General features: G+C 42.5%; 2 protein-coding genes, 2 long non-coding RNA genes and 4 other non-coding genes across 9 annotated transcripts; 2 read left to right on the top strand and 6 right to left on the bottom strand.

Moving 5' to 3' along the window:
• Positions 1-235: 235 nt before the first annotated feature.
• LOC127301343 (uncharacterized) lies at positions 236-3684 on the bottom strand. The gene is made up of 2 exons (XR_007852002.2): positions 3013-3684; positions 236-400 (listed from the first exon to the last, which is right to left on the bottom strand). It is a non-coding gene; the product is annotated as an uncharacterized lncRNA (long non-coding RNA).
• Positions 3685-15339: 11655 nt separating this feature from the next.
• LOC127301344 (uncharacterized) lies at positions 15340-19024 on the top strand. Its single transcript, XR_007852003.2, has 4 exons — positions 15340-15706; positions 15918-16080; positions 18143-18289; positions 18462-19024. It is a non-coding gene; the product is annotated as an uncharacterized lncRNA (long non-coding RNA).
• A 2046-nt stretch (positions 19025-21070) lies between these two features.
• Positions 21071-21144, bottom strand: LOC127304940 (small nucleolar RNA Z267). Its single transcript, XR_007853602.1, has one exon. It is a non-coding gene; the product is annotated as a small nucleolar RNA Z267 (small nucleolar RNA).
• Positions 21145-21235: 91 nt separating this feature from the next.
• LOC127304965 (small nucleolar RNA snoR122) lies at positions 21236-21316 on the bottom strand. Its single transcript, XR_007853627.1, has one exon. It is a non-coding gene; the product is annotated as a small nucleolar RNA snoR122 (small nucleolar RNA).
• Positions 21317-21388: 72 nt separating this feature from the next.
• LOC127304943 (small nucleolar RNA R44/J54/Z268 family) lies at positions 21389-21479 on the bottom strand. The gene has a single exon (XR_007853604.1). It is a non-coding gene; the product is annotated as a small nucleolar RNA R44/J54/Z268 family (small nucleolar RNA).
• A 126-nt stretch (positions 21480-21605) lies between these two features.
• LOC127304944 (small nucleolar RNA R44/J54/Z268 family) lies at positions 21606-21695 on the bottom strand. Its single transcript, XR_007853605.1, has one exon. It is a non-coding gene; the product is annotated as a small nucleolar RNA R44/J54/Z268 family (small nucleolar RNA).
• Positions 21696-56353: 34658 nt separating this feature from the next.
• Positions 56354-57700, top strand: LOC127301346 (chlorophyll a-b binding protein 1B-20, chloroplastic). The gene is made up of 3 exons (XM_051331567.1): positions 56354-56639; positions 56751-57166; positions 57266-57700. Exons 1-3 carry the CDS (start codon positions 56452-56454, stop codon positions 57430-57432), a joined length of 771 nt encoding a protein of 256 aa, XP_051187527.1. The 5' UTR covers positions 56354-56451; the 3' UTR covers positions 57433-57700.
• A 171-nt stretch (positions 57701-57871) lies between these two features.
• LOC127301345 (O-fucosyltransferase 39) lies at positions 57872-61245 on the bottom strand. Of its 2 annotated transcripts, XM_051331565.2 has the most exons (10): positions 61060-61245; positions 60377-60439; positions 60215-60296; positions 60062-60123; positions 59872-59960; positions 59583-59786; positions 59069-59327; positions 58736-58963; positions 58466-58663; positions 57872-58384 (listed from the first exon to the last, which is right to left on the bottom strand). In XM_051331565.2, the coding sequence occupies exons 1-10, from the start codon at positions 61192-61194 to the stop codon at positions 58175-58177; spliced, it is 1530 nt and encodes a 509-aa protein (XP_051187525.1). In that variant the 5' UTR covers positions 61195-61245; the 3' UTR covers positions 57872-58174. The 2 variants fall into 2 exon arrangements, with proteins under 2 accessions (XP_051187525.1, XP_051187526.1); XM_051331566.2 differs by lacking the exon at positions 61060-61245 and having other exon boundaries at positions 60215-60292; positions 60377-60435.
• Between the last annotated feature and the right edge of the window lie 10844 nt (positions 61246-72089).

The following is a 72089-nucleotide window of genomic DNA, read 5'->3' on the forward strand; positions in this document are numbered from 1 at the left end:
CATCGACGTGAGTGCGTGAATTTCGACATGACCTTTGTTTAACTTTTGCAATTTGGGGAAACAATTTGAAATTCAATTCAAATAGGAATGACACAAATTCAAATAGGGATTTGAATCGGAATTTGAATCTCAAAAGAAAAAGTTACATGTTTACAATATTTAATAATACAATACAGTTATTAAGCATTTTAGAAATTATAAATCAAATAAGTATAATTATAATAAGAATGTGCAATCAAGAACTAAACATTAAACATAGCATCCATCTATTGGAACTGTACAACCTTTACAGAATTATTATTTCAAGTTACAAAAACAAATAAAAGATTACAAAATAAGATAATAAAAAGAAAACCTAAACTAATCTTGCTCTTCTCCAATTCTCCAACGTCTTCTTTTCCTGCAATAAGAAAAACAACAAAGCCAAGAAAAGAATTGTGTTATTATTAAAATGTTTGCCATCATCTTAGATGAGGCATCTTAGTTTTGGAACTCAACTCATGGATATTAGGAACTTGTCCTAATATCCAAACTATGGCAGAGGGATTAATATCAATTCAAGGCAACAAAGGATTATGGATTATCTTGGATCATCTTGGACAAGTAGGCAACAGGGACAAAGCAACATTGAGTGATCCATTTTGCTTTAGAGAAGGGACAATAGGCAACACTGATATATTTATATTGCAGGCAACAAAGGCAACTAATAAATCCCTCCAACTTAGTCAAGTTCCTAATTAGAAAGGCTACATTATAATTAAAATGGTTCTCTGCTGGTATTGATTACCAACAGGACCCTAAAGCATCACTTAACCTTATTTAAACCAACACTTCCCTAATTAAGCACCAGCTTAATTAGTCATTCCAGCCAGCAAGTAATTAACAAGAAAGCCATAAATTTAAAGTTCAGCTAAACAATATTAGGTAGCAGTGTTAATCTACTTGGCAGCCACAAAAGAAAGGCCAACACTGGATATCTACAAGCACCAACCGTAGCTTGCACAAGGAGGAGAAGAAATACAACTTGTTCACTTGCACATGGAGAGTAAGTTACCTACCAAGCAGCACAGTCACCACATGCAGCCATGTGCTGTCAAGCCCACATGTACTGCCCAACAGTATATAAGCAACAGTATCAAATCTTCCAACACACCAACACAGCCAGCCGCAGCAGCAGCTCATGGGAGTAGTCATTTCTATCACATACCAGCAAGAACACCTCATGATCCACTAAAACAACACACTAGATAAACCACTAAAATCAACAGCTAGATTTTAGGAGGAAGCAGAAGCACCGAGGAGGTGCAGGCATGCCACAAGACGCAGGAAAGCTCAGAATCCAGAAGACCAAGCCTCTCTATAGCAGCAGGTTGCTATACAGCCAAATCCAACTACAACATATGAATTCATCAGCGGTATAGATCACCGGGATCTATCCCAGGTCATATTTGCACTTGTAAATTCTTACAAGCATCCATAAGGGTTTGTTTGGGAAATTTTAACATCATCTGATCATGGTTATGGTCTTCGCCTAATACATCACTCTACATAATCTACCAACAGCACCAATCTTGCTAAATGGATATTTCTTCTGTGCACACTCCCAGGAGGTACCACAGAGCGGATTAAACCTAAGCATATGGCACTTGGAAAGATTTTGCAAGTAATAAAATAGGCAAACCTCAAACTATAAATCATCAGTTAAATTGTGAGAGGTGATTCTCTCAGTCTGCATAGAGATGCTATGCCTGATCATCACAGAGAAATAAGAGCTATGTCATAGTATCTGTTCTTATTACAAATCTGAGCCTCAGCCTTTGCATCATCGGCTAAAGCAAGCATAGGTATATCCATTAAAAATCAACTCAAGCATCATTAGAAGCTTAGGATGGACATTTGCATCATCTGGTCATATAGCCCAGATCAATGCCTATTTCTCTACTCTACATAAGCACCTATAGCACTATATGTTACACCAACATGTCATCACCTTATGCTCACTCAACTGTGGCACTATAGGATAATCATGCCAGTGAGATAGTACATGGGCACGTATGTAAAGAAAGAAAAGACATCAACACTAAGCTACAAAATCATCAGCCTTTGCATCTCAGGAAGGGGCCAAGAAATCAAGAATATATTTGTTCTTATCGTCAGTAAGAGAGAGACCTGCTGCGAGGGCAGCAAGATCCCTGAGTAAAAGCCATCCAAGTAATTAGGTCCATGAATCTGGAAACACACACACTTTGCACAACTACATATAAATAGTTGATATTCCACACTTGCAAATGAACAGGGGATCCTTAGATCATTGGATAAAGTAGCAAAGCCACATGAATCATGATATTACCAATCCGAGGAACATAAGTATAATTTAAGCATGTGGAGCATGCAAATAACCCACCCAGCATGCTAATAGCAAGTTAACTGTCCAACTTAGACCTAAAAGTTCCGTGAACATTTTTAGTGAGATCAGTAACTTTAGCACTGCACGATCAGTAGGTTCAATTCATCAAATTGGTAAACCAGGACAGCTACAAACCAAGTAGTACTATAGTAGCAGCAAAACCACACTAAGCACTGCATGTAAGCTCACCGCCAAGCCATCAAATAAATCATGCATATGCAAGCAACAATACTTGCTTCTTGTATATGTAAACCCAATATGAATTAAGCGGAATAATAACTGAATACCCAAAGTTCACTGAAATACTGAATAAAAGCATTCAGTTTTGGTAATAGTGATATTACAACAAGACACACATGTCGGGGATGATCTATTCATCCAAACAGAGATATAAATACTAGTAACAGACCAACCCAAGTTCATTAGCACAATCTGAAACCACATATGCATAGGCCAACCACACTCCATGTCTTATCAGGGGATATATCATATATACCAGAAATGTCATAACCAACATATCAGCAAGATTATAACCGAACCACTGGCACCATCTGGATTAACACAAGGCCATAGACAGAGTAAGAGAGGAGTGGGATATAGCTCACATTGCAATTGCAGCACTAGAAGTAGAAGTTGACGCCGGGGTTGCGTCCGCGGCACCGTCCCGCCGGCGTCAAGGTCGAGGGGGTAGTAGCAGCAGCAGAGCACCATCACCATGCCACCAGCAGCAGCATCACCTCAACCACAGCACCACCAGAGCTGACATCGCAGCATCACCAGCACCAGTACACGGACGCCGGGGTTGCAGACCTGCAGTACCATCCCGCCGGCGTCTGGGTAAAGGTAGAAGACCAGGGGGCGCACCGGCGTGCGGCATCACGCCGGCGACCGAGCCAGGCCAAACTAGGGTTAGCCGCAGGGGCGCAAGCGGGTGCAGGGAGGCGGCGCCGTGAAGGAGATACAGTGGAGAGTTTATGGAGGAGTCACGCCGACGGACGGCGACGCCGGAATCGGCCGGCGATGGCTGGAACTGTAGACAGCTAGGGTTAGTTTGGGGCAAGGGTGCGGGCGACAGGGGCGTCGCGTCGAGGAGGATTTGATGGAGAAGAAGGATGAGAGGGCGGAGAAGCCTCGAAAGTGAGCTGCGGCGACGGAGACGGCCGGCGACCGACCGGAATCACAGAGTGGCGACCACATCGCTGGAGGCGTACGGTGAGGGGAATCGTGTGCGTGCTGTGCGCTTCAGCGAGAGAGAGCGAGGAGAAATGGAGAGGGTCAAACCAGGCTTGGCTAGAGCCAAGTTGGGCCAGGTCCGGCTGGACCAGTTAAGCTCAGTCCAAATTAGTCATTCTATATTTTTTAGGAAAATCGTTTGTAAATAAATTAAGTCACAATAAAATCCAAATAAGGAAATATTGGACATAGAAAACTAACAGCAAATAAAAATAAGAAAATTATAATAATCATTCCTTCTACTATATTTTACAATATTTTTGGAAGTCTATTTTTTAATTAATAATGTTGAAACTCTCAAATATGTTTTCCTCAATTATTCTAGCCACATAAAAGTAAGGAAAAATAATATTTAAGTAATAAATCATTTTTGGATCTTAATTCTAAACTTATAACCAATACATAATCATTGTATTGTTATCACTATCTTAAACTTCTTAAATTCATGTTTCACTTAACCAATTACCTAAGATATAACTTAAAATCATAAAAAAAATATATTAAGTGTGTTAATGATACTATTTCATAACTATTCCATGAATTTGGATGAATAATTAAATGTTTTTTTAAGAGTTATAAGATCAAGAAAACTATTCAGATATTGCCTTTTATTTTTTAGAATATAAAAGAAGATTCTTTTAAAAGGAAGACTTAATTGAGAACCATGACACAATTAGGAATTGTTAAAAAAAATCATTTAAATTTTCTTTATACCAACCATATAAAATCAACCATATATTATGATGTACTCTTACACATTGCATTTCATGTTCTACTAAATATCTAGAAACCTAATATAAAACTAAAATTGTTTCTTTCATGTCTTCACACTATTCCTTAATAATAGAAAAGAGTCATGATAAATTCTAAGACAAGTATCTCTTGTTTCAAGTCTTTACTCTTCAACTGATAAAATATAATCTAGTGAATCCAAAACCCTAATAAATACCTTGACTATGAAACAATGCTAAAAAGCACAACACATAACACAGAACTCACCAAACTCAATTAACATACAACTATTGGGGTTATAGCGGGGTTTTACCAAATGCATAACATATATTATGCATAATAACATCTTGCAGATCTTTAAACATTGTCCTTACCGGACAATGATGTTATTTTCAGAATTTGGAGTTTCCCCGCGAGTAGAAGCTTTTGATTACATTCTACCACAGTCACAAGGCAAGTTCATCGCTTGCTCATGTCATTTGAGTATTTTTACCAAATTACTTGCAAAGTACTATGTTTATCACTATTGCATAAAAAAGCAAAACCACTATTTTCATAACTATGAATATGACTATGTGGTGGGCAATGGAACCATGGATTGTGTTGATATGGTGGAGGTTCCATTGCAAGGGTTTATATCCATCTAGGATTAAACAACAAATGTCGCCAGTGATTCTTGTGCCGTAATACCCGTGTTAACCATAAGATCCGGAGTGGGACGGAGTAGTCAAAAGTGTTTCCACCTCTCGTTCATCAACGGATGCGCTCTACCGTAGTACACTTGTAATCCAAGGGGGCAAGCGGTGAGGCTGGGGAGTCCTAAGTCCCCACGGCATAGTCCGTAGTACACTTGTCGCCCGAAGGAGCAAGCGATGAGGCTGGGGAGTCCTAAGTCCCCACGGTATTGCGGTCTATGATGGGTTGCAGCTACCGGCGTAGGAGTGTATGGTAGAGCCCAGCACTGTCGTCGTGGTCGGGGTCCACCTTGAAATCTACAGGAATAATGGGACCGACGTGGACCCAGGGTCGGCGCATGCAACAACGGGTGGGTGTTCGAGGTAGCGGAGGAACATGATTGGCTAGACCTTATACCGGGCCTCACACCATAGGAAGTGTGGACGGGTCATTCCCGGTTGGCACCAAGGTTAAGATCTCTTATGGGTAAAGCAACACACCTCTGCAGAGTGTAAAGAACCGTGACCTGTCACTCCCTGTTCCGGAATATGGAACTGCGAACGCGGCCGGAAAGGAGCTCCATGAAGTTCTAGTAAACCGGTGAAGGCTGACGGACATAGTTCTTCTGAATAAAAGCAATCTTTTGAAGAAATGGTTATGAAAACTTGCATTGGTATTAGACTTTCTGGTCTAATGTTGTAGCTAGTGCATTAAACACCTCTTTCCTATAATGAACTTGTTGAGTACGCTCGTACTCATCCCACCCTTAAATCCCCTGGTTAGATATGGAGGCATCGAGGGAGGATCTACAGTGCAACTCGAAGACCGAGGAGTCAACAACTACTTCAAGAGACAGGACCTTGTCAGAGGAGTCAGATACCACATTCAACAAGGAGGAAACCTAGTTTAGCCATAGAAGGGAACTAGCTTCCTAAACCTAGCTCCTATTTAGCTAGAGTCTATTCTTCGCCTCTGTAGTTAGTGAAATACTCTACAAATAGAGTTCGTGATAAGATTAGACTACGAGTCGTTCTTCTGGAGTTTATTTGCAGTTTTACCTCATTGTAAAGTAGGAGGCTGTGATGATCTTATGTAACAGAGTCGATGTTGTAATTCTATAGACATGCCTTGGACCCGCATATGTTTCAGTTGTACCACTCTGAGCGATATAATACTAGTGGAACGGTGTTTCATTGGTGTTATATCAGACTTGCATACTACACCATGCAGTGGTATGCCGGGTGACCACAACCGCCACCTCCTGTTACGGTGTGTCATGGTCTCGTCGAATACTACATGCGCGCTCCGCCCGGTAATTGTACTCTCTCTCTCTCTCCCTCTCTCTCTCTCCTGCATCTAGCTCTACTAATGACCGAGGGGTCACGAACTCTACCTAGTTGCAGTGATTATTGTATGGTCTTTGTCTTGATTCCTGCTGGTAACTCACATATGTGAGTCTAGGATTCATTTTAGTGTATTAATCTCATCGTATAGGATCTACTTCATCCAGTTGATGAACTAAATCACACCCTGGTGCTATTTCCATGTTGATGTTACTGGACCTTTGGTTCAGTTTTATCACTAAACTTCTAGCTAGGGTTCCTCTGAGATGATTCTTAGGTGATCTGGTGTTGTGGTAATGATGTAGTGGTGTTACTTTATCTTGCAGATGGTCTTGTTGGTATGTTACAATTGTTAGCCATTACTTGGCCTTTATCTGTGATGTCTTGCTTAATTAGTTTTATTGACGAGACGGTGTAGATAGAGTTTGAATATTATTGTTTGGTTTTGCTAATGTTGTCTTGTTAGTGACATGTACATATGATCATGAATTTCCTTTACCTATTTCTCAACTGTTGTGGATATACTTCATAGGTATACCATTGACATGGTCCGATTCCGGCAAGTCAGGGTGGCCCACAGATGGTGGTGATGGCATATGGCCCACCGAGCGGCCCAGTTGCTGTTGATCAAGATGGAAGATGTCCAACCTAGGAACAAAGAGCCGGATCCCAACCGACCAATGAAGGTAGCCGGAACCGAACCAACCTACTGTGAGGTAGCCAGATCCGAACCGACCTACTAAGGTAGCCGGATCCTTGGAGGTCTATGCCAGGAGTCAGATCCGTAAAGGCCCATGAAGGAAGCTGGATCCATGACGACAAGTTAGGAATAGGTGGATCCTTGACGTACACAACAATGTAATATCCCGTAGTTAGGCAACTTGTATTCCGGGTAGGACTCTCCATAGAAACCCTAGATCCGGGCGCCTATATAAGCCGGATCCTGGGAGCCCTTAGGACAGATCTCGAAGTAGATACGGGACAACCACAACTCATTGTAACAACGCGAAAGCACATACGCCGTCAGTTGTTGGGTCATAATGGGTCCGTGGAATGGCACACGATCAGTAACAGAGAAACCCTTTGCGTTCTCGCAAACATTCTTTTCGATTTTAACCGTGTGTGAACTATTTTCATGTATTTTTCTAATTTTTTGGGAGCTACATTATTTTGAATTTTCAACCATTAGGATTCTTCCGAAATATCCACTACTTGCACCTAGATAAATCTGAAAATGCTACTGCAAAACTTATTAGGATTACAACGGCAGTCAAAGCATAATGAAGCCTATTTTCATGTCCCACATATATTTTTTAATATTCTTCATCTCCAACTTGTCTGACTCTACCTTCATCTTCTATCTGTGGACAATTAATATTTGTCAATTGTAGTTCCATCTTCGTTTTTCTTCAAACATCTTCGTTTTTGGAAACAACTCTCTTACACATGACACATAAAGTGTGATACGCTTCATATTTGGAGGGCTCATGATCAACATTGTCCACCCATAGTACACACAGATAATATAATAATTAAATAAACTAAATGGCATCGTCAACATGGGCGCCTGTGTCGGAGCCTGGAGGCCGCCGCAGAGACTGAGGTGCCCTTCCTGGTCGTGCGTTTTTCCTCACGGGGTATAGCATGTATGTCGGGGTGATACGTCTCAAACGTATCTATAATTTCTTATGTTCCATGCTACTTTTATGACAATACTCACATGTTTTATATACACTTTACATCATTTATATGCATTTTTCGGCACTAACCTATTAACGAGATACCGAGAGCCACGATACGGAAATACTTCCAGAGACGCCGCCGCCGCCAATCCCATCTCGGGGGATTCAGGAGATCGCCTCCGGCACCCTGCCGGAGAGGGGAATCATCACCGGAGGGCTCTAAATCACCATGCCCGCCTCCGGATTGATGTGTGAGTAGTTCATCCTTGGACTATGGGTCCGTAGCAGTAGCTAGATGGTTGTCTTCTCCTCTTGTGCTATCATGTTTAGATCTTGTGAGATGCCTATCATGATCAAGATCATCTATTTGTAATGCTACATGTTGTGTTTGTTGGGATCCGATGAATATTAAATACTATGTCAAGTTGATTATCCATCTATCATATATATATATGTTGTTTATGTTCTTGCATGCTCTCCGTTGCTAGTAGAGGCTCTGGCCAAGTTGATACTTGTGACTCCAAGAGTGGTTATTTATTCTCGATAGTGGGTTCATGTCTCCATTGAATCTGGGACAGTGATAGAAAGTTCTAAGGTTGTGGATGTGCTGTTGCCACTAGGGATAAAATATCAATGCTTTGTCTAAGGATATTTGTGTTGATTACATTACGCACCATACTTAATGCAATTGTCTGTTGTTTGCAACTTAATACTGGAAGGGGTGCGGATGCTAACCCGAAGGTCGACTTTTTAGGCATAGATGCATGCTGGATAGCGGTCTATGTACTTTGTCGTAATGCCCTGATTAAATCTCATAGTAATCATCATGATATGTATGCATCTCTATTTGTCAATTTCCCAACTGTAATTTGTTCACCTAACATGCTATTTATCTTATGGGAGAGACACCACTAGTGAACTGTGGACCCCGGTCCATTCTTTTACATCTGAATACAATCTACTGCAATCGTTGTTCTCTACTGTTCTTCGCAAACAAACATCATCTTCCACACTATACATTTAATCCTTTGTTTACAGCAAGCCGGTGAGATTGACAACCTCACTGTTACGTTCGGGCAAAGTATTTTGATTGTGTTGTGCAGGTTCCACGTTGGCGCCGGAATTCCTGGTGTTGGACCGCACTACACTCCGTCACCAACGACCTTCACGTGGCCCTTGACTCCTACTGGTTCGATAAACCTTGGTTTCTTACTGAGGGAAAACTTGCTGCTGTACGCATCACACCTTCCTCTTGGGGTTCCCAACGGACGTGTGCTTCACGCGTTATCACGGGGCGCTCGTCGGGCAGAGCCTCATAGACATCCACGAGACACACATGGCATCCTTCACGGCTCGACGGTGCGATGAAGACCTCTAGCGACTCTTTGTCTTCCAATGATGACTCGACACTAGGTTCGGACACCGGTGGCGCGCCTTCACTGGGCATGAGGACGACATGAACAATCCATTAACGGCCACGCTGAGAGGCGGAAAGCGGAGGCGCCAGCGCCGCCTCCATCCTCACTCTGAGCGTCTGCACTACTTGATTATTTCCTGGCGGAGAGGCAGAAAGCGGAGCTGCCAGCGCCGCCTCCATCCTCGCTTTGAGCGTCTGAAGTGCTTGGTAGCTGGTCACATACCTACGTTGGTGACTCATTTTTCCTATTTTCAGCCAGTTTTGCAGGTATAAGCTACCGGCGGCCCTCACTGAATTTATAGATGAGCTGACGGTGGCAGGTAGGCAGCTAAATGGCAAGAAAAAATTGCGGAAAAGGCAAAGAAAGCGCGAAAAAATCACACACGGTTTGACCGAACGAAGAGTCTACAAAGGTAAATGGTACGCACACGATTTACGCAGTACCAATCCTTTGCCTTCTAGCGCATATGGTTTCCTCTTCGATGACCGTTTGCTATCTTCTCACTGAGTGGGCCGGCAAACGGTACGCTTTTCGGTAGACAACGTTTGGCGACACAACACACAGAAAGGACTTTCCGTGTGCCACGGGGGCCTTAAGAGCATCTCCAGCCGCGTCCCCCAAGCGTCTCCCAAAGGATTTGGGGCGCGCTGGACAAAAAATGTGTTCCAGCCGCGTCCCCCAAAGCCCATTTTTGTCCGACGCGCCCCGATACGGTGTCCGGCGCCCCGAGCCCGTCCCCGTCCCACAGGTGACGCTCCGGGCACGCCGGACACAACGAAAAGCGAGGCGGGGAGTGGCGGGGCCGACCCGTCAGCGGCACAGTTAATTTTAACCTAACCGTCGCCTACCTCACGACGGAAGTTATTCGCGCGCAGTGACACACGGCGGCATCTTTGCCTTAATGGCGACGGAGGGGCAGGCGAGACGTCTCGTCGGTGCTGCGCAGCCTCCACGCGTCGCCGGCGTTCGCACGCCACCGCTCATTCCCACGCGATCTTCCCGCCTCTTCTCGTCTGTTCCCGCGCTTTCTTCCCGACGCCGGCGTCTATAAAAGGTCTCCTGGCTCAATGGTAGCCACCACACCCCGCCGGCAACAAACACAGCCCTCGTCGCTCCACCGCCATCTCCTCCACCACCAGTGGCAATGGCGAACCGCCCCGGCGCTGGCCACTTCCCTCCACCGCCGTCTCCTCCACTTCCAGTCCCGGAATCGCAGGTCGACACCGACCCCGCGGCCCGGGATGAGCGGCGGCGGCGAGGGACGCCGCTTTGGCCCGGCTCTCGTCAGCAGCGGCGGGAGGCACACGAGGAGGAGGCCCGCCAGCGGCGTGAGGCGGCGCACGCGGCGGATCTAGCGGCATTCTACGCCCTGCCCCCGCAGCTGACGAGGCCGCGGCAGCAGCAGCGTGGCAGGAGCAGCAGTGCGACACCGTTGCGGCGTTCGACGCCTCGACGGGAGAAGAGGCGCGACGGTGCCGGTACCGGGAGGAGATGGAGCAGCGGTGGGCTGATGAGCGCTGATAACCCACAAGTATAGGGGATCGCAGCAGTCTTCATGGATAGTAAAACCCAATTTATTGATTCGACACAAGGGGAGACAAAGAATACTTGAAAGCCTTAACAACGGAGTTGTCAATTCAGCTGCACCTGGAAACAGACTTGCTCGCAAGAGTTTATCAGTAGTAACAGTTTTATAGCAGTAGCAGTAGTAAAATAACAGCAGCAGAGTAACAGAGACAGCAGTAGTGATTATAGTAAACAGCAGGATTAAAATACTGTAGGCACGGGGACGGATAACGGGCGTTGCATGGATGAGAGAAACTCATGTAACAATCAAGCAGGGCATTTACAGATAATAATAAAACGGTGTCTAAGTACAAAGCAATCAATAGGCATGTGTTCCAATTATAGTCGTACGTGCTCGCAATGAGAAACTTGCACAACATCTTTTGTCCTACCAGCCGGTGGCAGCCGGGCCTCAAGGGAATCTACTGGATATTAAGGTACTCCTTTTAATAGAGTACCGGAGCAAAGCATTAACACTCAGTGAACACATGTGATCCTCACATCACTACCATCCCCTCCGGTTGTCCCGATTTCTGTCACTTCGGGGCCTTCGGTTCCGGACAGCGACATGTGTATACAACTTGCAGGTAAGACCATAAACAATGAATATCATGATGAAATAATAACATGTTCAGATCTGAGATCATGGCACTCGGGCCCTAGTGACAAGCATTAAGCATAACAAGTTGCAACAATATCATCAAAGTACCAATTACGGACACTAGGCACTATGCCCTAACAATCTTATGACTATTACATGACCAATCTCATCCAATCCCTACCATCCCCTTCAGCCTACAGCGGGGGAATTACTCACACATGGATGGGGGAAACATGGCTGGTCGATGGAGAGGCGTCGGTGGTGATGGTGGCGATGATCTCCTCCAATTCCCCGTCCCGGCGGAGTGCCAGAACGGAGACTTCTGGCTCCCGAGACGGAGTTTCGTGATGTGGCGGCGTTCTGGAGGGTTTCTGGCGACTTCGACTTCTCCCCGTGTGTTTTTAGGTCGAAGGCAATAAGTAGTCCGAAAGAGGGCCGCCACACACTGGGGCCGCGCGGGCCCCTCCTGGGCCGCGCCGGCCTAGTGTGTGGGGCCCTCGTGCCCCCACCTGGCTTGCCCTTCTGGCTCCGCCAATATTTTGGGAAAATAGGACCTTCTGCATAAATTCCGAGGATTTTCCTGAAAGTTGGATTTCTGCACAAAAACGAGACACCAGAACAGTTCTGCTGAAAACAGTGTTAGTCCGTGTTAGTTGCATCCAAAATACACAAATTAGAGGCAAAACAATAGCAAAAGTGTTCGGGAAAGTAGATACGTTTTGGACGTATCAAGCGCCGGCGCCAGCGCGATGAGCGGGAGGCGCTGTACCGTGAACGGCGGGAGGCGATAGAGCGTCGGCGGCGGGAGTCGATCGAGCGCCAGCAGCAGCTGACGGCGGAGGAGCGTCAGCAGCGGGAGGCGGCGCTGACGGCGCTATGGGGGAGGCAGGCGGACCAGTTGGCGACGGAGGCCGACGCGTTGGCGACGGCGATGATGGAGGCGCCAATAGATGTGGAGGAGGAGGCGCCAATGGAGGAGGAGGAGGCTGAGGCGGAGGAGACCGAGGTGGAGGATGACGACGACGACGAGTTCGAGTGGTCCGACGACGACGGGCCGCACCCGGACGAGACGGCCGATCAGCAACGCGCGCTCATCGAGTCCTTCGAGTCGGAGAAGAAGCTCCAGGACGACGCCCGTGCCCGCGAAGAGGCGCAGATTCGTCGCGCCGTCGAGCTCTCCCTCCAGGAGGCGCAGCAGGGGACGGCGGAGGACGCGCGGCGGGAGCGGAACCGTCTGGCCACCGCCGAACGCAAGGAGAGGAGGCGCGCGCAGGAGGAGCTGCGGCGTAGGGGAGGCGACGACGGGGCGGGGCCGTCGAACGCACCGCCGGGCGGTCAGTAGTCTAGGTTTAGTAGTCTAGGTTTAGATGAAATCTAGCCGTTTTCATTCAAACTTTGTAATATATAATCAAAATTGAATGAAAACCTTTATTTTTGTGCACCAATATTCATTTGGGGGAGGCGTTTGGGGGAAGCGGCTGGGGAGTGTCGTCCCCCAAAGGCGGCACGAACAAAACACGTCCCCCAAAGGCTCAATCCAGCGCGGTTTGGGGGACGCTTTGGGGGACGCGACTGGAGATGCTCTAAGGCCTGATCTATACTAGTGTGTGTTAATCAGATGGATACTATTCATCACTTGATGATGAAGTAGTGGGCTACTATATAAACCTCTTATGCTTTTTTGTGCAAGATCTGATGGTTTAAATTAGTGGTTGTTTCTAGCTTAGTAACTCGTGCGCCACTAGTAGAAAATAGGTATGTGGTACTTCCACTGAAGTTGCAGAGATAAAATTACTTGTCTTAGGTGGTTTTGGTGTTGTAGATGTCTAAGCTGGCATAAGCTACTAGTAAGCCTTTCTTATCGCCAAATGATAATGAAATAGCTGGATGTTGATCCATGCTGATCTAGACCATTGACATGCTAATTTTTTTTTTTCAAAATGGAGGTTCTACTCCAGCATCTACATCAAAATGATGGGCTGTTTTTTTATTAAAAGATATTCATTTTTATTAAAAGATATTCATTTTTATTAAAAGATATTCAACGGAACCTTATAGGAAATATGCAAATATCAAATCAAAGCCACCTCACCGACGACAAATGTCACAACATCTACGAGCTTGATGAAGGGGGTGACCGTGTGGAGGCCTCATGCTCGGGCCTCACCAACACACATCATCAGAAAACAAGAGGCCATAGAGCATCTCCACTCGTTCTCCCCATACAGCGTCCGGCGCAGCCTATATAGGGACCGTACGGGGGCCCCGGCGCAAAATTAGAAATGGGGGCATGTCGGCGCCCAGCCGTGCACCCCAAACGACGCCCCTGATACAGTTTCACATGTATTTTAATTTTAAACACGAAATAAATTGTGATAATTTATTACAACTTCAATAAATGTTGGAGATAATTCAACAAGTTAAATCACAATGGCAAATGTTGTCGGTCTTCATACCAACATTTATTTGCTAGTTGTTGGAGGAAGTCCCTTCTGAATTTCAGTCATATTCTTGATTCAGATAGCTCGCATATGAAAGTCATCATTGCAATATGTGGGAACACATTCTGCTAGATGTTGTACTACATTGCTTATTGCTTTATTCATCGGTCTCGGTGAGTAAGGATTGATCAGCCAGGTGTATTACCCCAACCATCATATTGGACACGAGGAGGCATCCACTTGTACAGTATATCATGCATGGCATAGCACACAAATAATTTATTACAACTTAAACAAATATTGAACATAATTCAACAAGTTTAACATAGCACACAAATAATTAAGGTTTATCAAACCACACAAATTTAAAGGTTTAAATCACAATGGCAAACAAATAAACAAACTAGTCGCTGCCTTTGAGAGTCCACAAATGCTCCACCAGATCATCTTGCAGTTGGTGATGAGTATTGGAGTCTCGAACTTCTTGACGCCTGACGAGAAAAGCAGCAAATACGGGTGACACATTATGATCAACATCCACAAGAGGAAATTCCCTTTCGCTCCCCATGATTACGTTGTGCAGTATGACACAACATGTAATAACCTCCCACATCTGCTCCTTGAACTATGTAAGAGCAGGGTATCGGACAATGGCAAAGCGAGATTGCAACACACCAAATGCCCTCTCCACATCCTTTCTGGCAGCCTCCTGCATTTGAGCAAACCAAGCTTTCTTCCCTCCAGGTATAGGGTTCAGGATTGTCTTCACAAATGTTGACCATCTTGGATAGATGCGATGTGCAAGATAGTAGCCCTTGTATGGAGGTCATTGATCTCAAACTGCACCGGAGGGGCATTGCCTTCGACAAGCTTCTGAAACACATCGAAGCACATCACATTGATATCATTGTGTGATCCTGTCAAGCCGAAGAACGCATGCCAAATCCACTTGTCCTGGTCAGCCACTGCCTCAAGCACCACACTGCATGCACCCTTGTGTCCTTATGCATGCCCTGGTGTGCAAATGGACAGTTCTTCCATGCCCAGTGCACAGTCGATGCTACCAAGCATCACAAGAAAACCTCTCTCTGCATTTCTTTACTATTAAATGGGAGTTGGTCGTTTGACACTCAACGCACTTTGGTGGTCGTCATCGGGAACATCCTGTCTGTCCAATCTGCATCCAATGATGTTACATCGTCTCAATACTTGCCTTTACATAATTACACGTCCATGCCACCGATAAGTGGACAACACCAGTTCAGAGCACCCACCGACAAGTAAAAGGAAAAAAAATGTAAGGAAGCAAAGCCCCGACCTCCTCGCCATGGAACCCTAGCGTAGGGTACCTCCGCCGTCACCCCTTACCATCTTGCCCCCCGCCGTTGCCGCCCTCCCGACGCATCTCGGTGGAAGGCCTCTCCAGTACCTTGCTCGCCGTCGTAAGCCGGAGCAGGGAGCACGGCGCGTACACACACAGCACATAGCATCACCGTGCGCGAGGAAGTAAAGACAACCACCGCGAGGAAAGAGGAGAGGGCGACCAACTTCTCCAGGTTCACCTGAACGACGCCGCCGTGGCCGAGCTCGGCCTTGGAATCTGCAAAGGTGAGCGGGCGGTCTGGGGATTCTTTTTTTGGTTCGATTTGTTGTTTGGGGGAGTTTGCTGATTTGTGTGAAAAATTCTGGTTTGTCGGGGGAGGTTTTGTGCGAGATCTGTGTATATATTCGGTCGATCTGGGCTGGATTTTGAGGCGGGCGCCTCGAATTGAGGATGCGGCTCTGTGATCTGAACATGGCTCTGTTTGTTGTGTTTTAGGTGAGGTTGAGGCGAAGATTACCTTGCCCGGAGCGGAGAGTGAGGAGGCTGGGAGGAAGAAGGAGACCATGGAGCTGTTCCCGCAGAGCGCGAGCTTGGATGGTGTGCAGGACGCAGCTACCGCTGATGGCTACTCCGCGCCAGGCAAACATCAATGGTTCAGGTACGATCACTACTCTGCGAACCTCCAGCTCGTCTGATGCTCGCTCTTTACTTCTGTCAATCAGTGGTTCATGTGAAATTACTTGGACCTTGTTCGGAGGTCCTCAGCTCCATTAAATCCTCGACCCCGCTTGCAAAATCTTAAGTTTTGATAACGTTCGGTGGCCAACTCTGAATTCCCAGTTCTTAAAAACGTCATCTACCATGCCATGCCTCTGTGACGTGCCAGAGTCCACCACCGTGCTCTCCAAGAGCAGGAAATCCAGATTGTCCACCACCACTCTCATCATGATTTTATTACAGCAACTGTTCTACGTCATGGGTTTGGACAGCCTGACGTTGGCTCAGAACGGGAATTGGAGGCGGCAGAGCACCGTAGCTGGAAGCGGCCACGCCGGCAAAATTGGCTTGGGAGCCATGGCTGGGGGAGGGGGGGGGGGGGGGGGGACTCTTCTCTAATATGTCCATACAGCTACGTGATTCCGCTTTCTTGTTCAGCGCCCGCTTCATTTGAAAATGTAGCGCATAGACATTTGGCCAATTTAGATAGTTCCCTATGCAATTTGATACGATAAGTATTCCCAGATGGTTCCCTATGCTTCCGTTATTTATTTCTGTTTTAAAACTTTCAACCAGTTACATGATTGATTATGCTTGTTTTTTCTATTGATCATGCTTGCTTACACTAATGGAAATGAGATAACTGAGTGCAAAACCAGATCAATAATGGAACGTTTGAATTTACTATTTATTTAAAGGTAAAAAGAAGCAACTTTTTATTTCGCGGGGAGTAAAAAGAAGCAACTTAATGATCCATGTGCATAGATTCTGTCCTGATCAAAGGTCTCAGTGTCGAAAGGAGCTAAGTCTCTCACTGTTTGTTTAGTCTATGGATTAGGGCTGACTGGTGCTAAGCTATATCTGATTTGCCCATACTTAGAATTAAGCAAGTCATCATGGCCAGTACTACGCTCTGTAGAAAATTCATCGTATTTCCTACAGCACAACTACATCGTCTTAAGTTCAGGAAAAGTTCAGCCCTAGATGATCTCATGCTTTCTGCTTGGGGCTTTTTTTTTGGTTGCAACGGATCTTCCCGGGATCCCCGCTTGTTTCCTCTGTGGACAAACCGCGGGCTATGTCGCCCTGCAAATTCCAAAGGCAACATTTGGATGCGCACGAGGGGATGTATCCCTGGCTTTCAGTGTTCCTTCCCCGGCAGAGGTTTCCACACCTCGGTCGGGAAGGATTTCCCCGTCTCGCTCTCGCGACAACGCGATTTCTCAGCCTCCGATCTCTGCCCGGTGACCGCAAGCCACGCCTCAGCCGAAATCCCCCACCTCCCTCCGTGGCTCTGCCAACCACAAGCGACTCATCCTCCGAGCTCTTCCCCCTTTGACGTCACACGGATGCAGTTTTGCTGGTCCTCGCTGAGGACCTTGCTACCACTAGACCCTCTGCCACTTGGTTAGCCGGTGTGGCAGTCGTGCTTCTTCTTATGCTCACCACCTTGATGTTGTTCCTGCAAACCTCAAGATGAACTTGCTACCTTAGATAGGCATTCTTCTGCGGTACGTAATTTATATGCATATACATCAGTGCGAACACTTTGCTTAGTTGTAGCATAGCATTGATCAAATAATTTGCATATGATCGATTAAGTATCTGGATAAATTAGCTCTTAAAGAACCCTATTGTTCTCAGGGTAGCTGTTCTTATAATTTTAGCCTACATAAGTTTGTGGGTGGCAGTTGTTCTACAGAATTTAGATTATTCGGTGCATACTAGACTTTAGGTGCAATTTAAAGTTGCATGGAAAATCTAATGGTTCTGCGGCATATTAATTATCCGTGAGTCTTTGTGAGATTTAATTTGTCATCTTCGATTCATTGGATTGTTGCTCTGTGCCTACATGGCCGCTGTGTTAAGAGTTAATCATTACAGAACCACCACTCATTGTGAATGAGCTGAGACTAAAATACCACGTCATGTATTTTTCTAGGCTCCTCTTTTGCAAAAGTGTTCTGACTCCGCATTAACATGACCTCATTTCTCGCGTGTAGACTGGATCAACAACATACCAATGAAGTACTCAGCTTTCGGCAAAGTCGAGCGTCCGAGTTACAGATGATTAATTCACATGAAGATCAAAGATAGATATTGTTTTAACTGCAGCGCATAGGCCGCCGCCTCGACATAATCGTCTTCCGGTGAGAAGCCTCATCATCATTCAATAAGAAGCAAGGATAAATATGATTGTAGAAACAATTAACGTATTTCTTATTGCAATATATTATTCTTGGTTTTATATTAAAAATGAAGTTATTTCTTCAAGCAGATATTTTGGAAAGGGATGTTAATCTGAACCTGAAACATTTTCAGTGAAAGTGCAGGAGGATGGGCAGAAAGAGTGCGCTTGAGGAGAAGCGCCCATGGCGTCGGACATGGCGTGCATACTCGATGTGTTGGATGTGGTCACGAAAAAAAGGGTGGCAGAAACCGGAGGATGAGAGGGCGAGCTAACAATAAGGCATGGAGATGCACTATTCTCCTGAGAATTCCAACAAAGGTTCCCTGGCTACATGGACATGCACTATTCTGAGTTGGTGACTACAATTAAGCAACATATGTCTCATATGGGATTCCTCAAAAAAGAAAAGCCTGAACCAGGTATAATTATGAAGATAGCTGGGGCATCTCTACTTTTTTTTGCCGGTAATTGTCTTAACCAATAGGTTTGGGAAAGGGAGTGACGAGAGAATCAGAATAGAGAGTTACTTTTTTATCTACTTCGTCTGTTAACTGAAAGTTGTAAGATTTTATTTAGATAGCAGCGTCGAGGATTTCTTGCACACCCGCTATGGACTTCGGTGCGATAAATTAGCACCTCCTGAATAACCTATAATATTTGCATCAAATAGTTATTTCTAATTTTTAAATCTTCATTCTTTCTCAAGATTAGATCAAATTACTAACAATAAGGCATTATTTGTTTTGTTTTGGCGGATTATTGACTACCACTTGCTCCATAAATACAAGATTATATCACATGAAATTTGTGACACTAAATCATCGTAACAAAATCTTATATTGCATTTTATATGTGTGCGTTATGTTTTATATGCGTAGAAAATGGACCGTAGCAACGCACGGACATTCAACTAGTTGTGCCAATATCCGAGTTGTGTTTGCCGCATTGGGTATGCGCAGATAGGTCTCTCCAAACACCACCACAATTGCCCTACAGAATCTCCAAACACCGCCACAATAGTCATCATGTGTATTACCTATAATTCCATAGGCAAGCATCTGCAGAGCTACTATGCATTTCTGAATAGTCAAGAAACCAAGCTCAGCGACGACGTCTCTCTTAAACTTGAAGTGGTCGATCTCCCTCAAATTCCCGACTATCTTTAGAAAGAGTTTCCTACTCATCCAGAAACAACAACGGAATATAGTGTCACCGTGCAATGGATCATCGGCCAATTAGTAGGCGCAGAGCATGCAGTAGCCTTCCATCCTCTGCCTAGGCTTGCTCTTGCAACAGCCCGACACGGAGCCACCAGTGATCAGCTTGTTCTCCTCGGCGATCATTGCCAAGAGAGACAAGGATCGCCAGATGCTCATCGTCTCCAACAGAATCCCTAGTCACAGCCACGACAACGAGCTCCTCATTCATTAGCGCGGCCATGACATCCTCATCGTCCGAGTCCATCGCCTTAGAAAATGGCTGAACAACTCACGTGCAGGGTGGAAGCACAGTGGAGACAGAGGTAGCGGGAGCTGGTGCACGACGACAGTGGGAAGGGCCAGCAAGGTGGCGGTGATTTGCGGTAAGCATAGGCAGCAGCAAAGTAGGTACTACCAGCGGCAATGATCCATCACAGCAAGGGGTAGTTGCGGCAGCAACAATAGTCACGGGGCGAGCAGGGGGGGAAAATGCTTTTTTTGGGCTATGGTCACCGACAAGGCTAGCCCACGACATTTCATCGCCATGCTGGCACCCCGGGTGAAGAGTTGGGCCACAGATGATGTGTGCGAATTTCTAGGAAGTCAAGTTTCTCTTTTTAGGTCGTGATGCAAATTAAGCGGGACAAAGAAGCTCTTAGCGTGATAGATTTTGTTCCCTTTGGTGTAATACCTGGTTTCCTGACTGAGCTTATTCAGTCTGAATGTAGCCACTATCCCGTTTAATAAAGTAGTGGATTACAATAATAATAAAAACACCGGCGCGCCCCAAAACGGGTATTAGGAGATGCTCTTGTCGCGACGCCAGTCAAAAACTCAAACCAGTCCAGCATACTCAAAACGTACACCACTCAAAACGTACACCACGGCACACGCTTGAGAAATCGTTGCCACCAGGAAGGTTCAAAGTAAACCCAACATGGCTAGACGTAGAACCAGGCATGACTGGAATGTCCGACGATGATTTTGTGTATGTTGTTGAGATAATCTAATTATAAAAATCATATTAGAGAGTAGTGTGTGTTTTCTAGCCTGCTCCTACGATTGACATCTGCATAGTGATGGACCAGTGACAGTTCTGGTGGTCGATATGCCAACCCAACTTCTGTTCCTAGCTGCAGCTCGTGCCATAAACTGCTGCCGTAAGATAACTTTGTTCATCTTGTTTAATTACCATTCAATTCATATGCAAATTACGTTTCATAGATCAAATTGTTGGTGCATCCGGCTTATTTGCCCTCAAATTCATAATCAAATTACAGTATGGAGTACAAGAGCAGAGGAACCTGATAGTTCCGGTCGGTAATCTTTCTGTAAAAAAAACATTTGCCAGGATTTTTAACTAAATCTAAGCTATCTTGTCTGTTATGTTCTCTGCGTTAAAAGTTTACAGGCGTGATCTGCAACTTCGAAGTTCCCGATTGAACACAAAAAGGTCTGGATATACAGAGCAAGTCTTGCCCGGATCGAGATCTCAAACGAAACAGAGTAAAACAAATTCAGACCAAGAAAGGAATAGGAAGCAAATGCCTCAGTTGGTAGGTTTATTTCATAGCGTAATGCTGCAAAGTATATTTAACACCATCACCGGCAGTAAGCTCCACTCCATGTCAACCAATTTGATCATTCAATACAGAAACCAGCTAGCAAAAGAAAAACAGATAGAATCGAAAACCGAAACAGAAAGCTGCCTCAGTGGTAGTGACAATATATGTTTTGATCGTCATGGAGTACTCCGATAATACGTGCATTTTTATGCATCACCGGCAGCCAATCGAATTCTATTACTAGATCAAAATCAAATAGCAAGGTAAAAAAACTATGTTTGGATTGGAAAAAAGAACGCATCAGAGAGATTCCCATTATAGACGTGGTCTATCATCTACCATTAGATGGTTCTGATGTCCCTGTCTTATTGTCTTCATCTGCATCTATTAATTCCCATCCAAGATCCGAATTGCAAGGCAAATCGAAGGACTAGCAGAAGTAAAACAAAACAGAAGATCTACAAACAAATTGCGACAAAAAATAAAATCAATGTTTGGCTTTGGGAGATCGAAAACATCAGAGAGATTCCCATTATAGACGTAGTCTGTCATAACCGCGAAACGGTTCTGATGTCCCTGTCTTGCTATCATCATTTGATTTCGCGAATCCATTACCAAGATCTGAACCGAAAAGAACGAAAATACGAGAGGCTTTGAAGGAATTCGGAGACGGGGCGCAAGAATCGGATAACGAGCTCGAGAAAGAAAGAGGAGAACAAGCGCGGCGGCGAGGAGGAAGAGAAGGCGGCGGGCGGTGGGGTGGGCGATGTATCTGGTGTTATACGGCTTGCGTATATATAGGTGCCGTGGAACATCTAGGGTTTTAGAGCATGGGCCTACTGGGCTGTATCTTAAGGGCTCGGCCTGGGCTATTGACTTGCTGGGCAATGGAGTCTTCGGCCTTGTTACCTGATCTGTATCTTAAGGAATTCGGAGAGCCACTCTTGTTTCTTCCATCGAGACTCCTGATTCGTGCCGGTCTGACAAAATTTCTGTGACAAGTCATGAACATATGTGTGATTGCGGCATGGTTCCACCAGGGAGAGATGAATCCCACATGTGGTACTGTGACCGAGACGATTGATTTACTACTAGTAGTAGATTGTGATTAATTTTGTGGTGGTTGTCGTAAGAGCAAATTTAACAGTAAAGCCGATGGTTCTCTATAATGAGTTGACATGTCATCTGAAGTCTATATCCTCTACTATCCTCTCACAAACTGTTTAGCAGTACGTGCTAGATATTGCTGTAAATCTACAGCCCGTTTCTCTACTATCCTCTAACTTAATAATAACATGTTATTTAATTTTTGTGGTCTGCTTACATCACCTTATTATACTTACTCTAATGTCTATATCCGTGATCACAAGTTGTACAATTTTTGCTATACTAGCATGTGTGTTCTAGGGAGCTGTTGTTCTCTTGGCGAATGGTTCATGTAATTGTTCGTTTGTACTGACCTTTTTTCTATATTATATTTTATAAGTTGACATATTTTAAGCCGACTGACCAAATGGGAAGTCGTTAAACAGGATGGGTGAATCCGAATTCTTACGACAATATCCACTAGAATGTGTTTATATGGGGAATGTTCGGCGTTAGCCATTTAGATATGGGGCACGATCGGAGGACGGACCATGTTTCGAATCAGTTTTCTCACATCATTGGATAGAAAAAAGTACAACATGAGTCTCAACAAGAAAATATAGTTCGATGCAATATCTGAGAAATGGGTGGTAGTGGGTGGAGCAACAAACAAAAAATTGCACTCCTTTAAGAAAATAAGAATGGTTGAACATACTACGATAAGCACATGAACAATGCAGCACCCGCCTGAATTTGACCCCCGGTCCCCCAAATTGGGCTTTCCCCACCATTTCTCCTTTTTCAAATCAATAAAATGGACAATATTGCAACTTAAAAGTGCTCGGAGCCTCCATCTATGGTTTTGCTAACGTTTACATTGAATTATACTTGAAGAGTTTTTCATAGGCAATGCTTGGAGACCATGTGTTGGGTTCTAGAAGATGAAGTGAGGAACAAGTCTTGAAGAAGACTGAGTGGGCATTCATGTTTAAAGACATCACCATAATGAAGATAGAATAAATGATACAAGTTTGATCAACACAAAGTGCGAATATCAGATTCAAGTTGATCAACACACAAAGTGTACATGATGAACACACAAAGCGTACATGATGTACCGAGTGGGATCATGTAAGCAATCTTCATTTGCCATTTCTGAACTAACATGTGATCTACGTGACTGGTGTTTCTATGTGGGGCCATGTATCTCTCTATGAGTTTGCATCTAAATGAACATTTCGTATAGCCATGGGAGGATGGCATCAGGTGGTGATCACCATCAAGGTTAAGAAGCGCAAATTCAAGATGAGCATCTTAAAGAGATCATATGCTTGAAATTTGTAATTCATTTAGTAGTAATGGTTCTATGTAGATGTACCTAAGTGAGGTTTCCTCTAATGGAGGATGGGAGGAATTTGTGAGACTTTACCATGCGAGTGCAATCAAAAAAGGTGTTCCAACTTGAGGCAGGAATGACCATCACCATCTAACTCAAGGGAATACATGAAAGGCCAATGTATGACCTCAACGTATCAAGGTGGTTGCTGACAAACTGGATTATATGATCAATAGTCGTAGTATCAAGGGCGCTCTCAAGCGTGTAGTTTGATCGCATCATTCATAGAGATCTCAAACGGTTTGCACCATGTTTCTTGGTTGCCATTTGGCTTTTCCTCTTGTAAGGTTTTAGAGCTTGTCGTTATCTTTAAGGCAAGCTTTATTATATCAAAAGCAAATCACATATGAAAAACTTGTTGCACTTACGTTGGAGGTTCTGTTCTATTGTCTTTTATAGAGAGGCCAAACCTTTCATTTTGTATTTTTTCCTCCTTTGGTTTTATTTGGTGTTTCTCTACATGATGTTCTAGAGTTGTTGTTAGTATTCAAACAAATCCAAGTTTATTGAAATCGAAGTTCGTATGAGAAACTTTTGGAATCTTTAGTATCTATTGTTATGTACTTCGGGACCTATTAGTGCAGATATCTAGACCCATGTACTGTTCGGGACTATACCGTGATAAAACCCGTCTATACTTTCATGTACTTTCACCCAGGCACTTTTTTTTGTTCGGACGGCCGGACATATCTAGCCGAGCGAGATTGTCGGTCTTGCCTGTAGGCTAGCCGTAGTGATTGGATTTAGTGGGGGCTATATAAGGGGCCTTTTTACACAATGGTTCGCCAAGGCTTGAGCAAGTTTTTGGCACCACAATTGCCCTCCATTCCTATATATAAGCCATATAGTGTGTTGAGAAAAATTCCAGAATATAGGGTGTATTGCATTGCCCCGCTTGTATGGACAATATTTTTTCCAGATTAGATTAGGTTTATTTATCTTATGCAAAGTCTTCTATTAGCTTACATCAATTGCCTATGGTTAAACCTAGACAAACATGGTGTAATTTTTTATAAATATGCATTCTTTAATTTTCGTACCAGAAACTATATGGTTTATATCTAGGAACGAAGGAGTCTGCATATATGGAACATGGGGGCATGTGAACCCACTTTTTGAAAAGTTCCATTTGTGATCTCAAAACATGTTTTAAAAATCGAAACACAAAATGATTTCCCAGATGATCTCAAATATGTGCCCTGGACATGAGTTTCGTGACGAAAAAATCTTTTATTTTGTCTCGGTAAAAAAGTGAAATTTTGCAGGGATATATAGCAGTATATTGATGACCCACAAGTATAGGGGATCGCGGCAGTCTTCGAGGGTAGTATAACCCAAATTTATTGATTCGACACAAGGGGAGGTAAAGAATACTTATAAGTCTTAACAACTGAGTTGTCAATTCAGCTGCACCTGGAAAAGCACTAGCAACAGCGGTGATGTGAAAGTAGCAGTAATATGAGAGCGAGTAATGTGATAACAATGACGATAATAGCAATATGAGAGCAATGGCACCAGAAGATAGTTGATACTACTTCCAATGACATGTAGAACAAGTATATGATGATGAGGGATGGACCGGGGTTCCCAGCGATCTACACTAGTGGTAACTCTCCAATAAGTGACAAGTGTTGGGTGAACAAATTACAGTTGGGCAATTGATAGGAATCAAAGCATTAAGACAGAACATCCAGATTATTAATTATGTAGGCATGTTTTCCAATTATAGTCCTACGTGCTCGCAATGAGAAACTTGCACAACATCTTTTGTCCTACCAGCCGGTGGCAGCCGGGCCTCAAGGGAAACTACTGGATATTAAGGTACTCCTTTTAATAGAGTACTGGAGCAAAGCATTAACACTTGGTGAAAACATGTGTCCATCACATCACCGCCATCCCCTCCGGTTGTCCCGATTTCTGTCACTTCGGGGCCTTTGGTTCCGGACAGTGACATGTGCATACAACTTGTAGATACAATCTAAGCAACAATATAGAGCTCAAATCTAAGATCATGCCACTCGGGCCCTAGTGACAAGCATTAAGCATAACAAGATTGCAGCAACAATAACTTCACAAACTTTATAGATAGACTAATCATAATGTATCATCCATCGGATCCCAACAAACACAACACCGATTACATCAGATGAATCTCAATCATGTAAGGCAGCTCATGAGATCATTGTATTGAAGTACATGGAGGAGAGTATACCGACATAGCTACTGCTAGAACCCGTAGTCCATAGGGGAACTACTCACGGAGCATGATGGAGGCGATGACGTTGATGGAGATGGCTTCCGGGGGCACTTCCCCGTTCCGGCAGGGTGCCGGAACAGAGTTCTGTCCCCCGAATTGGAGTTTCGCGATGGTGGCGGCGCCCCTGGAGTCTTTCTGGAGTTTCGTCAATTGGTACGGTGTTTTTAGGTCGAAAGAGATTTTATAGGCGAAGAGGCGGTGCAGGGGGGCACCTGGGGGCGCCTCACCCTAGGCTGGCGCGGCCAGGGTCTGGCCCGCGCCGCCATGTGGTGTGGTAGCCCCCTGGCCCCTCTCCGACTCTTCTTCGGTGTTCTGGAGCCTTCCGGGAAAAATAGGAGGTTTGGCGTTGATTTCGTCCAATTCCGAGAATATTGCCCGAACAGCCTTTCTGGAACCAAAAACAGCAGAAAACAGGAACTGGCACTGTGGCATCTCGTTAATAGGTTAGTTCCGGAAAATGCATGAAATTATCATAAAGTGCAAGCAAAACATGTAAGTATTGTCATAAAACAAGCATGGAACGACAGAAATTATGGATACGTCGGGGACGTATCAGCATCCCCAAGCTTAGTTCCTGCTCGTCCCGAGCAGGTAAACGATAAAAAGAATAATTTCTGTAGTGACATGCTACTTACATAACCTTGATCATACTATTACAAAGCATCTGAAATGAATGAAGTGACTCAAGGCAATGATCTATAGTCGCTAACAAATAGATAACATATAGCAAAACTTTTCATGAATAGTACTTTCAAGACAAGCATCAAAAGATTGCACAAGAGTTAACTCATAAAGCAATAGATTCAAAGTAAAAGCATCGAAGCAACACAAAGGAAGATATAAGTTTCAGCGGTTGCTTTCAACTTTCAACATGCATATCTCATGGATAATTGTCAACACAAAGTAATATGATGAATGCAAATATGCAAGTATGTAAGAATCAATGCACAGTTGACACAAGTGTTTGCTTCTATGGTGGAAGGAAGTAGGTAACTGACTCAACATAAAAGTAAAAGAATGGTCCTTCAAAGAGGAAAGCATCGATTGCTATATTTGTGCTAGAGCTTTGGTTTTGAAAACATAAAGAGAGCATAAAAGTAAAGTTTTGAGAGGTGTTTGTTGTTGTCAACGAATGGTAATGGGTACACTAACTACCTCGCCAACCGGACTTCCAAGAGCGGCTCCCATGAATTATTTGCTTGTTTATGTGGCACTCCTTCCAACCTTTCTTACACAAACCATGGCTAACCGAATCCTCGGGTGCCTGCCAACAATCTCATACCATGAAGGAGTGCCTTTTTATTTTAGTTTTATTATGATGATGACACTCCCCCCAACCTTTGCTTACACAAGCCATGGCTAACCGAATCTTCGGGTGCCGTCCAACAATCACAAACCATGGAGGAGTGTCTATTTAGGTTAATTAATTTGGGACTGGGAATCCCGTTGCCAGCTCTTTTTGCAAAATTATTGGATAAGCGGATGTGCCACTAGTCCATATGAGAGTCCGTCAAAAGTAAATGACAAGGTTGAAAGCTAAACACCACATACTTCCTCATGAGCTATAAAACATTGACACAAATTGAGAAGTATTTTGAATTGTTTAAAGGTAGCACTCAAGCAATTTACTTTGGAATGGCAGGAAATACCACATAGTAGGTAGGTATGATGGACACAAATGGCATAGTGGTTGGCTCAAGTATTTTGGATGCATGAGAAGTAATCCCTCTCGATACAAGGTTTTGGGCTAGCAAGGTTATTTGAAGCAAAGACAAGTATGAACCGGTACAGCAAAACTTACATAAGAACATATCGCAAGCATTATAATACTCTACACTGTCTTCCTTGTTGCTCAAACACTTTACCAGAAAATATCTAGACCTTAAGAGAGATCAATTATGCAAACCAATTTTAACAAGCTTTACGGTAGTTTTCCACTAATAGGTTTAAACTACATGCAAAAACTTATGATCTACTTGAGAGCTCAAAACAATTGCCAAGTATCAAATTATCCAAGACATATGAGGCATTTTCTGCTTCCAACCAAATAAAGATAAGTATTGTAGCTTCCAACTTTTATCATTGAACATTAAAAGTAAAACGAAGAACAAGTGTTCATATGAAAAAGCGGAGCGTGTCTCTCTCCCAAACAAGGATTGCTAGGATCCGAATTTATTCAAACACAAACAAAAATAAAAGCACACAGACGCTCCAAGTAAAGCACATATGGTGTGACCGAATAAAAATATAGTTTCAGGGGAGGAACCTGATAAGTTGATGAAGAAGGGGATGCCTTGGGCATCCCCAAGCTTAGACGCTTGAGTCTTCTTAAAATATGCAGGGATGAACCACGGGGGCATCCCCAAGCTTAGACTTTTCACTCTTCTTGATCATATATCATCCTCCTCTCTTGACCCTTGAAAACTTCCTTCACAACAAACTTCTCATAAACTTCATTAGAGGGGTTAGTACTCAAATTTTTTTTGAATCCACCTTGGTCCTGTAGTGGCACATTGCAAGAACTCAATAAAACATTAGCTACAGCTCTCTATGTCTAGAAAAGCTCGCTTAAAGTCCATAAGAGACAATGCAAAAAACAGAGACAGAATCTGCCAAAACAGAACAGCCAGTAAAGACGAATTTTAATAAAATACTTCCGTTGCTCAAATCAGAAAACTCAAAACTAATGAAAGTTGCGTACATATCTGAGGAACACGCACGTAAATTGGCATATTTTTCTGATTTTCCTACAGAGAAAACAGCCCAGATTCGTGACAGATAGAAATCTGTTTCTGCGCAGAAATCCAAATCTAGTATCAACCTTCGATTAGAGGCTTCACTTGGCACAACAAAACACAAAACTAAGATAAGGAGAGGTTGCTACAGTAGTAAACAACTTCCAAAACACAAATATAAAACAAAGTACTGTAGCAAAATAACACATGGGTTATCTCCCAAGAAGTTGCTTTCTTTATAGCCATTAAGATGGGCTCAGCAGTTTTAATGATGCACTCGCGAGAAATAGTATTTGAAGCAAAAGAGAGCATCAAGAGGCAAATCCAAAACACATTTAAGTCTAACATGCTTCCTATGCAAAGGAATCTTGTACACAAATAAATTCATGAAGAACAAAGTGACAAGCATAAGAAGATAAAACAAGAGTAGCTTCAAAATTTTAAGCATATAGAGAGGTGTATTAGTACCATGAAAATTTCTACAACCATATTTTCCTCTCTCATAATAATTTTCAGTAGCTTCATGAACAAACTCAACAATATAACTATCACATGCATCATACTTCTCATGATTTCCAAACACATAATTTTTATCAAGTTCAAGAATAATGGAATAAAAACTTTCAAACTTACTTTTATTAATAATATAACAAGGTAGTTGATCAATCTCAAGAGATATGGGACTCATAGAATAAGTTAAATCTTCTCCAATCCCATTTTCATTAGTAGTACAATTAATAGTATCAAGTAACATAGGACCATCATCTAAAGCTTTATCATAAACATTTGCCAAGCAAAATTCTTTAGTACCATGCATTTCGACATCAGGCACAAACAAAGCATTATCATAAGATTTATCAAAGTAGCATGGATTATCATATATAACAGTAGCATAATTATTCTCACAAGTATTACTTATAGGTACTATTTCAAGAGAATCCACAGGAACATAACATTCAACCTCTTTCGATAAGCATGGAGGACAATCAAATAGTGTAAGAGATGAAGAGTTACTCTCATTAGAAGGTTGGCATGGGTAGCTAATCCATTCTTCCTCCTTTTGTTTGTCACTCTCCTCTTCTTTTTCATCCAATGAGCTTTCAGGTTCATCAATTTCCTCCTCTTTTTCATCCAATGAGCTTTCAGGTTCATCAATTTCTTCTTCCACCGGTTCCTGCAAATTGTGAGTGCATTCTTGTGCATTAATGTGTCTCTCTTTATAATCAAGGATATAAGGATTCCTACTGTAGCATTCTATGCAAGAATTAAGGATAGTAGAGACATAATCTTTAAGGTCCTTACAAATAGCACAAGTTTCATAATTCTCAACCATGAAGGATTCTATCTCGGAGGCTCCCATAAATAAGACAAATTGTTCTACCTCCTCGAACCCATAATGAATATAGCAATTCCGACTATAGCTCTTAATAAAATATTCCTCACTAAAGCCACATTGAAATTTAAGATGTTTAGTATCCTGTTGAGAGCAACAGTTTATATCATGGCGTCTAAGCAAGATTCTAGCAATTGTATTTAATTTTTCTATCATAGCACTCATTATTTTACCAGTTCTTGATTCTCTATAACAATTATAACATTCCATAAGCTCCAAGTAGGTTGTTGGTTCTCCCATAACAGCAGTTTTTAATTCTTTGGTTTTTCAAATTTTTATGGATTTTTTGGTATATGAGACAAATAAAACAAGACAAAAATAAACTAAGCAAAAGTAAACTACGCAAAATAATACTAGACAGAAATAAACTAAGCACAAGTAAACTAGGAAAAAGTAAACTAAGCAAAACAAAATAAAATAAAACAGAGAGAGAGGTAGAGTGTACTCCCCAGGTGAACTTATGAGTAGAGCTATGTGATGGCGTGTAACTCACACGTTCGTTGGGAACCCCAAGAGGAAGGTATGATGCGCACAGTAGCAAGTTTTCCCTCAGAAAGAAACCAAGGTTTATCGAACCAGGAGGAGCCAAGAAGCACGTTGAAGGTTGATGGCGGCGGGATGTAGTGCGGCGCAACACCAGGGATTCCGGCGCCAACGTGGAACCTGCACAACACAACCAAAGTACTTTGCCCCAACGAAGCAGTGAGGTTGTCAATCTCACCGGCTTGCTGTAACAAAGGATTAACCGTATTGTGTGGAAGATGATTGTTTGCAGAAAACGATAGAAACGATATTGCGAGATTGTATTTCAGTATAAAGAATTGGACCGGGGTCCACAGTTCACTAGAGGTGTCTCTCCCGTAAGATAAACAGCATGTTGGGTGAACAAATTACAGTTGGGCAATTGACAAATAAAGAGGGCATGACCATGCACATACATATTATGATGAGTATAGTGAGATTTAATTGGGCATTACGACAAAGTACATAGACCGCCATCCAGCATGCATCTATGCCTAAAAAGTCCACCTTCAGGTTATCATCCGAACCCCCTCCAGTATTAAGTTGCTAACAACAGACAATTGCATTAAGTATTGCGCGTAATGTAACTAGTAACTACATCCTTGAACATAGCACTAATGTTTTATCCCTAGTGGCAACAGCACATCCACAACCTTAGAACTTTACATCCTTTGTCCCGAGATATCAATGGAGGCATGAACCCACTATCGAGCATAAATACTCCCTCTTGGAGTTACAAGCATCTACTTGGCCAGAGCATCTACTAGTAACGGAGAGCATGCAAGATCATAAACAACACATAGACATAACTTTGATAATCAACATAACAAGTATTCTCTATTCATCGGATCCCAACAAACGCAACATATAGAATTACAGATAGATGATCTTGATCATGTTAGGCAGCTCACAAGATCCGACAATGAAGCACAATGGGGAGAAGACAACCATCTAGCTACTGCTATGGACCCATAGTCCAGGGGTAGACTACTCACACATCACTCCGGAGGCGACCATGGCGGCGTAGAGTCCTCCGGGAGATGATTCCCCTCTCCGGCAGGTGCGGAGGCGATCTCCTGGATCCCCCGAGATGGGATCGGCGGCGGCGGCGTCTCTGGAAGGTTTTCTGTATCGTGGCTCTCGGTACTGGGGGTTTCGCAACGGAGGCTTTAAGTAGGCGGAAGGGCAGGTCAAGAGGCGGCACGAGGGCCCCACACCATAGGGCCGCGCGGCCAAGGGGGGGGGGGCGCCGCCCTAGTGTGTGGCCACCTCGTGGCCCCACTTCGTCTCCTCTTCGGACTTCTGGAAGCTTCGTGGCAAAATAGGACCCTGGGCGTTGATTTCGTCCAATTCTGAGAATATTTTGTTACTAGGATTTCTGAAACCAAAAACAGCAGAAAACAAGAATCGGCACTTCGGCATCTTGTTAATAGGTTAGTTCCAGAAAATGCACGAATATGACATAAAGTGTGCATAAAACATGTAGATATCATCAATAATGTGGCATGGAACATAAGAAATTATCGATACGTCGGAGACGTATCAGCATCCCCAAGCTTAGTTCTGCTCGTCCCGGGCGGGTAAAGATAACACGAGATAATTTCTGGAGTGACATGCCATCATAACCTTGATCATACTATTTGTAAAGCATATGTAGTGAATGCAGCGATCAAAACAATGTATATGACATGAGTAAACAAGTGAATCATAAAGCAAAGACTTTTCATGAATAGCACTTCAAGACAAGCATCAATAAGTCTTGCATAAGAGTTAACTCATAAAGCAATAATTCAAAGTAAAGGTATTGAAGCAACACAAAGGAAGATTAAGTTTCAGCGGTTGCTTTCAACTTGTAACATGTATATCTCATGGATATTGTCAACATAGAGTAATATAATAAGTGCAATAAGCAAATATGTAGGAATCAATGCACAGTTCACACAAGTGTTTGCTTCTTGAGGTGGAGAGAAATAGGTGAACTGACTCAACATTGAAAGTAAAAGAATGGTCCTCCATAGAGGAAAAGCATCGATTGCTATATTTGTGCTAGAGCTTTGATTTTGAAAACATGAAACAATTTTGTCAACGGTAGTAATAAAGCATATGTATCATGTAAATTATATCTTACAAGTTGCAAGCCTCATGCATAGTGTACTAATAGTGCCCGCACCTTGTCCTAATTAGCTTGGACTACCGGATCATCGCAATGCACATGTTTTAACCAAGTGTCACAAAGGGGTACCTCTATGCCGCCTGTACAAAGGTCTAAGGAGAAAGCTCGCATTGGATTTCTCGCTATTGATTATTCTCAACTTAGACATCCATACCGGGACAACATAGACAACAGATAATGGACTCCTCTTCTATGCATAAGCATGTAACAACAATTAATAATTTTTTCATATGAGATCGAGGATATATGTCCAAAACTGAAACTTCCACCATGGATCATGGCTTTAGTTAGCGGCCCAATGTTCTTCTCTAACAATATGCATGCTTAACCATAAGGTGGTAGATCTCTCTTACTTCAGACAAGACGAACATGCATAGCAACTCACATGAAATTCAACAAAGAGTAGTTGATGGCGTCCCCAGTAAACATAGTTATCGCACAACAAGCAACTTAATAAGAGATAAAGTGCATAAGTGTGGTGACCCAGCATACCACTGCATGGTGTAGTATGTAAGTCTGATATAACACCAATGAAACACAGTTTCACGGGTATTATATCGCTCAGAGTGGTACAACAGAAACATATGCGGGTCCAAGGCATGTCTATAGAATTACAACATCGACTCTGTTACATAAGATCATCACAGCCTCCTACTTTACAATGAGGTAAAACAGCAAATAAACTCCAGAAGAACGACTCGTAGTCTAGTCTTATCACGAACTCTATTTGTAGAGTTTTTCACTAACTACAGAGGCTAAGAATAGACTCTAGCTAAATAGGAGCTAGGTTTAGGAAGCTAGTTCCCTTCTATGGCTAAACTAGGTTTTCTCCTTGTTGGATGTGGTATCTGACTCCTCTGACAGGTTCCTGTATCTTGAAGTAGTTGTTGACTCCTCGTTCTTCGAGTGCACTGTAGATCCTCCTTCGATGCCTCCATATCTAAGCAGGGGATTTAAGAGTGGGATGAGTACGAGCGTACTCAACAAGTTCATTATAGGAAAGAGGTGTTTAATGCACTAGCTACAGCATTAGACCAGAAAGTCTAATACCAATGCAAGTTTTCATAATCATTTCTTCAAAAGGTTGTTTTTATTCAGAAGAACTATGTCCGTCAGCCTTCACCGGTTTACTAGAACTTCATGGAGCTCCTTTCCGGCCGCGTTCGCGATTCCATATCCGGAACGAGGGAGTGACAGGTCACGGTTCTTTACACTCTGCAGAGGTGTGTTGCTTTACCCATAAGAGATCTTAACCTTGGTGCCAACCGGGCATATTCCCCGTCCACACTTCCTATGGTGTGAGGCCCGGTATAAGGTCTAGCCAATCATGTTCCTCCGCTACCTCGAACACCCACCCTTTGTTGCATGCCCCGACCCTGGGTCCTCACCGGTCCCATTATTCCCACTCACGGGTGGACCCCGACCACGACGACAGTTTGGGATCGAACCAAACTCCTTCGCCGGTAGCTGCAACCCATCATAGACCGCAATACCGTGGGGACTTAAGGCTTCCCCAGCCAACCGCTTGCACTTCGAGCGACAAGTGTCTACGGACTATGCCTTGGGGACTTAAGGCTTCCCACCCAACCGCTTGCCCCGACGGATACAAGTGTCTACGGTAAAGCGCATCCGTTGATGAACGAGAGGTGGAAACACTTTTGACTACTCCGTCCCACTCCGGATCTTATGGTTAACACGGGTATTACGGCACAAGAATCACTGGCGACATTTGTTGTTTAATCCTAGATGGATATAACCCGTGCAATGGAACCTCCACCATATCAACACAATCCATGGTTCCATTGCCCACCACATAGTCATATTCATAGTTATGAAAGTAGTGGTTTTGGTTTTTATGCAATAGTGATAACCATAGTACTTTGCAAGTAATTTGATAGAAATACTCAAATGACATGAGCAAGTGATGAACTTGCCTTTCTTGACTGCAAGATTATGCAGGCAAGGTCTTCGATACGCAATAACTCCAAATTCTGAAATAGCATCATCGTCCGGTAAGGACGATGTTTAAAAGATTGGCAAGGATGCAATAATGCATAAGAATGAGATGCAATCGCTCTAAGCGTGACCTAACCCCGATGATTTAGGATCAGTGAGTTGTAATGATTGGTTCAGGGTGTGTTGCACTTTTAGAGTGATTCACAACGAGGTTCTTATTAAGGATTGGTTGATTGGTATAATAAACAGGTGTTGTAATATATCATAATAATAACACTAGTAGCACACAACAATAACATTTGGTATATTCCTAACATGTAATGAATAGTGGTTGGTTTTAGCACTACATGGCATGGTTAATGATTAATTATCATATACTTCAAAAGAATAACTTTTGAAGAACATTTTCTTTGATAGAGAACAAGTATGATAATTAGGTTGGTGGGGTTCTATGGTTTCCCATGGTTCTAATTGTTTTCTGGAGTAAGTAGTAGATGGATCACAACCTGGGTGGATTCATCAGCTACTAGGCTTGTATTGTTGAATTAAGCCTAAACATCTTAATTACCAATAGTTGCTATCAAGGTGGTATACCTTGTTGGTGATAGCTGGCTAGGGTTTATAGGTCCTTATAAGGCGGGGTTCTTTGGCTACTCTTTGTAACTTTTGAAGAATATACTTCTTAAGTAATAAGAAGTATCTCAATTTAGAGTTGAGGTTATCTAAGGTTTATTATTGGATCCACTAAAATAGGAATGGTGGTTTCCTAAATAGGATGCTTAATATTTATCACATACTAGCAGGGTTTAGTGGAACAGGATATGTAGCGCAAAATAATAGGTATGGTTACTATTAGGGTTCATCACCATGGTGTGATGCTAAGCATGGATAATTAAGGACGATTGTGTTGACAGTAGAAGCTAGGGTTTAAACTTGGTTGATCCTACTTGATCAACTAGGTTTAGTGATATTCATACATAGAATACTAAATTGCTAGTGATAAGTTTCTACATTTTATGTGGACATAGGTATGTCTTTTAGTTGCTAATGATGGCTCTATGAATTAAAATAAAGTACCATGATCACCTGTTCTAACCTTGGGTTTAGGTTAGAAGCAAATTAGGGTTTCCATGTAATAATGGAGCTAGGGTTCCTAATGATATTAGGGTTTTAGGAGTCACATAAAATGATGAGCTCCTGGTTCTATAACTTATGAAATTAGGGTTTTCTAAATACCCTAAAGTTCTTGAATTAATAACTTCACTTTAAGGTTGAAGTTATTAATAACTTTGAAATAAAAATTAATGTTGGATTTGGCATTTTTCTATTTTTAAAGATTTTAATAATTAGGGTAATTATTAATCAGGGTTTTATTCCTATTAATATAGATTTAATAAGTTCCAAATAAAGAAAATTAGTTTTAATGTTTTCTTTATTTACTTTACTGGTTTTTATTTATTTTATGAAGTTTTCCTAATTATTGAATTTTAATTGAATTTAGAATTAAAATTAAAGGCTTAAATAATAAGTATTGAATAATTAAATTTTTATTAAAAATAAAAATTTCATATTATATTTTTATTGGGTAGACTTTTCTTTTATAAGAATTTTAAGATCTCATTTATATTTTTCTGAGTTATAATGAATTTTATATGAATTTACAAAGTTGCAGTAATTATTGAATTGAATTTTAAACAAAAACTACTAAAGCTACCCGGTTCTTATCTAACCTTAGTCATTGACAAGTGGGGTCTATGCCACCTCAGCGACAACGTGGCACAAACCAAGTCAAAATTTGACTGGCTGTGCTGCTCGCCACCGGCGACGACGTGGTGACGGCCCTGGCGTTACCGAGCTCCCGCGACCCTACGGGCGCGCGCGTTCGAGCCGCCCTGATATGGTGAGACGAACGAGCGGCGCCAGTGACCATATGGTCACCGGAATCGGCAACGGCGCATGGTGCTGCGGCGGCGCTCGCCGGCCAACTTGCTAGATGAAGCTACGGGCTGTTAAACGTCGTGATTTAAGGACCTAAAGATGCGTGAGGTTCACCTGAAGCCGATGAACTGCTCGACGAAGCCCGGGATGGTCAGAGATGACGGCAAGGTCGAGTTTTCCGGCGAACACCGGCGAAAGGGAACGCTCGAATTCGTCCGTCTGAGCGCGTCGTTTCTTGATTCCTTCTACCAGGATGATCTATGAGGTAGGGCGCGTCGATTGAGCTACGCCACGGATGCTAGGGTGGTCGGAATCACTGGGTCGCCGGAGTCTGGCCGGTGATGGTGATGGTTAGGGTGAGGGATTAAGAGAGCGAGAGAGGGAATGGGATGGTGTTTCGGCTAGCTAGGGTTCTGGGGATCCTCTTGGTAGTTTTGTAGCCCGAGAGAGGCTCCAGGTCGACGGCCACTCGTTGCCGATGGTCGGGATGTTCCGATGATGTCGGCGGAGCTACTGGGCACGAATCTCTTCGAGTTTGGATAAGGGCGGATTTGAATGCTTGTTACTAGGTTTTTGGCTTGTGCTTGGAGTCCGGGGCTCGCCTTTATCGACGACGAGGACGTGGCCGGCGAACTCGATCACGTCTTCGCCGTGTCGACCATGCGCAGGAGGAAGACGATGCCCTCCCCTGTGAATCGGTACGGTGGGCTGCTCTGGGTCCTAGCTATTGGGCTGGTTCTGGGCTGCTTGATGGGCTGCAGCTTCTTTGGGCTCGTTCGGGCTGTGCTGGCCTGGTTCGATCACAGTAGGCCAGGTAAGCCAGCTCTCCCTCTCTTTCTTTTATCTGTTTTCTTTTTTTATTTAATTTTCTGTTTTTGTGTTTCTTTCCAATTTGAATCTAATTTGAACTCAAAGTGTATTTGCAGGTTTCTGATTGTGTTATTTCAATGAAGATGTAGTAACTATTTCATCACTGTTTCATTTGAAACAAGTATTTTGTATTGGATTATGATGCATAGTTGTGACTTGTTCATAATAGCAAGTAGGTATGGGTTTCAATTCTCATTTTTAATTTCCTTTTCTTTGTGGAAAAAATCTGTTTGAATTATTAGAGTTGAGGAATTCTACTCCAAAGCATTTGAGGATCATAATGAAGTCTTGGTTTATTATTTGAGAGTTTTGCTCACTTGCATAGTATTTTATGTGATCACCTATTTATTATAGTTTTGTAAACTCTCTTATAACTCCCTTCCAAGGTTAACACTCTTATTATCTTTGAAAATGTCTAAAGTAGATATTGTCCCCATAATGGCTTGGTCTTGGTTACAAAGGTAAGTGGTTGATCACCACACATGGTTTAACTAAAGGGTTTGAACTAGGTTTATCTTATGCTCCATAATTAAGTATAGGTTTTAACTAGGGTGCAATTCTGGGGTTCTAATTATGATTACCCAATGGCAATTGGTTTGAATCTCAATTATGGTCTGGTTTATATTAAGATCATCATAGTGATACATCAGCTAGGGTTGAGATATAATTCTAGGTTCTAGAGATGAAATGACACCATATTGCATGTGCTAGGGTTAATCTCCCCTAACCATGATAATGTGGTAGCTTACTTAACATTTTATGTTCTCCTCTAGTTGCTAAGATTTTGAGAATTAGTTTTATCTTCTACCAATTAGCTTCTCTTAGTATCCTTAATTAATCATTGAAGTATCTATAATAGTTATAGTTCTTTTTATAGTTAACTTTGGTCATATGGATGGATGTTTCTCACCATATTAAATATGGAGTTTTACTCTAAGGTTTTTCTTAGGTTCTTTAATTGAGGAGTAAGTGGAATGTAGATGTGGTAGGATTCTACTTATGATCACCAAGTGATTCACAATTATAGGTTGGGATATAAGCCTAGATTTGATTACTAGTGATCTTCCTATAATCTCATGTGAGGATGAGATCTTCTTATTCTAGTAGGGTTTAACTTATCCTCACATACCTCAAGAGCATGATCATGGATTAGTCATGATCAACTTGTTCTTAATACCTCTACCTCAAGTTCTTAGGGTTTAGGATCATCACTCAATTTATAATGGCCAAGGTTTGGCTTCCTAAGGTATCTCTCATTAAATAGGTTTCTCACTTCCATGATCAAGCATTGTCTGGATCAACTAGGATATATCACTTCTATTTTACTTTCTGGGATGGTCATAGTCATGGTTGTCTCAATAGTTTTTTATATCCCAGGAAAATGCCTGAGATATTTACTTAAAGTTCCCTCAAGAACTGATGGTTTAACCATTTGAATATTTGAATAGATAAAACTAGGATTAGTATGGATGGTCTCTCTCATTTGAGAAGGACTTCAATGCTAACCTAATATTAGGCTCCATAGAGGTTGATGTGATCATCAAGATCTATGTTTAACATTAATGGTTATCTCTATCTAGGGTTGTCTTGAAGATGATGATTTGAATACTTGGATGTATATCCAAGGTTTAACTCAAGGTTTGTTATTGCTTCTTTAATAATTATAATAGAACTCTCACCTCTCTAGGTTTGATGTGTAATAACTTGGAATGGAGAAGAATATCTATTTATGGAGTGGATCTTCTTGTTATAATTCCAATGTGGAAGTGGAATGAATACCATGAGGTTTCATGGTAGGATTAGGATTAGTTTTAAGGCATGGAGAAGATAGTCAAGAATGGTTTCTCCATTTTATTGTTACTTGGTTTGTACTTAAACAGATGTTCTTATTTTATGGCAAAGGTTACCATATTATGATCTTTAATAAGATCAAGTAATTGATCCTTGATTCATATGTTCTTGTGTTGGTTTTAATTCCATTTGATCTAACCCCTTAGATCAAATCATCTCTACCCAAAACAAGGTTTTAGTAAAGTCACATTGAGGTTTATAGCGCTTGACTTGATGAACTACTTCAATTCCACCAAGGTCAAGTGAAACTTCAGTTACTGTGACTGTTTTACTTTAAAGCGCGAAAATTCCCCAGATTTTCTATGCATGAATGCAATGCACACATCTGTTTCCTCTATTTTTGTAACCCCATTACCTGGGATATTACAGTCTCTACCCCTTAAACTAAACTTCGTCCTCGAAGTTTGATCTCTCTCACGTTTCCGAGGTGTGGATCTAACTTGTGCCGACTACGACTTTTCTCAAACTCCTTGGTGATCTCACTGGATATAATTGAATATATCCCTTGTCCAGATTCTTCCTGGAATCCATTAGGGTTTGTCTCCGAACCATGGTTCTTATTTTGATTCCTTGATTTCTTCCAACTCTATAAGCTTGTTTCCTTTCTCATTGAAGATTCAATGATTGAGACTGATTCTGATGCTGCTAGTCTCAACTGAAGACTGATTTGATAACACACTCCTAATTGATAAATAGGTCTTTGTTTTCCATTACTACCAAAAGTTCATTAATGGTATTTGGTAAGGTACTTACCATGGAAATGGTCGTGATGGTTTATTTCCCTAAGAATGGATTAGACTCATTTAGTCCATCCAATCATAGATTTATGGTTGATACCTATAACTATTTTGGTTATTTAGGTTCCATGAAAGGAACCATTCTATTATTCTTTGATATTGGTATGTTCAATCTTCTTCGGTCTTTGGCCTTTTTGAGCTCTATTTGGTCTACGGTATTTTCTTCGTTCAACTTCATTAAACTAAGCTTACTTGAGCTTCCGTACTTCTGAGTAACTATTACTCACTTTCTCAAGTTATAGTCCACTTCTTACTTCCTCGAGGTATGAACCTCGGCTTCTGGTCTGACATCCTTCTGAAAGTAGTGTTCAATAATCTTATGAAAATAAGATCGAACTTCCTCTCAGTTCAGACCTTTTGCTTCTATCAAGCTTAAAGTATTGAGTTATTGTACATCCAACTCAGTCTTTACTCTACCCCTTAGAGTTTTCTTATGGTCTTCAACTCCTTTTCTTCCAACCATTGAATTGATGGTTAGAATATTGGTCTAGGTGTAGCTTATGGTTTATATTCTTCTAAGATCTTGTGAAGAATCCTTGTGGTGTATCCACTCAATTGTGGACATCCAACGTGAATCCTTCGACTAAATGATTATAGGTCATTGTTATTTGGCTAACAAGATTTTATTTGTTCACAACTTCTTGATAAAAATAATCCAATGATGGACTACTTGATACCAATTATGACTATTTGTTATCTGAAAATAAATTCTATTATAGGTTCTGATCAACGGAACGAGACATCTTCTACTTTATCTTGCAGTATTGATCTTATACCAATTGTGGTCTTCTAATATCAACTATGGTATTCTTATATCTGCTATGGTTTCATAAGTCATCTTCCTTTATTCAGGGTTTATTTTGCAGAAAAAACCACTAGCTGACACTATGAATATAGTATCCTAAGTGATTTCCCATGCATTCCCTCTTCAGTGTTGACTATGGATCTGCTTCAGCTTCACCATAATCATCATATTTCTCACCTTCATGCTTCTTCCTTACTAAAGTACTCCTCTGTTGAGGTAAAGCATGAGTTTTGATTGATACTATCTTCAGAGTATTGTGGTTACTTCCCACAACTTTGCTTCATTTCTCTGATGAACCTTCATCTTGTCTTCGGAATCATCCAAAATTCGTCACTTCCTCACACGATTTCTATTACCCTCTAGATCTATAGCATCAAGTAAGGACTTGATATTGCAACATGCATTTGCATATCAAAGTCAAACTTCATGTATGGATCTAGTCAAACAATGAAAATCCGATAAAATCCAAGAAGATTCAGCTTTGTGCTTATAATACACATCATCATAAGCCCGAATAATAGTTGAGTAAAACATCTCTAAACATCAGGCTCTGATGTGTAGTATATAACACCACATAAGATAGGTTTATATCATGATACTTAGCATGATTATATGGCAGACTACTATTTGTCTCAACCTTTACCATAATTGCACAATTGCAATAAGATAAACTTGAAACAAGGTGGTCTAGAATAGTTAAGGTTAACCTAATTTCCTCTGGAAGTACTACTTAACTTCCATTTTGTTGAGGACTATCTCACATGATATGTCTAGGTTCTAACATTGCTACTCTAAACACCTAACTATGGAAATATAGCTCCTATACTTCCAAGTGTTTATATTTTCATAAGACTATGGTCATGATGTGCTTGGCATACATCTTATTGTTTTGGAACACAATTCTTGCACTATTTGTTTAGCACTTGACTTCTTATTGTTCTCCTCCTAAATGTTTATGATGTTCTATTCCATCACATAATGAATCTCAAGTGAATCATATGTGACTACTATTTCTACCATGTAAGTAGACATATATTATTCCTATCACTCTTCCTTATTCCCCATGATTGACTCATCATGGTCTATACTACCTCATATCACTTGTTTTTATCACTTACTATCAGTTGTTTTACAAGTTTGGATAATTTACTTACTCATTATTTAACTTGGTCTATATTTTCTATTAGGATATCTTAATTATCTTCATCACTTGATATTACTTCTATTACAGGTCTGAATATTTTTATTTAACCATAATAGGTGTTGGTACACATCTTCCAATAGGATATCTTCCTTATGGTTGTATCCTCTCTTTGGACTACCATGTATTGTATACCAACTGTGATCTACTCATCTATGGTTGAAGGACTTAATGTATGCTACATATTTGGGATTAGCTAACTAACTTAGTAAAGACAAGTAAGAATGTTGACTCAAGTGTGTCAGGATTATTCTCAAGTGAATATCCATCTCAAGTCATAAGAAGCATTTGGTTTACCTAGGACAACTTCCTATAGACACTACCAATCCTATAGGTCTCCTTTAAAGGGTTTTAATCCTAGGGTCAAAGCATTTGCTCTGATACCAACTGTGGTGACCCAGCATACCACTGCATGGTGTAGTATGTAAGTCTGATATAACACCAATGAAACACAGTTCCACGGGTATTATATCGCTCAGAGTGGTACAACAGAAACATATGCGGGTCCAAGGCATGTCTATAGAATTACAACATCGACTCTGTTACATAAGATCATCACAGCCTCCTACTTTACAATGAGGTAAAACAGCAAATAAACTCCAGAAGAACGACTCGTAGTCTAGTCTTATCACGAACTCTATTTGTAGAGTTTTTCACTAACTACAGAGGCTAAGAATAGACTCTAGCTAAATAGGAGCTAGGTTTAGGAACCTAGTTCCCTTCTATGGCTAAACTAGGTTTTCTCCTTGTTGGATGTGGTATCTGACTCCTCTGACAGGTTCCTGTATCTTGAAGTAGTTGTTGACTCCTCGTTCTTCGAGTGCACTGTAGATCCTCCTTCGATGCCTCCATATCTAAGCAGGGGATTTAAGAGTGGGATGAGTACGAGCGTACTCAACAAGTTCATTATAGGAAAGAGGTGTTTAATGCACTAGCTACAGCATTAGACCAGAAAGTCTAATACCAATGCAAGTTTTCATAATCATTTCTTCAAAAGGTTGTTTTTATTCAGAAGAACTATGTCCGTCAGCCTTCACCGGTTTACTAGAACTTCATGGAGCTCCTTTCCGGCCGCGTTCGCAGTTCCATATCCCGGAACAGGGAGTGACAGGTCACGGTTCTTTACACTCTGCAGAGGTGTGTTGCTTTACCCATAAGAGATCTTAACTTTGGTGCCAACCGGGCATATTCCCCGTCCACACTTCCTATGGTGTGAGGCCCGGTATAAGGTCTAGCCAATCATGTTCCTCCGCTACCTCGAACACCCACCCTTTGTTGCATGCCCCGACCCTGGGTCCTCGCCGGTCCCATTATTCCCACTCACGGGTGGACCCCGACCACGACGACAGTTTGGGATCGAACCAAACTCCTTCGCCGGTAGCTGCAACCCATCATAGACCGCAATACCGTGGGGACTTAAGGCTTCCCCAGCCAACCGCTTGCACTTCGAGCGACAAGTGTCTACGGACTATGCCGTGGGGACTTAAGGCTTCCCCAGCCAACCGCTTGCCCTGACAGATACAAGTGTCTACGGTAAAGCGCATCCGTTGATGAACGAGAGGTGGAAACACTTTTGACTACTCCGTCCCACTCCGGATCTTATGGTTAACACGGGTATTACGGCACAAGAATCACTGGCGACATTTGTTGTTTAATCCTAGATGGATATAACCCGTGCAATGGAACCTCCACCATATCAACACAATCCATGGTTCCATTGCCCACCACATAGTCATATTCATAGTTATGAAAGTAGTGGTTTTGGTTTTTATGCAATAGTGATAACCATAGTACTTTGCAAGTAATTTGATAGAAATACTCAAATGACATGAGCAAGTGATGAACTTGCCTTTCTTGACTGCAAGATTATGCAGGCAAGGTCTTCGATACGCAATAACTCCAAATTCTGAAATAGCATCATCGTCCGGTAAGGACGATGTTTAAAAGATTGGCAAGGATGCAATAATGCATAAGAATGAGATGCAATCGCTCTAAGCGTGACCTAACCCCGATGATTTAGGATCAGTGAGTTGTAATGATTGGTTCAGGGTGTGTTGCACTTTTAGAGTGATTCACAACGAGGTTCTTATTAAGGATTGGTTGATTGGTATAATAAACAGGTGTTGTAATATATCATAATAATAACACTAGTAGCACACAACAATAACATTTGGTATATTCCTAACATGTAATGAATAGTGGTTGGTTTTAGCACTACATGGCATGGTTAATGATTAATTATCATATACTTCAAAAGAATAACTTTTGAAGAACATTTTCTTTGATAGAGAACAAGTATGATAATTAGGTTGGTGGGGTTCTATGGTTTCCCATGGTTTGTTTTCTGGAGTAAGTAGTAGATGGATCACAACCTGGGTGGATTCATCAGCTACTAGGCTTGTATTGTTGAATTAAGCCTAAACATCTTAATTACCAATAGTTGCTATCAAGGTGGTATACCTTGTTGGTGATAGCTGGCTAGGGTTTATAGGTCCTTATAAGGCAGGGTTGCTGGCTACTCTTTGTAACTTTTGAAGAATATACTTCTTAAGTAATAAGAAGTATCTCAATTTAGAGTTGAGGTTATCTAAGGTTTATTATTGGATCCACTAAAATAGGAATGGTGGTTTCCTAAATAGGATGCTTAATATTTATCACATACTAGCAGGGTTTAGTGGAACAGGATATGTAGCGCAAAATAATAGGTATGGTTACTATTAGGGTTCATCACCATGGTGTGATGCTAAGCATGGATAATTAAGGACGATTGTGTTGACAGTAGAAGCTAGGGTTTAAACTTGGTTGATCCTACTTGATCAACTAGGTTTAGTGATATTCATACATAGAATACTAAATTGCTAGTGATAAGTTTCTACATTTTATGTGGACATAGGTATGTCTTTTAGTTGCTAATGATGGCTCTATGAATTAAAATAAAGTACCATGATCACCTGTTCTAACCTTGGGTTTAGGTTAGAAGCAAATTAGGGTTTCCATGTAATAATGGAGCTAGGGTTCCTAATGATATTAGGGTTTTAGGAGTCACATAAAATGATGAGTTCCTGGTTCTATAACTTATGAAATTAGGGTTTTCTAAATACCCTAAAGTTCTTGAATTAATAACTTCACTTTAAGGTTGAAGTTATTAATAACTTTGAAATAAAAATTAATGTTGGATTTGGCATTTTTCTATTTTTAAAGATTTTAATAATTAGGGTAATTATTAATCAGGGTTTTATTCCTATTAATATAGATTTAATAAGTTCCAAATAAAGAAAATTAGTTTTAATGTTTTCTTTATTTACTTTACTGGTTTTTATTTATTTTATGAAGTTTTCCTAATTATTGAATTTTAATTGAATTTAGAATTAAAATTAAAGGCTTAAATAATAAGTATTGAATAATTAAATTTTTATTAAAAATAAAAATTTCATATTATATTTTTATTGGGTAGACTTTTCTTTTATAAGAATTTTAAGATCTCATTTATATATTTCTGAGTTATAATGAATTTTATATGAATTTACAAAGTTGCAGTAATTATTGAATTGAATTTTAAACAAAAACTACTAAAGCTACCCGGTTCTTATCTAACCTTAGTCATTGACAAGTGGGGTCTATGCCACCTCAGCGACAACGTGGCACAGACCAAGTCAAAATTTGACTGGCTGTGCTGCTCGCCACCGGCGACGACGTGGTGACGGCCCTGGCGTTACCGAGCTCCCGCGACCCTACGGGCGCGCGCGTTCGAGCCGCCCTGATATGGTGAGACGAACGAGCGGCGCCAGTGACCATATGGTCACCGGAATCGGCAACGGCGCATGGTGCTGCGGCGGCGCTCGCCGGCCAACTTGCTAGATGAAGCTACGGGCTGTTAAACGTCGTGATTTAAGGACCTAAAGATGCGTGAGGTTCACCTGAAGCCGATGAACTGCTCGACGAAGCCCGGGATGGTCAGAGATGACGGCAAGGTCGAGTTTTCCGGCGAACACCGGCGAAAGGGAATGCTCAAATTCGTCCGTCTGAGCGCGTCGTTTCTTGATTCCTTCTACCAGGATGATCTATGAGGTAGGGCGCGTCGATTGAGCTACGCCACGGATGCTAGGGTGGTCGGAATCACTGGGTCGCCGGAGTCTGGCCGGTGATGGTGATGGTTAGGGTGAGGGATTAAGAGAGCGAGAGAGGGAATGGGATGGTGTTTCGGCTAGCTAGGGTTCTGGGGATCCTCTTGGTAGTTTTGTAGCCCGGGAGAGGCTCCAGGTCGACGGCCACTCGTTGCCGATGGTCGGGATGTTCCGATGATGTCGGCGGAGCTACTGGGCACGAATCTCTTCGAGTTTGGATAAAGGCGGATTTGAATGCTTGTTACTAGGTTTTTGGCTTGTGCTTGGAGTCCGGGGCTCGCCTTTATCGACGACGAGGACGTGGCCGGCGAACTCGATCACGTCTTCGCCGTGTCGACCATGCGCAGGAGGAAGACGATGCCCTCCCCTGTGAATCGGCACGGTGGGCTGCTCACGGGTCCTAGCTATTGGGCTGGTTCTGGGCTGCTTGATGGGCTGCACTGCTGGGCTCGTTCGGGCTGTGCTGGCCTGGTTCGGTCTGGTAGGCCAGGTAAGCCAGCTCTCCCTCTCTTTCTTTTATCTGTTTTCTTTTTTTATTTAATTTTCTGTTTTTGTGTTCCTTTCCAATTTGAATCTAATTTGAACTCAAAGTGTATTTGCAGGTTTCTGATTGTGTTATTTCAATGAAGATGTAGTAACTATTTCATCACTGTTTCATTTGAAACAAGTATTTTGTATTGGATTATGATGCATAGTTGTGACTTGTTCATAATAGCAAGTAGGTATGGGTTTCAATTCTCATTTTTAATTTCCTTTTCTTTGTGGAAAAAATCTGTTTGAATTATTAGAGTTGAGGAATTCTACTCCAAAGCATTTGAGGATCATAATGAAGTCTTGGTTTATTATTTGAGAGTTTTGCTCACTTGCATAGTATTTTATGTGATCACCTATTTATTATAGTTTTGTAAACTCTCTTATAACTCCCTTCCAAGGTTAACACTCTTATTATCTTTGAAAATGTCTAAAGTAGATATTGTCCCCATAATGGCTTGGTCTTGGTTACAAAGGTAAGTGGTTGATCACCACACATGGTTTAACTAAAGGGTTTGAACTAGGTTTATCTTATGCTCCATAATTAAGTATAGGTTTTAACTAGGGTGCAATTCTGGGGTTCTAATTATGATTACCCAATGGCAATTGGTTTGAATCTCAATTATGGTCTGGTTTATATTAAGATCATCATAGTGATACATCAGCTAGGGTTGAGATATAATTCTAGGTTCTAGAGATGAAATGACACCATATTGCATGTGCTAGGGTTAATCTCCCCTAACCATGATAATGTGGTAGCTTACTTAACATTTTATGTTCTCCTCTAGTTACTAAGATTTTGAGAATTAGTTTTATCTTCTACCAATTAGCTTCTCTTAGTATCCTTAATTAATCATTGAAGTATCTATAATAGTTATAGTTCTTTTTATAGTTAACTTTGGTCATATGGATGGATGGTTTCTCACCATATTAAATATGGAGTTTTACTCTAAGGTTTTTCTTAGGTTCTTTAATTGAGGAGTAAGTGGAATGTAGATGTGGTAGGATTCTACTTATGATCACCAAGTGATTCACAATTATAGGTTGGGATATAAGCCTAGATTTGATTACTAGTGATCTTCCTATAATCTCATGTGAGGATGAGATCTTCTTATTCTAGTAGGGTTTAACTTATCCTCACATACCTCAAGAGCATGATCATGGATTAGTCATGATCAACTTGTTCTTAATACCTCTACCTCAAGTTCTTAGGGTTTAGGATCATCACTCAATTTATAATGGCCAAGGTTTGGCTTCCTAAGGTATCTCTCATTAAATAGGTTTCTCACTTCCATGATCAAGCATTGTCTGGATCAACTAGGATATATCACTTCTATTTTACTTTCTAGGATGGTCATAGTCATGGTTGTCTCAATAGTTTTTTATATCCCAGGAAAATTCCTGAGATATTTACTTAAAGTTCCCTCAAGAACTGATGGTTTAACCATTTGAATATTTGAATAGATAAAACTAGGATTAGTATGGATGGTCTCTCTCATTTGAGAAGGACTTCAATGCTAACCTAATATTAGGCTCCATAGAGGTTGATGTGATCATCAAGATCTATGTTTAACATTAATGGTTATCTCTATCTAGGGTTGTCTTGAAGATGATGATTTGAATACTTGGATGTATATCCAAGGTTTAACTCAAGGTTTGTTATTGCTTCTTTAATAATTATAATAGAACTCTCACCTCTCTAGGTTTGATGTGTAATAACTTGGAATGGAGAAGAATATCTATTTATGGAGTGGATCTTCTTGTTATAATTCCAATGTGGAAGTGGAATGAATACCATGAGGTTTCATGGTAGGATTAGGATTAGTTTTAAGGCATGGAGAAGATAGTCAAGAATGGTTTCTCCATTTTATTGTTACTTGGTTTGTACTTAAGCAGATGTTCTTATTTTATGGCAAAGGTTACCATATTATGATCTTTAATAAGATCAAGTAATTGATCCTTGATTCATATGTTCTTGTGTTGGTTTTAATTCCATTTGATCTAACCCCTTAGATCAAATCATCTCTACCCAAAACAAGGTTTTAGTAAAGTCACATTGAGGTTTATAGCGCTTGACTTGATGAACTACTTCAATTCCACCAAGGTCAAGTGAAACTTCGATTCATCGTTGTTTTACTTTAAAGCGCGAAAATTCCCCAGATTTTCTATGCATGAATGCAATGCACACATCTGTTTCCTCTATTTTTGTAACCCCATTACCTGGGATATTACAATAAGTACATATTCAATACCACAATAGTTTTTAAGCTATTTGTCCCATGAGCTATATATTGCAAAGGTGAATAATGGAATTTTAAAGGTAGCACTCAAGCAATTTACTTTGGAATGGCGGAAAATACCATGTAATAGGTAGGTATGGTGGACACAAATGGCATAGTGGTTGGCTCAAGTATTTTGGATGCATGAGAAGTATTCCCTCTCGATACAAGGTTTAGGCTAGCAAGGCTTATTTGAAACAAACACAAGGATGAACCGGTGCAGCAAAACTCACATAAAAGACATATTGAAAACATTATAAGACTCTACACCGTCTTCCTTGTTGTTCAAACTCAATACTAGAAATTATCTAGACCTTAGAGAAACCAAATATGCAAACCAAATTTTAGCATGCTCTATGTATTTCTTCATTAATGGGTGCAAAGTATATGATGCAAGAGCTTAAACATGAGCACAACAATTGCCAAGTATCACATTACCCAAGACATTAATAGCAATTACTACATGTATCATTTTCCAATTCCAACCATATAACAATTTAACGAAGAAGAAACTTCGCCATGAATACTATGAGTAGAAACTAAGGACATACTTGTTCATATGCTACAGCGGAGCGTGTTTCTCTCCCATAAAGTGAATGCTAGGATCCATTTTATTCAAACAAAACAAAAACAAAAACAAACCGACGCTCCAAGCAAAGCACATAAGATGTGATGGAATAAAAATATAGTTTCAGGGGAGGAACCTGATAATGTTATCGATGAAGAAGGGGATGCCTTGGGCATCCCCAAGCTTAGACGCTTGAGTCTTCTTAGTATATGCAGGGGTGAACCACCGGGGCATCCCCAAGCTTAGAGCTTTCACTCTCCTTGATCATGTTGCATCATACTCCTCTCTTGATCCTTGAAAACTTCCTCCACACCAAACTTAGAACAACTTATTAGAGGGTTAGCGACAATAAAAATTAACATGTTCAGAGGTGACACAATCATTCTTAACACTTCTGGACATTGCATAAAGCTACTGGACATTAATGGATCAAAGAAATTCATCCAACATAGCAAAAGAGGCAATGCGAAATAAAAGGCAGAATCTGTCAAAACAGAACAGTTCGTATTGACGAATTTTATCGAGGCACCAGACTTGCTCAAATGAAAATGCTCAAATTGAATGAAAGTTGCGTACATATCTGAGGATCACTCACGTAAATTGGCATAATTTTCTGAGTTACCTACAGGGAAAACAGCCCAGATTCGTGACAGCAAAGAAATCTGTTTCTGCGCAGTAATCCAAATCTAGTATGAACTTTACTATCAACGACTTTACTTGGCACAACAAAACACTAAACTAAGATAAGGAGAGGTTGCTACAGTAGTAAACAACTTCCAAGACACAAAATAAAAACAAAGTACTGTAGGTAAAAAAAAAACATGGGTTGTCTCCCATAAGCGCTTTTCTTTAACGCCTTTCAGCTAGGCGCAGAAAGTGTGTATCAAGTATTATCAAAGGGTGGTGCATTCTCAGCGGGGTGTGGAGTTTTCTCAACCAGGCATAGTATATTAGATACATAAGTTTTAGCATGTCCCTTTTCATTAGTCTTAGGCGTGCTACTCTCATCAAACAAATTTTCAGGAACAAGCCAAGCATAGTTATTTTCTAGTGCATCATTCATAGCTAAGAGTTTACATGGTATTGGTGCTTTGATCTCCCCTCCATCATTAATATTATTAGTGTACTTTATTCTATCCATATCCATCTTTTCAAGGAGACTAACAAAATTGGTGTAAGAACCAAGCATATTAAATTTAGCAAAGACCTTTCTAGCCTCTCTCGCTATACCACCAAATTCTCTAAGAAGGGTTTCTAAAACAAAATCTTTCTTTTCCCCTTCTTCCATATCACCAAGTGTGAGAAACATGTGTTGGATTATAGGATTGAGATTAACAAATTTAGTTTCCAACATGCGAACTAAAGCAGCAGCAGCAATTTCATAGGTAGGGGCAAGGTCTACCAAGTGTCTATCCTCAAAATCGTCAACGGTACTAACATGGTTGAAGAATTCTTCTATATTATTTCTCCCAATTATAGACCCACGTCCTACCGGTATGTCTTTCGTGGTAAAATTAAAAGGAAACATGATGAATCAAGTAAGGTAAATGCAAGTAACTAATTTTTTTGTGTTTTTGATATAGCAAACAAGATAGCAAATAAAGTAAAACTAGCAACTAATTTTTTTGTATTTTGATTTAGTGCAGCAAACAAAGTAGTAAATAAAACTAAGCAAGACAAAAACAAAGTAAAGAGATTGAGAAGTGGAGACTCCCTTGCAGCGTGTCTTGATCTCCCCGGCAACGGCGCCGGAAAAAGAGCTTGATGGCGTGTAACTCACACGTTCGTTGGGAACCCCAAGAGGAAGGTATGATGCGCACGGCAGCAAGTTTTCCCTCGTAAAGAAACCAAGGTTTATCGAACCAGGAGGAGCCAAGAAGCACGTTGAAGGTTGATGGCGGCGGGATGTAGTGCGGCGCAACACCAGGGATTCGGCGCCAACGTGGAACCTGCACAACACAACCAAAGTACTTTGCCCCAACGAAGCGGTGAGGTTGTCAATCTCACCGGCTTGCTGTAACAAAGGATTAACCGTATTGTGTGGAAGATGATTGTTTGCGAAAAACAAGAGAACAAGATTACGGTAGATTGTATTTCAAGTATAAAGAATTGGACCGGGGTCCACAGGTTCACTAGAGGTGTCTCTCCCATAAGATAAACGGCATGTTGGGTGAACAAATTACAGTTGGGCAATTGACAAATAAAGAGGGCATGACCATGCACATACATATTATGATGAGTATAGTGAGATTTAATTGGGCATTACGACAAAGTACATAGACCGCCATCCAGCATGCATCTATACCTAAAAAGTCCACCTTCGGGTTATCATCCGAACCCCTCCGGTATTAAGTTGCTAACAACGAGACAATTGCATTAAGTATTGCGCGTAATGTAACTAGTAACTACATCCTTGAACATAGCACTAATGTTTTATCCCTAGTGGCAACAGCACATCCACAACCTTAGAACTTTCATCACCGTCCCAGATATCAATGGAGGCATGAACCCACTATCGAGCATAAATACTCCCTCTTGGAGTTACAAGCATCTACTTGGCTAGAGCATCTACTAGTAACGGAGAGCATGCAAGATCATAAACAACACATAGACATAACTTTGATAATCAACATAACAAGTATTCTCTATTCATCGGATCCCAACAAACGCAACATATAGAATTACAGATAGATGATCTTGATCATGTTAGGCAGCTCACAAGATCCGACAATGAAGCACAATGGGGAGAAGACAACCATCTAGCTACTGCTATGGACCCATAGTCCAGGGGTAGACTACTCACACATCACTCCGGAGGCGACCATGGCGGCGTAGAGTCCTCCGGGAGATGATTCCCCTCTCCGGCAGGGTGCCGGAGGCGATCTCTTGGATCCCCCGAGATGGGATCGGCGGCGGCGGCGTCTCTGGAAGGTTTTCCGTATCGTGGCTCTCGGTACTGGGGGTTTCGCAACGGAGGCTTTAAGTAGGCGGAAGGGCAGGTCAAGAGGCGGCACGAGGGCCCCACACCACAGGGCCGCGCGGCCAAGGGGGCCGCGCCGCCTAGGGTGTGGCCACCTCGTGGCCCCACTTCGTCTCCTCTTCGGACTTACGGAAGCTTCGTGGCAAAATAGGACCCTGGGCGTTGATTTCGTCCAATTCCGAGAATATTTTGTTACTAGGATTTCTGAAACCAAAAACAATGAAACGACAAGAATCGGCACTTCGGCATCTTGTTAATAGGTTAGTTCCAGAAAATGCACGAATATGACATAAAGTGTGCATAAAACATGTAGATATCATCAATAATGTGGCATGGAACATAAGAAATTATCGATACGTCGGAGACGTATCACTATGCCTCCCCGGCAACGGCGCCAGAAAACAGTCTTGATGACCCACAAGTATAGGGGATCGCGGCAGTCTTCGAGGGTAGTATAACCCAAATTTATTGATTCGACACAAGGGGAGGTAAAGAATACTTATAAGCCTTAACAACTGAGTTGTCAATTCAGCTGCACCTGGAAAAGCACTAGCAACAGGGGTGATGTGAAAGTAGCAGTAATATGAGAGCGAGTAACAAGAATACAGCAGTAATAGCAATATGAGAGCAATGGCACCAGAAGATAGTTGATACTACTTCCAATGACATGTAGAACAAGTATATGATGATGAGGGATGGACCGGGGTTCCCAGCGATCTACACTAGTGGTAACTCTCCAATAAGTGACAAGTGTTGGGTGAACAAATTACAGTTGGGCAATTGATAGGAATCAAAGCATTAAGACAGAACATCCAGATTATTAATTATGTAGGCATGTTTTCCAATTATAGTCCTACGTGCTCGCAATGAGAAACTTGCACAACATCTTTTGTCCTACCAGCCGGTGGCAGCTGGGCCTCAAGGGAAACTACTGGATATTAAGGTACTCCTTTTAATAGAGTACCGGAGCAAAGCATTAACACTTGGTGAAAACATGTGTCCCTCACATCACCGCCATCCCCTCCGGTTGTCCCGATTTCTGTCACTTCGGGGCCTTTGGTTCCGGACAGTGACATGTGCATACAACTTGTAGATACAATCTAAGCAACAATATAGAGCTCAAATCTAAGATCATGCCACTCGGGCCCTAGTGACAAGCATTAAGCATAACAAGATTGCAGCAACAATAACTTCACAAACTTTATAGATAGACTAATCATAATGTATCATCCATCGGATCCCAACAAACACAACACCGATTACATCAGATGAATCTCAATCATGTAAGGCAGCTCATGAGATCATTGTATTGAAGTACATGGAGGAGAGTATACCGACATAGCTACTGCTAGAACCCGTAGTCCATAGGGGAACTACTCACAGAGCATGATGGAGTCGATGGCGTTGATGGAGATGGCTTCCGGGGGCACTTCCCCGTTCCGGCAGGGTGCCGGAACAGAGTTCTGTCCCCCGAATTGGAGTTTCGCGATGGTGGCGGCGCCCCTGGAGTCTTTCTGGAGTTTCGTCAATTGGTACGATGTTTTTAGGTCGAAAGAGATTTTATAGGTGAAGAGGCGGCGCAGGGGGGCACCTGGGGGCGCCTCACCCTAGGCTGGCGCGGCCAGGGTCTGGCCCGCGCTGCCATGTGGTGTGGTGGCCCCCTGGCCCCTCTCCGACTCTTCTTCGGTGTTCTGGAGCCTTCCGGGAAAAATAGGAGGTTTGGCGTTGATTTCGTCCAATTCCGAGAATATTGCCCGAACAGCCTTTCTGGAACCAAAAACAGCAGAAAACAGGAACTGGCACTGTGGCATCTCGTTAATAGGTTAGTTCCGGAAAATGCATGAAATCATCATAAAGTGCAAGCAAAACATGTAAGTATTGTCATAAAACAAGCATGGAACGACATAAATTATGGATACGTCGGGGACGTATCATATATGTGTGACGTATTTTGTCTTTTTAGATTCTGAAATAAAAAAGTGGTTTCTCTGCGAAAACTTTCTACACACACATGGAACATGCGTACGTACCCGGATATTTTTATTTCAGAATTTTTTAACATTTGGAAAATGCATTTCCAACTAGGGTTCACATGCACCCAGGTCCAAGCCGGACTTTTTCGGAACGGAGGGAGTAGTATATATTACCCTGGCTGTTATTATTGCATCTATTTGAGAAAAGAGAGGAGATATAGACATACTATTCCACCAATCAATATCTCTTCTACACGGAGGCGCATTTGGATATAGAATTTGGAGAAATTTTATGATATCCTCATGTGTTATTTCTCTCGTAATCCCGCATATATAACATTTGTTGATTTGGTGAGATTTAACAGTGAAAGACTTGAGCACTTCTTGTATTATTGCCATTGCATTTGGTGCGCCAGTTTGCGTTATCCATGATGATTCGATTGGGTGAAAGTTTTGGAGCTTTTTACATTTTTGTGTTTTTCGAACCTTAGATGGTTGGTGTTGTCGCAAAGCTCAATCTTTTTTGTGGAAAGCTTCGCTGGTTTCTTAGGAATCTCTAATTAAATTGCGGAGATCGTTCCAACCTTGATACAACTGTTCATTTTCTTTTGAAAAGACAACATATGGTGGATCGAGTCACCTCACAGTATGTGAGGGCTCGAGGAGAATAAGGTATTCCTACCAGTCTCGCATGTTTTTGCTAGGTTGGAAGTGAAGCTATACCCCTAGACATATCTTTTTATTGTTATTCGTCACGGTCCTCTCGTTTATGCAAGTAGCTTTTGTCTAGATAAACAAAATTTAAGCTATTTTCCATGAAACTAGAAGCATGCTATATAAAACGTCTTGTTTGACTATATAACCACCGTTGGACACCTGTTCTTTTTCCCGCGGTATTGGCAACTTGGGTAGAAATGGGTCTGGATGACCTAATAGGTTGATTGGGCTAGACAAAAGACAATGTAGGAGGATTCATATTTTTTGTAAACTATGTCAATATGTAAAGCTATAATTTTACGAACTTTTTTTTTGCAAAACACACTACAAACGCTTATAAATAAGTGTATACACTCACCACTATGAACACACGTACGCACACCTTACCCCTATGAACACCGTATGAAGAATATTCCGTCTTTATGAGATATCGTCTTTATGAAATATCAAAGTGCCAAACATAATGTTTGATCTTTGGTGAACTGAAGGTATCACTGCCATTTTAACCAACCATATGTTCATTCTTTGTATTTTTGTAGGCTTGTAGCCAGTGGCGTAGCCACATTGGAAGCCGTGTGGTCAATTGACCACACAGCTTTTTGCCAAATCCTTTGTATCTTGATATAAATTATGCAAAAAAAAATTAAATAAATAAAAATACATGTGTTTGACATCACATATTTAAAATGACAACACAGACTTCAAGTTCTGGCTCCGCCACTGCTTGTAGCAGAGGAGCTGAATTCGGCAGCTCACCTGATGGAAAAAAAAAACACTAGGGGTTGAAAGTCGAAGCAAGCACACTCGGTAGGGCCATCCACACCATCACGGATGGCCGAAACGTGGCAGCCAGGTCAACCGAACGTGCGTTTGCAGGACCAATAGCAACCTTCGTTTTGATTCTGCACTATCCATCATCCAGATAACGCAGGATACCCCTCCTGATTCTCCCACTTGGTCCATCTATCCAATTTCCACCCACAGGCGAATCCCATCCGTCCAAAGCCGCCACGACCATAAGATCGACCGTCCGTTCCAACCGCACGGTCCCAGCCGGCCATAGCCACCAGCCGAGCGGAGCTCATTACAAAACCAACGGCATTGGCCAAGAAGCGGAGCCACACACACACGCGCGGTCACCGACTACTCCTACTCCATTGCCGTAGTGTGCCGGAGTCTCAGGTCTAAACAGCCCGAAGAAGAAGATGTCGTCGGTCAGTGCCCGCGCTCCCGTGGCCGCTCTCCGGCCGTCGGCGTCGTCACCGAGCCCCCGGTTCCTCGGTGACTCCGGCCGCGTCGCCCTTGCCAAGTCGATCGCACGCCGTGACGTCGCCGTCCAGGCCAAAGGCGCGTGGCTCCCCGGCCTCGCCTCCCCTGCCTACCTCGACGGCAGGTCAGTCAGCACTCATCACAAGAACGCATGAATGCATGATACATTTCTGCCATGCGTAGCTGCTGTTACATTTCTTACGACCGTATGTACTGATGACGATGATACATGCAGTTTGGCGGGTGACAATGGTTTCGACCCCCTTGCGCTGGCGGCGGACCCGGAGGACCTGCGGTGGTTCGTGCAGGCGGAGCTGGTGAACGGGCGGTGGGCGATGCTGGGGGTGGCCGGGATGCTGATCCCGGAGGTGCTCACCAAGGCGGGGCTCCTGAACGCGCCGGAGTGGTACGACGCCGGCAAGGGGGAGTACTTCGCCTCCTCCTCCACGCTCTTCGTCATCGAGTTCATCCTCTTCCACTACGTGGAGATCCGGCGGTGGCAGGACATCAAGAACCCGGGCTCCGTCAACCAGGACCCCATCTTCAAGAGCTACAGCCTCCCCGCCCACGAGTGCGGATACCCTGGCAGCGTCTTCAACCCGCTCAACTTCGCACCCACCATCGAGAACAAGGAGAAGGAGCTCGCCAACGGTACGCCCTCGAGAATCTACTGTCTCTTCTGAAGTCTGAACCATCGGTTTCTGACTCCTGTATGCTGAACTTTGTCGACCTTGGTGTGTGTTTCTTCAGGGAGACTGGCGATGCTGGCGTTCCTGGGGTTCCTGGTGCAGCACAACGTCACAGGGAAGGGCCCGTTCGAGAACCTGCAGCAGCACCTGGCTGACCCGTGGCACACCACCATCATCCAGACCTTCTCCCAGGCACCGGTCGAGGAGGTTGCGGCCGCTTTGAATTGATTCATCTTGAATGTCCAGAGCAAATTCTGTTGGTTCTTTGAACAAACAAATGGCGCGGGGGATGTACAGTGTGGTGGAGGGGTGTTTAGGTGGACGTTTGCACGATTAGGTGGACAGTGCAAAACCGTGTAATCTTAAAATTTCAGGTGGTGAAACTTTGTTCTTGTGGACCTCTGGGGTTCACCAATGGCTTCTAACTGAAGTTGTACCTGTAATATCATTCATGAGTGTTTTTTTGTTTCAACATGGCAAGGGATAGTTTGAATCATTTGTCTCGAATCCAATGCGATGATATAGTAAATACTATCCAGAAGTACAACTGCATAAAACTGGATGTGAGTAAATGGACGTTGATGTAGAACGGCGTAAACTCAATGTGTTATCGTTTGTCACAGTTCACAAGCAATAGTTCCTGTTACTTACATCTGCACAGGTTGCAAAAGGAGAAAGGGATACCATATATCAAATCACAGACATACAACATCTGTCGCAAAACTACATCTTTGTGATATGGAACACGCGTTAACAATACACAATTACACTCTTTCAACGTGTTAAATTAGTTAAAATTTCAAGGTCCTATTGGATGAGCCAACCGACTCAAACAAAACTTCAGAACTTGCATCTGTATCCGCATCAGCTTTTCCTACCTAGCAACTGAAAGCAATTTGAACTATGCTGTAACCTCAGCTGTTGGTCCAGCAGAATTCTTTTGCTGGTGCACTGCAGAGAACTACACGACCTACCCTTGGCACATACAATCTGGGGCAGGGTAAGTATAGATAGACTGCGTTGGCTTCCTCAGCCGGATTTGCCCATATCTACCCTTGTGGCCTGCCTGTACAGCCTGCTGAAACCCTGACCACTCCATGCTCTTGTTCACAAAGACATGTCCAAGCAATGCCATGTTTGGCCTTATCGTCTTCAAATTCCTATAGGCCCGGTGAGCCAGCTAGATCAACAATGACCATCTAGTCAGGACTGTTGGAGACAGAGGAGTAATCTAGTTAATACAGAAGCCAACAGAACTTACCAGTGCATTATGCATATTGCCAGGAGATGCTGAGATGAAAACGTCACTGTGCATGCTGATATAATAGTCAAGAGCTGCTAGCACAGAAGCCTTCCCTTCAACCTTGGCAAGTTCATCTTCAGACGCAAGGCTCCTCTTGTCTTCCATCAGTGGGAAAAGTTTGCGCAAGCTAGAGATTCTAGCTTCACCACCATACACCTGAATAGGTATTGTATATTAGAACTTTCTATGTTCACTACCAAGAATGAGTAAGCGCGCAGAGAGTCAAACCTTGTGAGAAGCAAGATAAAGTCGAGTGCTGTTGTCAAAGCCAAGCGCCACTAGTATCAGTCCAATCTCTTCTGGAGTCAATGGGCAGCGGCCTGTATTTCGAAGCTCCTCATCAGTTAGCTGTGAATTCAATACCCTCCCTTGCCAGATAACTTGCCTGTACTTAGCCAGAGCTAACTTCTCAGCTCTACCACCGCCAAAGTCACAGGCAGAATGTGCAGCCATATCCTGGAAAATATCAGGTCAGCTTGAGATGTTCCAGAGTAGCGATTCCCTGAAGACAACAGAAAGTACACATATATGTTCAAATACTGCAGAAGCCTTTCCATTTACCTTATCGAAGCGGAGATGTAAAACTGCATATTTTCCAGCCTGGTTCGTGTTTTCTTCTACACCTTGTTGGGCTAATTCAATAGAATGCCCCTGGACTGGAGATCGCAAACGTTTCTCAAGAGTCCTCCCCAGTGAGATAATGTAAGGCAGAAAAACCAGCGCTTCAAAGTTAACTTTGCAACGCAGACGTTGAATATCCGCAGGCAAATCATCAAATGCAAGGCGGTGAGAAAAGGGGGCAATGGCAGCAATGCCGTAGCTGACAAGAAAACAGCAGGTACATGAGATTGTTGGTGAAGGTTTCTCCTCACAGAGTAACCAAATAATGAAGTTAAACAATGAAGAGTTGCATGCTAATACTATAGAACTAGCTCAGTGGTCATCAACCTGGGCTAAACATGAACAGCTGATTCTTAGCATTGTTATGCAATGCAATATATGTCAAACAGCTATCGTTGAGAAGGGTATTACAGCACAGAAAGAGTTTGGAGAAGTGACTATATGACCCACAAACCTTTGCAGAATTGGACCGACATTCTCTATATACCAACTAGCTGAGGCATGAAGAGGTGCAGTTTTTATTCTTGTGGCGCGGATTCCTGTGCCATAGAACTCTCTTGTGCTCCATGAAAATTCTTTTGGCAGATATTTCACTATTGAAACCTCACGTCTTAGGGTGTTGATGAAGTGATCCACATTAAAAATATCTTTGAATGAGCTGCAGTTGTAAAACCGATTTACTTCCAATTCAACACTAGAAGATAAAAATTTAACAGTATAGTACTCTGAAACTCTAAAACCACCTTGAGTCTTTCCAAACAGGGTTTACTTCAAGATGTGGGATCACAAGAGTAGCGTTCAAAATCTTAGCAACCGCAACTGCATCACATATCTAGAGAACAAAAAGAAAGAGCTCAATGATCTAAAGTCTCAACCAAGCAAGTTAATCTTAAAATCGAACACCACGAGATTGGTATGGAAGAAGTGCATTACCCCCATTCTTTGCTGGTTCAGTCCACCATCAAGAAATACTTGGATGTACCCAAAAGGTAAATCTACAATTTATGAAACCAAATGCTTAGAAAACTGATTTCTATCACAGCAGGAGACATATTGTTACCTAACCATGTTTTCTCAGAAAGTTACCATGAGCGCCCGGTGACTTTAAGCATGGTTTCCACCCCTGATAGGGCAAGGGTGTCCACAGATCTCTCTTTTGTTCATCTGGCTGTACAGAAAGCAAGTTACAACTTACAAATCGATTTCAATGTAACCATTCCAGTTTTCATCTGAGTTGTGAGTACTCACGATCGTCCATTGCAAAGCCTGATTCAAAAGAGACTCGTGCATTGGCTTAGGGGCATTCCACTCCTGCAGTAGATTGATATTGTCCACATTATATTAACCTTAAAAATATAATTTGCAGAAATCTTTACTAAAATCTACTTGAGCTGCAATCTACATAACCAAAGGCCACATTAATCCAGTACCTATGTTTTTCCCAATACTGTCAAAGAGGCCAGATACAGTCTTACATTTCCGCATATTGCATATAAATCGAGGAACGAAATATTGTAGTAGACCACTTTCCAAAACAAAATATCCGATGCACATATCACTGGCATGATGTTATCCATTAACAGAATCCAGATCTTTACATAGCTTTGCACACTTACTTATTTCCAGGCAACTACGCATCGATACAATAGAACATACACTAACTCAACTAATTTAATTCGTAGAACAAGATTTAAAGAAAATCATGAATTCACCACACCACGCCATTTCACCCTCCGCACATAATCCTACCCAGCCGCACCTATAGAATATACCCAACTTTCGCGCATCCCAAACGATCGAGCTCCGCAGAGTAGAAAAGTAGAAACGAGAATCGTAACAAGTAGCTTGAAAAGCCAAGTAGATCGCCAATATCACGCTACACCGGCTCAAATCGAACCGCCAGAGGAGGAGGGTGACTACAGGGGACGCACTGAGAATAGGGAAGGGAAGGCGCGTCCGAGCGGGGAGAAGAGCGCGGGGAAGATAGCCGGGAGGAGCACGACAGCCGCTGCTGCAGCCAACGCCGGGGCCCTCGCCGGAGACGGCGAAGACGACGGCCTCCGCATCTCCAGTCTCTGATGCGAAGCCGAGGTGGAACTGAAGTCTACAAGGCCGCTAACAATGGACTGAGATGAGAAAAGCCCGCTAAGAGGTAGAAGTGGGCTTATATTCATTCGGCCCATTCTTTCGACTCTGGCAAGCGGGATTTTTGCAGAAAGAAGATAGGAGACATTCGGAAATGCGCTTTTATCCCATTTGCATATGCTTTTGGCATCAGGAAAAAATATTTTAAAAAGTAAAAAAAAAAGATTCTCGTGTATACATCGATATTCTATGTGTTCACTCTAAGCTTCACGGAAAATCAACTTTTTGTGTCTTGTGTAAACAAGATAAAAAAAAATCCCGTGAAGAGTTTTTTTAGCACCAAATTTACTCTTCTTTATATAACATATGACAAAAATTATTATATTTTGTAAAACAACTTTGCGAGCACATATAACATCGAGATGTATGCACGAAATTTCTTGTAGGAATTCTTTTAACATTTTATAGTGCATTTAAAGCGTATTAAAAAAACAGGAGCATATGCTCCTGAGTGACATTGCATTAAAAGAAGGAATCCTTCTCAAAGGGTGGAAATCTAATCTGGCTCATGGGTCCATATGAATCTTGAAAACATATTTTTTAAATGTTAAATATTAAGAAAAATATATCAAATGCATATCTGAACATTCTACGTTCGCACACAAATTTTCGGGGAAAACAAATATTTTTATGTTCAGTGTAAAAAAGAAGAATTTCGATGCTCCAAAAAAACTTTTCACGAAACAATATTTTGTATTTTTGCATGGACTACATGAATTTTTTTCCTGAAAATTTGTGTGCGAACATAAAATGTCTGGATGTACGCAAGTTTTTTGTTTGGATTTTTTTCAACATTTAAAAATTGTTTTTATGCATTTCCGTAATAGGTTCATATGCACTTACGAGACAAAACACCACCTCCTCTCAAAGGTCTCCTTTCCTTTCGCAAGCGTCGTGTTCTACTTTTCTGTGGGTTGTAGTTTGGCCAATTCTCGCTTTCTCCTTGTTAGGTCTCTCACTGTATGGTTGCATGTTCGGCAAATATCGCAACGGGGAGCAAAGTGAGATAGGATGAGAGAGGGGGACAAATGAGATGTGAGAGATGCATTTTTTCCCTTTTATTTTTGAATCCGAATTTTTAAACAAAATATCTTAATAAACATTTGTCCACATTACAAACCTATTTTATTTTTTGAGCTCCTCCGTCAAGATCATCAAATAAATCTCATGTTAACAGGTTTCAAGTTCTTTTTGTATGTCTAAAACTACTACAAATGTACTTTTGGTTTAGTGTCATTTGTGGGAATAGGGATGAGATAGAGGGGACACGGGAGCAATGGGAGATGTTTTTTTTTTGTATCGGAATTTTCAAATTAGAAATCTTGAAAAGTTGTTGTCCAAAACTAGATTCCATGTCAACAGGTTTTAAGAAACAAGTTTTTCTTCTAAAACTACTACAGATGTACTCGAGTTTGTTTGTAAATTTACTCAACTTCTTGCAGAGGTGTAATTTGGTTATCGCAGGGACGGAGCCAGGAAAGTGATATAAGAGGGGCCAACTACATGTAAAAAAATCTTGGAGGGGACCATATAGCTAAATTTAGGTAATACTGCAGGTCAAATCATAATATTAACATGGGCATTTTCAGAAAAATTTCCATCATGAGTGGGGCCATGGCCCTAGCCAGCCCCCTGCTGGCTCCGTCCCTAGGTTATCGTGTACTTTGTGGGATGGCGATGAGAGAGAGATGAACAGAGGAGGGTTGAGAGATGAATTTTATTTCCTTTTTTTAAATCTGATTTTTTAAAATAGAATATCGTGAGACATAGTAAAAAAAAGTCCTTCCATCCCAACCCATTAGTCCCCAAATACTTTGACCCGAGACTAATGGGGTCTTTAGTCTCGGTTCTGCTGGTGAATCGAGACTAATGCTCCGGTCCGGGACTAAAGGATACCCTTTAGTCTCGGTTGGTGCTTTAGTCCTGGTTTAGTCTCGGTTGGTAACACCAACCAGGACTAAAGCACCAACCGAGACTAAAGGGTACCCTTTTGGTGCAATTGCACTCAATTTTTTACATCGTTGTACTATGGTTTTACCGTACTTGGTGAGGATGGGACGAGAGATAGCGTGACATAGGAGGGGTGAGACACGTAGTTTTCTCCTTTTATTTTTAAATCCGAATGACCGAAACAAAATATTTTGAGATCTGTTTGTCCAAATTACGAACCATTCTCTCGCCGAGATATTCAAAATTTGATTCCATGCTGACATGTTGCAATTTTTTCACTTCAGAAGTACTGTAGTTGTATTTGGGTTTTATTATCACGTGTGTACTCAGATTTGTAATTGAGTTGTACTTTGGGTTTTAGTGTACTTTTGTAGTACTTTGGTTTGGTTTTAGTGTACTTTGTACTTTTGAAAATACAAGCAGCCGGGTTATATTGCAAGTGTACTTAATTTTTCATTGAGTGGTTAGTATACTTTTGTACTTTGATTTGTCTTGTATTTTAATGTACTTTTATACTTTGGTTAGCATGTTAATTATCCAGATGAACTTTATGTTTGTGTGCCTGGAGTACGGTAGCAGTTGGTTTGCATGCATGCCAATGGAATCACTAAAAAACACACTCTTCACAAGTTAGTCATGCATTTATGTGGGCTGAACCGACCTTCCCAAAGGTCGATCTTTCTTAGTCATATAGAATTGTCGTCTTAGTTGATTGAGAAATTACTATGTGTAATTTCTAATTCTATGTTGTTGATTTTTTTTTCAAGAGTACGGCATAAAATGGTGTACCATTTTTACGAATGGAAATGCCAAAATTCCACATTATAAATGGACCAGCGTGTGTCTCACATACACTCGCGACACCACACCACACAACAACTGCTCCTTGTACGGCAACCACCCTATACATAAAGTTGCTTTGAGGTGGGGGCCGGTGGGGGACTCTAGGTCACATCGTGCATCTCGATCGCCTTTTTTAAAATCGACTTGTAAATAGCAAAACATGGAAATAGTACAAATATTATTCCATTAATTAGATATGTAAATGAATCAGAACTTAATTTACACTAAAGAGAATATATTTACTCTCAGTTGCATCTGACTAATGTTTTTAGGCTAAATTTTCCTTTCTAGTGAAGCGAAAGCAAGTGATTCATCTATGAAAAGGAGTAGGAGACAAAAACATTACTACCTCCCGTTCCAATAAAATAAGTCTTTCATTATTTTTAAAAAGTAAAACCATGCAGTGCTTGAAGAAGTTTTTACGAAATTCATTAAATGCAAAATATAAAATCAATATCATTAGATACATCATGAAATATATTTTGATGTGATATCCACGAAGTATCATAGTTGTTGATGATTTTTGTAAAAGTTTGCTCGAACTTTACTTCACTTGACTATTCAAAAAAATTATAAACCGTGTTCACTGAAACAGAAGAAGTAGCAATTATGAACCATGGATGAGGGGTCAGAGCCGAGGGACGGAAAAATGAAGGCATCTGCCATAGACATAAAAAGCACTAAGGGGCGATTGCGACTTACAAGACATTTTAATGTGGTAGAAAACAAGGTTGGAAATTGTGACTTTCTGCGACCGAAGGGATTTGGTGACAAGAAAGGGAGGATAATAAGATAAGATTATGCTTAGTAACACTTATATGGGCCAATGGATCTTGATCCTACGGTCAAGTTAAATGGTTATTGAAAAATCCAAAAGGTCGTTTGTCATATATGAATACTTACATAATTAACAACATTAATAGAATGTAAAGAGGAGAAGTACACTTCTGCACCTAGAAAGAATCAGGTATATGAGATTTGCAAGCAGTTAACACATTGATCACTTCATTGGCCTAGAGAATCATCAACCATCCAAATGACAGAAGAATCATGTTTCCCAAATCAAAATATTATATAGACATATCATTCTCGAGAACTTCTAAATCTCTTCATATATAAACTATTTGGAATTGTATTATCAAAGTTAGTGCCAAAATTTTACATTTATGTACTTCACAGACCCCACTTACGTGCTATGTTAAAAAAAACTGCCTTAGTCGGCACTTAACGGAGGATGAAAAATCCCGACACCTAGCTTATAATGATTGTTTGTTTATATTAAACTTTTGAGAGTGGACTTTTGGAGCAGGTGCTTGGTGAGCACCCGTATCCATACCGTGTATACTGCATCAAGATTCGTGCAAATTCTTTTTGTTCCCCTCTCAAACAATTTCTCATTTTTGTATCTCTCGCACCACACATTGTTTGAACAAAAAAATCTGCAGATTACTTAAACATAACAATTAGAACATGGGAAAAATATTTTTGATTTTTTATTTCATTGTGTAAATATATATTTCAAGAATTTATTTTGAATTTTAAATAATTTGAAATTTGAAATTGCACGAAAAAAATTCCGAGATATTTTTGTCTCATTCCATTTGTTATTTTTTTAGTGAATTGCAAAAAAATCAAATCAAAAAATTACATAATTTAAGATATATAAAAAAGAGAAACTGAAAAAGTGTGAGGGTGCGCAGAGCGCACCTGCTCTCTCACACTTTTTCCTAAACTTTTTAACCTTTTGGGCAACTTATGTGTATGCACACATTCTTATACATATAATATCATCTCAAGGAAGCTAAGTTAACCTCATACATTGCATGGTGTTGAAATACAAAGAGACGTTGTAGGAATACAATTCTAAGGTCTATAGCTGCACATATACTAGCACTATATTTAAACATATATGCCACAAAAGTTGCATCATTTGTTTTCCATTTTTTTGAAACATTTCCACACAATAAAGCTTTGGATAAACCCGATACTTTTAGAGCAGCGAAGCATAAATTTGATTTTTTAAAAAATTATTGTGCACCCTTAGACCTATTGTTGTGTGTGTATATATATAAGTGTTCACGACCATTTCAGTCTGTATAAATATCACGAGTAACTATAGGCTAACGAATATCTTGTGTTCTTGACAAAGGTTCCTAGACAGTATAATTGCCTAACTTCGACGGGTATCGAGTTGCTTAACTAATTACTGTATGGTGTGTGTAGGGTTTATCTTCGAGTTAGTGCCATTGCTTGTCCATTAGTTTTTATGGTCCAATATGCACTTGAATAGTCTTGGCAGCGAGCTGTGCACTAGAGGGGCTCTAGTCCACCCTTCACGAAAGTTACAAAAGAATCCCTCAATTGGAGGTCCCACGTTTGAAATTCATCCTTTAGTTAGTCAAATTACACGTGCCATTCATGACAGTTTTGGTTTTTTTTTAGATAGAAGGAACCCTCGAACGGGGTCTCTAAGTTTCATTAACAAACTAATGAACCTCAACGGATAAAACATGACAACCCCTCTGATCCACCTTAAAAGCTGAAAGAAATAACAACAAGAACAGGGTTTCCAAACTACGTTCTACTACAAGGAAAGAAACTAAAACAGATGGAGGTACAAGTCTTTTTCATCAGGAAGTATTTTGCGGAGTCCGAGCTAGGCAGTAATCCTTTTCCTCACGGGATTCCAGCCATGATTCTGCCCAAAGACCTCCTATGACACATGCGCCATCTTTTTAGCTCCCTGTATCAGCAAACTTCATAGCCCGTTTTTCTGCAATTTTGCCCAAGTGTTAATGAAATGACAAATCAAGAGGATAATGTTTGTGGGATCTCCCGGCCTAACTTTTTTTTTAAAAAACGGAGGCAAAAGCTTTGCCTCATCCATTAATTAAAAAGAGAGTGCACAATTTTTAGGAGAAAATCATGCGAAAACCTACAACAAGAGGGCAAGCCCACACAAACAGCACACACCCATAATCAAGCCTAACATAGACCCAACACAATGGTCCGCCCACTTTAGCCAACACAAACGACCACAAGACGACACGAACGAACACTCCAACACCGCACTGACAAGGACACTCCATGGCATTGGGGGTACCCGTCAAACAACTGTGGATCTAGGAAAGGCAACAGCCAAGGTGGCGAGAAAATCGCAAACCTCTCTAGCGACGACAACTCCGGGCTCATTTGCCAACAACCCTGACTTAACAACCCCATCAGCAATAGGAACCAAACGCCTGCTGGACACAGACGAAGAAGAGACTGCAACATCAACAACACAAATCTTCTCAAAGCCAAGTGCCTGACTCGACGGAGAAGCCACAACCGAGATCCCGTGCAAGTCGGACCTCACTTCCTCGATGGAACAACACATAACCACATCATCACGCAACTCCAGAAGCTCAGGCACCAGAGATGAATCCCCACCTATCTCATGTAGCTCTGGCGTGATTTGCAATACCGGAGCCAAGATCTCATCTATGCGCTCACCCTCAGAGACGGCCAACACAATAGGCCGCGACGACTGGCAGGGGCTGCCACGAGGAGAGAAACAACTGTAGAGATGTTGTTCCTCAACCAACGATGACTTCGTCTCAGCGGAGCCAAGCGGAAACAAAACTTGCGCGGTGGCAAGATCCAACCCACCAGAAGAACATGCCTCTATCGGCTCCAAAGAGACACCACCATGTGCCAACAACAGCTTGAGACTTTCCACCTCTTCAAGAAGAGGGCGCAATGCCTCCTCGACGCGGTTAGCGACCAACTGAGAGAGCTCCATGCGCAGCAAGGAAAACTGGCACTGAAGGCGAGAGTCGAAACTGGCGTTGTCATTGAACTCCTCGCAACACCTTGGAGAGTGCTTTGGCGACGATGTTGCAGGCGACGACGAGGGGCACACGACCTCAGCCCAACTTTGGGATGCCGATGGACGACGAGGCTGAGAAGACGGAGAGCGGCTCCGCTCGGTAGGATCACGTGCATCCGAAGAATGAGGACGACGACGAGCGTCCGAAGAGCGAGAACGAGCGGCGGGAAAGCGCGCATAGCAGAAACGCTCCCGATGACCAGGACGACGACAATGGATGCATCTGAAGGGCTCACGACATGTGCTGACCTGGTGGTCACGCTCGAGGCATCGAAAGCATCTCCCCTGAGCCCAGCGCTTGAAGGCGAGACTACGCTCGAGGCCATCCCTCTGAAGCAAAGACGATGGCTCGCGGCTGGGGTGACCCCCCCGACCCACATGAACCCAACCTTCATCGTCTCCAACAGAATCAACAGCAAGAGAGAGGCCGCAAAGCTTCACTAGCACCTCCTCATCATGGCGCACATCAGCGGCGTCACGAACCAAGCCAGAAACAACGCCTTTGGTGGCATCCAACGGTGACCGCGGAGTCAACTCTTCATCGTCGTCGTTTTTGTCGGAGCCCAAAGAAGTAGCCCGAAGCAAGCTCAGGGCTGGCAGCGCATTACCAGCAGGAAGGGGCACTTCAGCAGGACCACCCGAGGCAACCAACTACAACGACAAGGACCCAAGTCCCTCAATCAACACAGCAGGGTCGCACAACAGCCCATCCTGAGGGCGAGAACCGGTTGGAGGAGCTGCAGCCCTGACAGACCGATGGTGGTGGCGAGGACGAGACGAGCGTGGAGGCGGCGCATGCACCTCTTCCGGTAGGACAAAAGACACCGTCTCGGTGTAGCAAGGAGGGCAGGAGCTTGTGCACACGGCACAAGCAAGGATATACCCAACACCGGTGAAGGCATATCAGCGACGAGGTCCACCGCGAAGGAGGGATTGCAGTCCACGGTTGGAGGAGCATGCTGCAATGGCGGCTGCCTCACAGTAGCAGCAGCTGTGGGCGGCGGAGCCGGGGAGGCCGTCGTCGCAGGCTTCGAGAGAGGCCTAAGCCGCACCATTCGGCCCCAAACGGAAGCTTCAGACCTGCGGAGGGCAAGCGCAGCCTCGGCGAGCGCGGCGGAGCAAGCACGGGATGAGGCATCGGTACTATGGAGCTTGAGCTGCAGTGGTGCATTGACAGTTGGGGGCCCAACGGCAGCGCTGGGAGGCAACAACGCAGCCTGGCCTTCCCAGCGTGGTGGCACAAGACGGCGGCGGTGCGGCCAGGCCACCCGACAGGCCCGACGCGGTCACATGCCAGGGGAGCCATGAGCTCACCCATGGTGGCCCATGGCGGAGGTGCGGCGGACGCGGGGGCTGCGGTGGCGTCGAAGGCAGGGAGTCTTGAGCCTACAACAGAACCAACACCAACTTCCCCTGCTTCTTCCTCCTGATTCCTGAAGACAGAGCAGACTGGCGGAGCAAACGCGAGTGCGGCCGCGGCGACCACATCGGCAGCCACGACAGACTTCGGAGGAGGGTGGAGAGAGGACGACGAGCGGATTCCGGATCTGGCCGCGGATGAGGCGGAGGTGGCCGGTGGAGATAGATCAGGGCGGCGGCGTCGTGCCGTCACCTGCAGCGGCCATGGTCGCCCCTTCGCTCACCTCGCCCCCCATATCATGGAATTTCCCTTAACATATCTCAATTCTCTCTTCCTGGCCTAACTTTGAAAGCAAGCTTTATTTCTTGTTTTCGAAATGGTCCAGACAACCGCCACTATCCTATGATAACCGCTTTTCTATCCCGATGAGGGCATCTCCAGCGGCGCGACACATTTCGGACGTCCGAAATATCCGTTTGCGTCGCGCGGCGGATGCGAGACATACCGTTTTTGTCCGCGCGTCCGTTTGCACCTAGGGGTGGCTCCAGCGGCCCGACGCATTTCCGCATTTGCATCAATTTATGAAGTTTCCAAACAACAAAATAATGAAATCAACGAAGTCATAGTTATTACGTTCAAATTTTTAAAAGTCTATATGAAAATAAGATAGTATTTCTCTAGGCATGATCTTCATGGCCAGCCAATGTCCACTGATGCTCAACCAGATCCGTCTGCAGCCGTTTAGAGACGTTCTCGTTAGTCACTTCTACATTGATATGTAGATACTCGTGCCAAGATGAAGCTTTAGGAAGTGGCGCCACCAGCTCACCTTGGAATTTCCAGTGGTTCTCATTGCGGCCATCAGGACGCTCGTTCTCAACGATCATGTTGTGCATGATCACGCAGCATGTTATTACCTCATGCATGGTCTTCAGGGACCATGTTCTTACCGGGTGACGGACAATTGCCCACCGAGCTTGGAGCACACCAAATCCGCGCTCCACATCTTTCCTGCAAGCCTCTTGCATCTTGGTAAACCTCCTCGTCTTCTCGGAGTTTGGATTACGGACAGTATTCACCAATGTGGCCCAGTCAGGATAGATGCCATCAGCAAGATAATATGGCTTGTCATATGCATTTCCATTGATCTCATAGCTCATCCGGTGACAAGGTATCAACTTGTCAATGCCTATGGATTGTAGGCTAGGGTTTAGTTGGAAGTAGAGGGTAAGTAGATCTCGAAGGTTTCAGCCGAAAAGTACTCGACGATTATGAAAACTAGGGTTTGTAGACAATGATTCGATGATCTCCTCGTCCCTCGACTCCCCCTTTATATAGGAGGTGGAGCCGAGGGATTCGTGTAGTACAAATTACAGAGTCCGGGACGGTTTCTAACTCATCCCGCCAGATTACAAAATAACACTTCCTATTACAACTCTATCTTTCCTTAAATACATCTTGGGCTCTCGAATCCTCTTATTCTTCGGGTAGTGGGCCTTCAGTAAACCCCGGGTACTATCTTCGGCAAGCTCATTTGGGATGCCTATGTCAGTAGCCCCCGAGATTTTGCTTGAATCGTAGAATCAGGGAAAATCTCCACTGTTTATTTTTATTCGAAAGCTTCAACTTTTTTATATTTCTTCACATAAAATTCTATATTGTACAGGGATAATGGTAGTTGGGGCTAGTTCATCTGACGGATCGGGTACTAGTTAACTGCTCTAGTGGCAATCCGCAAAAACCTACTTCAAAATCACGTCCCTGGACATGATCTCGGGATACTGGTGTAAACTTCGACAGGTGCCGCTTAAGGTCTTACCATTCTGTCGAGTCCCAGTCAAATTTATCGGGTACCTAACGCGTCCGTTAGGATTTTTCTTCGTATCTGTTGATACGGATAAAGGTAGCGTAGCGCGATCTTTGGCGATGCCACGCCCAGCAGAACGGATCTGGGTCTTACCTTCGCAAATTTGCGGCATTCGAAATTGATCGCAACTTCGGCGTTACGAGAATATATTGTCGAGTGCTTTTCCGGCTGTTGGAATGGCACATTTTATCGAGTCAAATATGACTTATATTGCTCTCCCGATGGGAGTATATGTAGAGTTAATTATAACTCGAAATATACTCTCTTGCTTTTCTATTTTTCCTTTGTTAATTTCATCGGGCACGCGAACAGCGTTCCCGATGGGAGTAGCCCCCGAGGCTACAACCAAGAACTTGTGCTTGGTTGTAGGCTCAACATTTTAGTCCACCTTGTCGCTATATTGTCATTATTTCCCAATATGATCTCTTTCTTCTTTTTTTATCTCTCGGGTGCGCGAACAGCTCCCGATGGGAGTAGCCCCCGAGGCTACAGCCAAGGACTTGTGCTTGGTTGTAGGCTCCCGCAATTTCTATATTGCCATACTCGAAATTTTACTTTTTGTCGAAGTAGCCCCCGAGCATTTGGGCAAAAACTTGTATTTGATCAAAGGCTCCCGAAGTATTTAATAATTCTCCCTGTCGCCAATCTTCTTTTATTTTCCTTGTCGACATGCTTCCCTTAATCAAATTTACTTCATCCCTGTTGAATAGTCGTGATTTTTCTGCCCTGTGGGTCCATTGCTTCCACCATGTTGACACGTCGTGCAAGTGGGGGACACACGTCCTCCGCTTTTTCTGGCGCACGTACGGTAACGCCTATCTCAGTAAAAATACCTCTTTACCCTTGTATCTAGAAAATCTTTTCTCACCACAGGATTTCTTCATCCAACGGCACACTGCTTCACCCGATTCTTATATAAACCTTT

This window comes from Lolium perenne, chromosome 5 (genome assembly GCF_019359855.2).
Source record: "Lolium perenne isolate Kyuss_39 chromosome 5, Kyuss_2.0, whole genome shotgun sequence".
Lineage (NCBI taxonomy): Eukaryota > Viridiplantae > Streptophyta > Magnoliopsida > Poales > Poaceae > Lolium > Lolium perenne.

What these genes read in the sequence shown, in the direction of transcription:
- LOC127301346 (XM_051331567.1), top strand. Translation starts at nt 56,452, where the DNA reads ATGTCGTCGGTCAGTGCCCGCGCTCCCGTGGCCGCTCTCCGGCCGTCG. An exon ending in CCTGCCTACCTCGACGGCAG is followed by an intron (nt 56,640 to 56,750) that starts GTCAGTCAGCAC and finishes TGATACATGCAG; the next exon opens with TTTGGCGGGTGACAATGGTT. An exon ending in GGAGAAGGAGCTCGCCAACG is followed by an intron (nt 57,167 to 57,265) that starts GTACGCCCTCGA and finishes GTGTTTCTTCAG; the next exon opens with GGAGACTGGCGATGCTGGCG.
- LOC127301345 (XM_051331565.2), bottom strand. Translation starts at nt 61,194, where the DNA reads ATGCGGAGGCCGTCGTCTTCGCCGTCTCCGGCGAGGGCCCCGGCGTTG. An exon ending in AAAGTCACCGGGCGCTCATG is followed by an intron (nt 60,124 to 60,214) that starts GTAACTTTCTGA and finishes CATAAATTGTAG; the next exon opens with ATTTACCTTTTGGGTACATC. An exon ending in GCAATATGCATAATGCACTG is followed by an intron (nt 58,385 to 58,465) that starts GTAAGTTCTGTT and finishes TTGTTGATCTAG; the next exon opens with CTGGCTCACCGGGCCTATAG.